At 38.7% G+C, this 72,089-nt stretch overlaps 3 protein-coding genes across 3 annotated transcripts in view; 2 read left to right on the plus strand and 1 right to left on the minus strand.

Annotated features, from left to right (window-relative positions):
- Nucleotides 1–1,484: 1,484 nt before the first annotated feature.
- trhr2 (thyrotropin releasing hormone receptor 2) lies at nt 1,485–17,180 on the minus strand. Its single transcript, XM_042496132.1, has 6 exons — nt 17,147–17,180; nt 12,136–12,906; nt 10,031–10,163; nt 8,867–9,018; nt 8,379–8,502; nt 1,485–2,033 (listed from the first exon to the last, which is right to left on the minus strand). Exons 2-6 carry the CDS (start codon nt 12,516–12,518, stop codon nt 1,485–1,487), a joined length of 1,341 nt encoding a protein of 446 aa, XP_042352066.1. The 5' UTR covers nt 12,519–12,906; nt 17,147–17,180.
- A 4,555-nt stretch (nt 17,181–21,735) lies between these two features.
- On the plus strand, nt 21,736–58,695 carry zc3h18 (zinc finger CCCH-type containing 18). Its single transcript, XM_042496286.1, is given in 23 exon segments — nt 21,736–21,890; nt 23,634–24,607; nt 26,861–26,945; nt 29,057–29,205; nt 29,586–29,681; nt 30,239–30,381; nt 33,533–33,562; nt 33,885–33,999; nt 34,382–34,647; nt 41,222–41,404; nt 43,017–43,142; nt 44,729–44,821; nt 45,995–46,273; nt 50,364–50,492; nt 51,405–51,413; nt 52,128–52,224; nt 52,226–52,331; nt 52,498–52,712; nt 53,347–53,395; nt 53,398–53,439; nt 54,501–54,532; nt 54,535–54,599; nt 57,452–58,695. Coding segments are annotated over 22 exon segments (3,483 nt in total). The 5' UTR covers nt 21,736–21,890; nt 23,634–23,644; the 3' UTR covers nt 57,663–58,695.
- A 12,166-nt stretch (nt 58,696–70,861) lies between these two features.
- Nucleotides 70,862–72,089, plus strand: part of il17c (interleukin 17c) — a 3,352-nt gene continuing 2,124 nt past the window's right edge. The window contains exons 1-2 of the mRNA XM_042495517.1: nt 70,862–70,882; nt 70,978–71,213. Of these exons, the coding sequence (XP_042351451.1) occupies nt 70,868–70,882; nt 70,978–71,213 (251 nt within the window). The 5' untranslated portion in view covers nt 70,862–70,867. The remainder of the gene's footprint in view (nt 70,883–70,977; nt 71,214–72,089) is intronic.

Consider the following 72,089-nt stretch of genomic DNA (forward strand, 5'->3'; position numbering starts at 1 on the left):
CGTTTATACGACTCCAGCTGACCACTTTTGTTTCTGCCAGTGTCACTTACGCCGGGTCAAAGCGCCCCGCACCAAGTTATTACATCCACTCTCTCGCTAGATGAGTGGATGTAATAACTTGGTGCGGGGCACTTTGACCTGGCGTAAGTGACATTGGCAGAAACAACATTGGCGGTATTTGACGACTACAGAATGAGAACAGGCTGAGATATCGCTGTCTGCAATACTCGCTCCTACTATAGAGATAAACAATGGACTTTCATGCTACGCTTTGTCCAAGTTGTCGTAAAAGGGACAAGTTATAGAACGTCAGCACGCTGTCACCAAAACCAGCACATCCTGGTTCCTGAAAAAATCCTTGTCAGGAATCAATCAAGACACATTCGCATTTACGCTCCAAAATGTACATAGTCAAATGCGTCCCACACCGTCTTAACGAGTGATTTAAGTGATCGGATCACAATGCGTCATAGTGGCCAATTATATGTATTTAGCACTGTCCAGTTATGATCGGATCACCGAAGGCGCAGGTATAAACAGGCTCTTTGTGTTGTCGTCTTTCAAATAAAACAGAAATGTTACATTATACAGTTTATACAGTAGATCACACAGATTGCCCTCTCCTGATCTTGAAATTTGTTGGGTCAACAAATCTTTTAAATGTATGTCTCTTAATCTTTTGCTCAACTTTGAGTTTGTGCTTGTTGTAGTAGTAGAGAAATAGAAAGTGTGTTTCTCTTTAAGCGGCTGTTTATCTGCCTTTTTTCTTTTAACATTCATTTTGTATCTCAGCTGTCACAGTTGAATGACGGATGCATGACGGATTAGAAAACATGAGTACAATCATAGAATAAGTGCTTTGATTAGTGGTGAAAATGTTGAAAAGATAATTATGTCTTCCTTTTTACACATAAAAATGTGTCAAATTTGCACAAGATATTGGATAGGACAAATTATTTATACATCAGCATTTACAATCTTTCAAAAAGCAAATTAATTATCGTTTGTCATTGAATCCATAATAATTAACCTCAATTATATTATGAGGCGAAACAGATTCGAGGAATTCGATATGGTCTTGGTTCATTACAGAAACCTTTCCTCTGTGTATTTTGGAAGGTAAAAACTGCCTTAAATTAAAGATATGCAGCCTCTCTTCTGTAAATTCAAATTAATTTATGAGCTATCATTTTGACATGCAATTTTGAATGCATTTTGTGGCCAAAGAAATTATGTTTTCATTCTACAGTGTGACTTTTTTTCCATTTACTTATCTTTCATTTCTAAACAGATGACCTTAGTGGTCAAGGAGAAATCTACCAATTTTAAATCATGAAATAAATGCAGTTTACAAGTTTCCTCTCTCTCTTTTCATTAGCTGAAACTCCTGTCTGTGAGTATCAGCTCCATTTAATCATTTTGTTGAGTTTTCTCATTGTATTTAAGTGGTACTTCCTAATTCATAGGTTTTCTACAGTAGAGATTTACTTGCTTTCCTGCTCGTCATTGGTTGTTTGTCCATCTGCTGAATTAATGGTCATATCATTTATTGGTGGCCAACCCAGATCCTCATCACCAGATAGCGTTGTCTCAGCTGCACCCACACCACAGCTGAAAGTAGCCTCACTGATGTCAGTGTGATGGTCTGCTTTTGTGCCGTTGGCTGTTGCCGTTTCCTGATGGCCGCTTGCATTCTGCTTTGTAGTCATATCATTTGTGGTATTCAGAATCACACTCCTCACCTTTTCATTGGTACCATTGCTATTGGACTGGGAGGTTTGGGTGTTTCGTATGGTGCTGAAGCCGGTCTGGCAGCGGTAAAGCCCGCGAAACGCTGAGCGAAACTTCTGAGACATGGCGTTGTATATCACAGGGTTGATAGCGCTGTTGGCATAGATGCATATCCGACAAAACAGGAGGAACCAGGCATCCAGATAAGGAGTGGACACGAAAGAGTTGATCAGGACTAAAGTCCGGTAGGGCATCCACAGTAAAGCAAATAGGATCACCACTACTGCCAGCATCTTTGTCACCTGCAGGGAAGCATGACATACACAGGCAATATTAGATGGCAGCAGCCTGTGGGACAAACATTTGGCCTCAAATAAAAGCTTGAAATTTCTCCTTCATAGTTAACATCACAAATTCTGTATGATTTTTCAGTGCAGGGTGCTCAAATTAGGTCTAATAAACAAAATATATAATCCATGTTATTTACAATAAACAACTTGTTGGTTACCAGCAACATTATTACCTGATGCTGTCCTTCAGTCTTTCATGCACATGTGACCTGTTCTGTCTGGTTGCGTTCTCAAGTTGCCCCGCCCTTGCATGTTGCATGTGGACGTGCCCGGTGCTATCCGGCTGTCTGCCAGTGTATGATAACAGAGCCACAGGTTCTGTCTGAGCGCTTTCTTCTCTGATGCTGTCCAGTCACATTCTGGATGGACGCAGAAAGTGGCTTTTTTTTTTATCAATTTGAGAAAGGGCCGATCAGGTGAAATGCAGCAGCCTCTTTTCAGCCGTGTTCTAGACTGAAGCTGACCGTATACATATCATGCTACCGCAGCAGGTGCCATGCATCTGTCCAGTAGAGTATGATAACACCCCAAGACGAATCTTACACCAAATGCACTGCAGAAGCAGCTGTAGTTGATGATGTCGGCATCAAAATGGGCTGAATACTTTCTCCTTGGACTTTGGGTAGTGACATCTCATACTGCATTATGTTTTATAATGAGGTCAAGGCAGTAATACAAACAAACAAAATTATAATAATTATCAAGTAATGGCAGCCAACTAACAGAACTAAATGGACAGTGAAGACATTCAACCTCAAATGTCAAAGCACTGCAGTGTCTCAGAAAGAATGTGTGTATGTGTGTGTGCATGCATTTTTTTTTTCTTTGTGTATACGACACCCTCAGCATGCCTTGACCCTCCTCCGCACCCCACCCAATCCTATCACTGGCTGGTGACCATAGTAACAGCTCAGACATTTCTGAACCCCTGCGAGACAGAGGGGGGGAATAGAGCCAGTCAGCCTGTAAGACTCAAGTGATTATCCTTATCAGTCACCAATAACACACCTACTCCCTCCCAGCCTCACCCTGCAGCCAAGTCCTCCTCCGCCTTCGGTGTGCCAGGTTGATACCAGGTATCATTGACTCCTCTCAGCAAAATGCTATTTAAGATAAGGGTGTGTGTCCGCGCCTTATGTGGTGAGCCACCTTCAGCCACCTCAGCAGGTAGTTAAAAAGGAAAAGCTTGCACACAACAAAGCGTTTAATTGAACACAAAGGAGGCGGGGAGGAGAGCTTCCTAATTATCTCTGCACTGTCATAATGAGACGGAAAGCATCAGGGTGACATTTTCAATATGCATAATGACTGTAATTATGCGGCGGCAGGATACTTGACTCCGCCATTACAAACAAATCCAATTTTTTGCTAACAACAGCATCCTCCCAGGCTGAATCCAGAATCCAGTGGAGGCACAGTTCGACCCACTGAGCCAAAGAATTCGCACTTAGCCTCTGATGCTATCGACTCACCCGGGGCAACAATGGCCGAGCTTCCCCATCTCTCCCCCTCAACATGCACTTGAGGAGATCACAGACATGAAGAAACTCTCAGAGATTAAAACTATACAATCTCACACCACACTGTATTAATCTCCAATCATGAAAGTGCCATTCTTTGGCATACACAAGTTTATCAAACTCCCATCTGATTGAGCTGGCCTATCAAGCCATGAATGAAAGAGCATAAAGTGCCTATTGAAGAACTGAGAGAGTGAAATCATCTGCGGTATTAAGCACACTTCTATGTAAATCCCAAATCACATTATGCAAATCTTCTGCTCCTAGATGGAGGCCCTTGAACACATGAGATTAGGATCTTCTCCGCACTCTTGCATTAGAGTTCAGTCTCACCGAGGCCCGTGTGCATGCAGAGACACGCACACAGTGACACAGAACCTATGCTACAGGTCGCAAGGTAAAGCACTCCAGAACCATTACATTTATTTATTTTATTCAACCAGGTAAGTCCCATTTAGAACGGTCTCTTTTTCAAGGGAACTGTCCAGCATGAGAAAAAGTTACAAACAGCAACCAGCACTTTAAAAACATGAGAGGCTACACAGTAACATGTCGAAATATTAAAAACACCTGTGCACAGAGACGTAACAGTAGTACCAGTCAGTAGCGCTCTCCAGTCTTTAAGTCATGACGATATGTCCTTTAAAAATACTATTTCCAGGTGCAAACCTCCCACAGTTTACAATGCCACAGCACTGTGATTGAGCAGATCTGAATCCAAAAAAGAAAACAAAACAAGAAAAAAAAAGTAAAATTGTCAATTTGCCGCTTTCTTATTGATGAAAATGAGAAGAGGAAATGGCTGCAGCTGATAACGTAAGTTGCAATTGTTGTTTCCATTTTGAGTTATGATCAATCACAACCCCTAAAAACTTAATCTCAAATACTCTTTCAACTTGACATCACAAATCTTTAATTTACTATCCCCATTAATTTCTCTGTGGTTTCCAAAAAGCACGAATTGAGTTTTCTTAATATTGAGACAATTTTGAGAATGTCCAGCTCCCTTTCTATAGCATACAAATGTTCTTTTTTCCTAGAACAAAATGAATTTGCATCATCTGCAAAAATGACAAATTTATCAAACTAGTGACGTTGCAAATATCTTTAAAGTATAGTGTGAAGAGTTTCGGCCCAATCACTGATCCCTGGGGGACTCCACAGGTGACCTTCCTGAATCTCGACACAATATCATTAATTTGCAGACATTATAGTCTAATGTGCAATCTCATTGCTAGATGGCACTAAATCCTATACACTGGCCTTTAATGATTTAAATTTTTAAGACATTAAAGAGAATTAGGTCTAGTCTGAATGATAAATAAAATGGACTAACATGGCCACACACACACACACACACACATACACACACGTCCAGGGGGAGTGCACAGGCCGGTGTTGCTGCTGTAAATGAGTGACTTATAGGCAGGTCTATTATTGGAATTTTTCAGTCTGCATTTTTAACTTTCATTATTAATCCAACTGTCCTTCAGTTCAGTGGCTGTCCTCTATTACCGTGGCTTATGACCCCACTGAGCAATGCTCAGACCCTGCAAGAGGTGGCCTATATCAAGATACTGACGCTCACTCGCTCAGTGGTGGAGCGCACTATGGGTATACTGAAAGGCCTCTGGCTATGCCTACACACAGCAGGGGGTCAGCTTTTATACACACCTGAATAAGTGTGCTAAATGACCATGGCCTGCTGTGTTCTGCACAATATTGCAATGCCCCATGGCGTGCCCCCCTCCATCTCCAGCCCACCTGCCACTGCCTGAAGATATGGAGGCTGATGGTTTCAAAAATGTGGTGTTGATACCCAACAGTGACTCATTTCACTTTTTGAACATGTAAGCACACCACTTTTACACTGTGATTTCTGACATTCATTTGAGAAAATGATTTTTATTTCTTGATTTTAAAGTTTTATTTACTTCTCTACATCTTTAACTTGAGAAAAAGTTGTTTTTCTCCCCATTTCCACTCCTTTTTCTATCTTATCAGTGGCTTGTTAATTTGTGGTTTGCACACGGCACTTAAGTCTGCTGCCATTATATGTGTTTACTGGTGCGTTTCCTTGTTAATTGCAAATTGCCTGACACAGGCATCCAATTTAAGATCAAAACCAATTCAATAACATACTCAGGTGGTAAAAACAAACTTGGCTGTTGTTTCGTGAATCCCATGAGGAATTTTCTTATTATTCTTATTGCTCTACGCAAGAACAATTATAAGAAAAAATAATGACAACATTCGTGCATGGGGCGTGTTGTTTGATGACTACCGCTTTAAAGCACTTTCACAGATTGGATGGGTATAAAACCCTCAGTTGAACCATGAATACAAAAATGAGCAACCGTGTTAGAAAATGTCTGGTTGTTTGAGTCAAAAGGAAAAGCCTGTGTAACTAAAACTTTAAAGCTGCACAAACTAATATTTCTGTATCAACAGTGGAAAAAATAAATAAATAATGTGAAAGGTCTCATTTTCATAGCTCATTTTTCACTTTGTCAGAAATGCACCAGAAGAAGGCAAACTCTGCAATATTTTACAGTGCAGCCAAACAAACTCTGAGCTCAGAGGTTTTGCACTGCAGGCTTCTCTGAGAGGTGGGTGAGGGATCAGGTGACTGGGAATGATGGTGTGTTAACATGCTGCTGTTGTGCAGGCAGACGGAGATTGACAGAATAAGAGAAATCTCAATCACATCAGTGCACCAGATTTTTCTTACCATGTTTGCCGTAGCTTTTGCCATGTTCCACTGTACTTACAACTCGGGGAAAAAACGAACCTCCGACTCAGAAAAGTGCAATGGAACGGCCATTCACATCGAGATTCAGAATCAGACACTCGAGCCAGATTCATACAAATGAAGTCGGTCGAATTGACATCACAGCAATATGGTGGCATAGACGGTGAATGGGAAGCAGAGTTACCTTTTTGTCAGTTTTTACTTTTATGTCGTGTTTTTTATGTGAAACCTGCCAGAACAACTTCGTAGTGGCATTTCCATTCAATTGTTCCATTCGTTTCTTGTCACTGATGGTGCCGTGGTAGCTCATGTAGGTCCGCGTAATTCTGATTTTGAGGGTAGCCAAACAAACATAAGTTTCCTGCATGTTTTCCTGAACAGATACACTGGAACGCATTTAGATCAGAAGTTGGAAAAACGACATGGAATTATCTACCATGCGATGCAGTAATGCTTTTTAGGACAGCTGTGGCTCAGAGGTAGAGTGGGTCGTCCTCTAATCGGAGGGTTAGGATTTTGATCCCTGGCTCCTTCTGGCAACATGTTGAGGTATCCTCGGGCAAGATATTGAACCCCAAATTGTTCCCGATGCTGCGTCATCGGAGTGTGAGTGCGTGTGAATGGTTACTGAGTAGCAGGTGGCACCACAGTAGCCTCAGCCACCAGTGTGTGAATGTGTGTGTAAATGGGTGAATGTGACACATGGTGTGAGAGCACTTTTAGTGGTTAAAAGACAAGAAAAGTGCTCTACAAGTGCAGTCATTATCATTAGCACCATGTGACCTCTAAAAGTGAAGAGTGTTTTCGTTGCAGTTTTGCGAAACATGGCTTTTTTGAATTGCCTGAAATACCAACCCATGTTAATGTATAAACTTTTTTGTGATAACTGGGAGGTTTTGTTTTTAATTGATGTGTTTAAATTAGTTGTATTTTATATTTGCAATTTCAATTTGCACATTTTAAGGGTTAATGGAAATATGAGGACTGTTACCAGAATAGACAGATACAAGAAAATGCATAGTTGATGTCATAATGAAAATTAATATGATTGTTTAAATTCTCTGCCTTACAGACTGCAGTAATAAGTGTTTTAAATTAGTCAAAACAATAAATTTAATTCATGATTTATAAAAAGGTACGTCATTACTTGCTTAAAGCTGCATCTCAATTCTTGTCTGATATCGCTCCTAGAGTTAACACTCCGACAAGCTCTTCATTTGAAGCACACTGGGGCACTGAGCTGCTTTTGTCCTCTTGTAAACGTAATATTTTCAAAAGGGACAAAAGCTATATATATTCAGCCATAACCTATCTGGGGAAGGTGATATTGTTCAAATGTAAGATATTTTTATACAAAAAAAACCAACTAAGATAAAAAAAAATGGCTAGAAAACCTCTGACATTCAGAGACAGATACTTCTGTTGCTTTTGTAGAGAATGAAAATATCTGCACTCTGTCTTTTCATTCACCATACACCTTTTGAAAGAAGAAAATGTACACGCAAAACGTCCCTTCAAGTCAAAAAAGAACTTTGTTGTTATCCCTCCTGAGTGGTTAAAAATATATAAATGTGGATGCGATGCTTTCAAGACCAAAAAGCCTGAGAGACTGAGTCCTGCCTCCAGCAGAGACAAAGCAGCGCTGCACTAATACCATGCAACCTAGAAGAGCGAGGGCTTTCTCCGAAAAGTAGCCTTTTTGACTGCCCAGCCTGAGGAAAAGAAGCCATTACCATCAAGATTGCCTTCAGGGCCTCGTAACAGCCGGGACAGAGAGCTGACAAGAGGCCACTTTTCTGAGGCAACGGGTGGCAGGGGCATCATCACCGTGCTGTTAAGAGGGAATCATGGCCTCTATATTCCCACCAGATCACAGACACACAGCCGAAGACGAGACCAAGGTCAAATGTGACTAAAGCTATCGCACAGCAATTACTTGATAGATAAGACAAGATGTTATGGCAAGAAAGGAGAGCGTGGAAGAGGTCATTGGGAAAGGGGGTAAATGTGAAATGAGGTACAAACCTGTTTCCTGGAGGAGAGCGCGCTCTTTGGCCGGCCCTGGCGACCCCCCTTCCCCGCCTCAGAGGGCTCACGGCAGCTCCGGCGCAGCGTGGTGGCGCTGGTGTCAGGATGGTTGGGCAGAGGGCTGCAGGGACACCAGAGGCGCGTTAGATTTGTTGGTTAGTTGGGTTTCTTGAGTAAATTAATGCGTTAGCAGGTGGTTTAACCCTTTGAAACCTGGAGCGACGTCACTTTTCTTTTGCTGCTGATTTATTGATGTATTTTTGTTAACTTCTCACATAACTCTCAACAATTCACTTTCTGTCACTTCAAGCTTTTGACCATTTATGGCTGTTTGACATTTTACCATTTAAAACCTGTAGTGGCATCACTTTTTAAATAAATTTTATTTTTATTTTGCTTTTTTTATGCCCAAAACAATTTTCAATTATATTTTTAAGGCCTCTAAAATGAAGGTCAAGGTATGGTTTGATGACTCTTTACAGTACCTGAGGTAGAGGATGCGTGCTATCAAGCCATACAGCACGATGGCGAGGAGCAGCGGGATGACGTAGAAAATGGCAAAGTCGATGAGGTAGATGGGCAAGTAGAGCTCCCGTTTCACTCTGTAGCCACAGAACAGATGCCCGGTCTTGCTGACCTACATGTCAGAGTAATCACAGAGATGCTGTTAGAGCAGACTCCAGACTCCAGGCTCAGAGCTCCAGGCTCCAGGCTCCAGGCTGCAGGCTCCAGGCTGCAGGCATAGATGTACATAATAATCTTCACATCTCATCACAAAAATGCTGCTACTCTCAGAAATCACACAGCGCTCATAAAAAGCTTTTCACATGCCCCTTCAGTTGAATCAGTGCATGGACCAAAGTGGATAATCACAAATGTTTTTTTCCTCAGTTCATGACTCACATACTTACTGAAACACCATGCACTCCCTGCAGAGGGCTATTATTATTATTATTATTTGTACCCATTACTTTATTTTGGGTATTTTTACACTGACAAAATTGCAGTGGGCTCTGTACACAAACATTTTAAGCCAGTGATACTGAAGTTACAGTCTGCAGGCTAAATCTGGCCCCGATAAGATGCCAGCTGGCTTCCCAATAAAAATAAATTACCCTGGAAATTGTTGTTGTACTTTTAGTATAGTAGCATCAAAATAGAACTTGTTTATAACAAAAAAGTGCCAGTGTAGGATCTTCGCACCCCCAAACAGAGGTCCTAACTAAGCCCCTATTATCCTAAAGTCCTAGAAATGTCCAAAAATCCCAGAAATGTCCTGAAATCCTTAAAATGTCCCAAAATCCTGGTAATGTCTTAAAATTGCAGAAACATCCTAAAATCCTCGAAATGTCCTGGAATTGTAGAAACATCCTAAAATACCCTTAAATCCTAGAAATGTCTTAAAATCCTACACTTGTCCTAAAATCCCAGAAATGTACTAAAATCCAACAAACATACTAAAATCCCAGAAATGTCTGAAAATCATTTTGCAAAAGTGGCCCCCAAGCAAAGCAAGTTCAGTATCCTTGACTTAGGTAATCATGTGCTTGATTGTTGAATCAGTAATTTAGGTTTACTCTGCTGTGGCCCTTACCCAGTTAAACCAGTAACACAAACATGTTGTGAAAAACACACCATGTTTATCTAACCTGAATGTCCACCAGGAAAAACCACAGCATGCAGTAGACACAGGTGAAGATCCAAACCCCGGCAATGATCCGCTTGGCCCGGGACACTGTGCACACAGTCTGAGCCTTCATCGGATGGCAGATAGCTATGTACCTGCACGTGAAGAGGAAATGGAGAGTTTAAACAAAAACGTGCCTTTTTATCATTTTAACTGCCAACAATCTCTTGGTAAGTACAAACCACTTCTTATTTATGTTCTTTTTCTTTTGTGTTTCACAGTTTATTAAATTAATGTATTTCTATTTGTGAATAGGAGCAGAAGATCAGGATATCACAGTGATTACAGTAGGCAGCCTTCTAATGCAGCTTTGCGCACAGCTTGAGCAATATTTTCAAAAAGCTGATAAAACAAAAATGCTAGATGATTGTATTTCCATTGAGTGTATTGCGACTTCTTCTCTTGCGATATCATTCCAAGAAGCATGGTAATGGATGTTCAAATCATCAGCAGGTTTATTTCTGTTGCAGTCACCACACTAGCCGTCATCATTTCCAACAGAGGGCGAAGTAGGCGTGTTATGCGAGTAATAATGGAAAGGTAAGCCCCTTATATGTGGGAGCAGCCTACTGTGAGAGATTTCTGGGAGGTGACAGTCCACGATTTCACAGAGGAATTGTGGATTCAAAACTTCTAGATGATCCACTCAACTTTCTCAGAGTTATGTGATGCAATAACAGCTCCTGTAGCTCCTGCTGCATCATGAGGGAGCCAGTTCCTACTGACAAGCTCATAGCCATAGCATCATGTGACCTAGAAAAGACAAATAAGTGTTTCCATTGCAGTTTTGCAATATATGGCTTTTTCGAATCGCCTGACATACCACCTCATGTGAGCATTAAAACTTTTGACATGTTTCCTTTAGGTGTATTTTATTAGCAATTTCGATTTGCTCAATTTGAGGATTAATGGAAACCTGCCTAGATGGATTAAGATGCACATTTCTTTATCTCCCTCTCTCTTCATGTTTGACATTGTGCTGCTGCAGCTTTTACATTAATCTACCAATTTGTGCCATGTTCAAAGTGATCCTAAATGTCACTAGGTCTGAGCTAATAATGTCTTTGTCATGACATTTACATTACGTGTAGGTGACTAAAGGGCTTATTCAGACATGACACAGATATTTTACTTTGCCATCACAATAATGGTGAACTCCTGGAACCTATTTTTCCATGTTTTTGTGTTTGGGTGACTCGTGCAAACAACAAGTTTGAAAATGGTCCAGTCCAGAGAGAGAGGGCTGCAACTAGCAGCAGCAACACAGGTAGTTTAACTTGCTTGTCATCCTTTTCTGACTCAAGGGGTCAAAGGTGTCCTATTCCGTACAGACTTTAAAGCCCTTTGATGCGAATTTGTGCTTTGTGATAGACGTCAGGCATGATGCAGCAGGTGCTACAAGAGGTGTTACTGCAATGCTCAACTCTTCAAAACTTGAGCGGATCAGCTGGAAGTTTTGAATTCCTCTGTGAAATTGTGGACTATCACCTCCATAAATCCCTCATATGTCGCCGCTCCCACATATAAGGGGCTCGCCTTTTCATTATCGCTCACATAACACGCCTACGTCGCCTTCGATTGGGAATAATGACGGCTAGTGCGGTAGCTGCAACAGAAATAAACCTGCTGATGATTTGAACATCCATTACCATGCTTCTTGGAATGACATCGCAAGTGAAGAAGTTGCAATATCACTCAATGGAAATACAATCATCTAGCATTTTTGTTTTATCAGCTTTTTGAAAATATTGCTCAAGCTGTGCGCAAAGCTGCATTAGAAGGCTGCCTACTGTAATCACTGTGATATCCTGATCTTCTGCTCCTATTCACAAATAGAAATACATTAATTTAATAAACTGTGATCCATCCATCGCCATGCTTCTTTGGATGTTTTTGTGAGAGGGGAAGTCACATAACATCACTCAATGGAAACACAATCATCTCACAATTGTGTTTAATTAAAATTTTGACAATATCACTAAGTTTTGTGCAAATCTCTAATGGAAACCCGCCTAACACAAAGCCAGTGCTTGGAGGAGTTGTAGTTTGTTGTTCTTCCATCCTCACCTCTCCACAGTGAAGGCGGTGATGGAGCAGGAGGACACGTTGATGCCCAGGTACTGAAAGTAGGTGATCCCCAGGCAGCCAGCGTGGCCAAACACCCACGTGCCCGTCAGACTGTCCGCCACATTTGGCAGCCCCGCCGCCACCAGCACCGTCAGGTCCGCTATGGCCAGGCTGACGAGGTAACAGTTGGTGGGCGTCCTCATGTGGCGTGTGGTGAAGACTACGAGGACCACCATGATGTTACCCACGATGCCCGTGCCACACACCAGCAGGACCAGGAACACGGACACCGTCTTGTACTCCAGCGAGTCAGAGACGGCGTCGCTGGGACTCAGAGAGATGTTCGTCGGGGTGTCAATTCTGGAGCTCCCGTTGTCAGTCATATCTGCTATCGGCTGGCGTGTTCGTTAATCACAGGTTACATTGATGTGATTAAAGTGATGAGGGGCATGACTCTGAAATGTCGCCATGTTTTTTTCTCCTTCAATTAGAGCATTAATTTTCATTTGAAGCCGTTAAAGTGGCACAGTTTATTGGCTGCTGTGAAGCTTTAGCATCGCACAGCTTTGATTGGGTTAACACCACAGAGGTCTCTGATCATTGAGGATGGAAAATGAGCCTTGTGCCTGTTTTCTTCTCTTTGAAATGTCCTTCTGACATTCACCTCCACTGCCCCCTCTCTATCTTCCTTTTAAGTAATGAAGAAGAGTGAAAAACATGTTGAATTTGATCCCAGGACTTCCAAACACCACTCAGCCCCCATCAAGTCACCTAGAAACAGAAAATGAGTTCAATTAATTGGACAAACAGGGAAGTGATAGACAGTAACCTTTGGATTGGCTTAGGACTTTAATAAGTCAATGTCAAACACACATTAACCCTTTGAAACCTGAGCAAACTGGTTTGGCTTCTTTCAAAGACAAAGGCAGAGTGCTGAATGCATCTTAAAAAGACATGGCCCAAGATTTAACAGGAAATTAGTTTTTTAAGCAACTAGAAAATTACATGAAAATTATTATAAAAAAAAATAAACAAGAAAATAAAAAAAAAATCTTTTTTTTTTTAAAGAAGGCGATACTTTTTTCCCATGACATGATTTTAAAACATATGGTTATAATAACTATAACTATAGTTTTCTGAACATTTTTCCCCAGATTTTTTTTTTTCATTTTTCCCTTATTAAAATATTTTTCATTTTCTTGACATTTTTGTATTAATTTCTAGCAATTTGCAGGTTACTCTGTGCCTTTTCTTCTCCTGTTTTGGAAAGAAATCGAACCAATTTGCTCAGGTTTCAAGGGTTACATTGTGAAAGGCGTTTGAACACAGCACAAGAAAACTGATGTCTATCCAGGTTTCAAAGGGTTAACAGACATTGAGAATTTCTCTCTGTGACTCCCTCCGGCATCTGCGGTTCTGTCAGAACCAGCTGATAAATGCTGCTCGGAAGCAAAGGTGCTCCAAAAGCAGATGTTAGTTTAAACCAAAGGAGGGAAATGAAAGAAAAAAAGCAAGCTTGTAGTTTCAAATGGCAATGTTGTTCTTGCAGAAAATGCGTAAGGAAAAGATCAGCACTAATTTCATTTTTTCTCTGTTTCTAGATTATGCGATATCTTGATGTTATCTAAATGTTTCATCCTTTGGTGAGTATGAACGTGTTCACTGAATGTCATGGCGACCGTTTACAGGGGTGCTACAGGATGGCAACGTTGAATAACTATGTGTAGCAATAATCCACTTTATTCATTGACTTTATTTATGATACACAAAGATGTGATTCACCTCATAATTAACGAGATGTAATTATGCTTTGTTCACACTACAATTGATAACACAGCAGCATAACCAGCTGTATTATCCCAAAGCTGCTGTGGAAGTTTTGCTCAGGCGCTCATTAACCGATGTCATCACGGGCTTGTGTGTGTCTGCTCAGCCTGTTCTCATTCAGAAGTCAACAAATGCTGCCACTTTTGCGGTGCTATTATCGGTTTAAGATCCCGACGCCAAAAGTCATCTTTCCAGCAAACCCCAGACTTCTATGCATGAGTGCGGTGTTTGTCTCCTGTCTGAATGTGATGGTTTTTTTCTACGTTTTTCTCTTCATGTGCCTCCTTTGCCTAAACCTAACCATCCGTGCCAGCATGTGCAGTTGTCCTGCCGTTGGTTGTCATGTCCTGTTGTTACCTAAACTTAACCATGTGCTTAGTGGCAACCAGAAATGTCAACAGCATATGCAGAGGGACACCTAGAGCCTAACATGTAGACATGGAAGTGCACTGCAAAGTGTCAATATGTGATGACAATGCAGGTAGAGGTAAGACAGAGGTAATGAATTTGACCTTGCTCGAAATCATTGGAAGTACCAATAGATCAGTTGGCAAGAAATGTCCTGCAACCTTTAAAAAAAAATAGTGAAAAAGTAACTAGGAAATAATCTGAAAATTAGCTGTGGGGATTATTATATTAGTTTGAAAGGGTTAAACCTGTAAAAACACAGATTTTCTTCCATGAAACTGTTTTATTCAATTTTCAACACTTTTTCCGTAGAGGAGCCGCTAACTATGATAGCTGACACAAAAATATAAACAACGTGAAAGTCCTTATCGAGAGCCAGTGTTTGGTTTGACACATGGTGGTGCAACATGGCGTTCTCCATGTAGAAAGACCTGCTCCTTATGTCAATATGAACCGCTCTGTCTAAGGTAACAAAAGTACATCAATTTTTATTTTCTGGTCATTATACACTAAAGAAAATACCTAACTTTAATATTTATTCTTCCATTTCTGCCAGTATATCCCCCTAAATCCTACACACTGGTCCTTTAAATGATGCAAACATAATAAACTTAAGCTCCCTAATGTTCCCCTGCAGGTCTGCAGACCTCAGATTGAGAGCTGGAGCTGCAGCCCTGCCGGGTGAAGCTTTAATTAGATCCAATGTGCATAGGCATTAATGGACAATATTTAAATGAACCATTCTGGTGCTGCTGAGCATGCAGTGTAACAAATAACCCCTAATAATGCACTCAAGGCGTAAACACACTCAATGAGCGCATTAAGATCATTTAAATATAATATTCTGGCAAAACATGCAAACGAGTGTAAAGTTTATTCTTCCCTCATAATGCAATTATGATGCCTCCTAGTGCATTTCTGCTAAAGTTACAGCCACATTCCTAAAATCCTCTTTACACTAGAACCACTTAAACAGATTTTGAGGTTATCAGAGGACAAAGTGCGAACCATTTTTCCATCCAAAGAATCCGCAGGTTTGTGTCGAGGTTTCACGTTCTGCTCAAAGCTAATTAACTAGTGCGCAACACTGTGAAACTCCGCAAGGCGTCTGATGCTCTTCACTCGTCTCCCGGTCCAGTCACACACACATATTGGACCTCCCCTCCTGGGGGCTGCCTCTAATAAATTGAGGTGGACATAAAATGAAAGTAATTTAGTTGCACTATTCTGCCATCAGTCAGACTGCATCCACTCTTCATTCATTCCATTACACACGCACATCCACAGCTCAGCAGAGCCGATCTGCTGCACGTCTCTGACTATCCATCACTCCTGAGTGAGGTGCCTCAGGAACACACTTTGTTCCAGGGGTCTCCTGCTGGTTTAAATTCACACATGCAAACCATCTTTTCAACATTAGAAAGGTATGAAGCGAAAGAAGCAGCTCATCAGTTTAACATCTTAAATAAACCTTCTCTTCCCAAGCTGTCACATATTGTAGTGGACTTGTGCGTCTACATATCCCGTTCAGAACCCAATTATAATCCAAACACAAAAAAGTATTGTAATGATGGATTTCTACTCTAAATGCGCTCATAAATCATTAGAAAAAGGATGCATTTTTAATGTTTTTCCCAAGATTTATATTTTATATATATATTTATGTATGTATATATATATATCAACAATTAATATTGAGCTTTGGACATGTCATCAGTGCAACCTGCTGTAAATATACCAGAAGATTAATGACACTAAATACTTTAACTTTTGCCGGGTGACATTGGTTTTATTCTGAAATATTCTAGATTTTTTTTTATACTGTATATGTATTTCTATTATATTCTGATTGTATTTTAGTAATGAGACTACTACGAAATAAATATGTATGATTATGACACTGCGGAAATAACAAAATTTTAGGTGGCTTGAGACTTTTGCATAGTACTGCAGTTTTGCTGTTGTTAAATGCGGTCCTCAATCAAACAGGAAATTAAAATGTTTTACATTTTCTCAAGGCATGTGAGAAACACAAAGTTTTTTTCACAAATTCAAGGTTACAGAGCATGCTTTATTCAAAAAGAAATGGTCATTTTGTGGGTGAAATATTCCTTTGAAATAAATAAGCCTCTGGGCATATGGCCAATTAGGATCATGAGGTGGGACCTGAGGTGGCCAACCAGAGCTCAGGGGCTGGGCCACCCCAGGCTGCTCACTGGACACGCCCCTGCTTTGAGCAAAGGACCGAACCAACAGCAGCTTCACCCCACGGTGACAGCTATTGCAGGACGGTGTGGCATCTGTGTGACAGGTATAGCATGAACATGGAACAGTGCAGAGCTCAGCTCATCCTAAATTTATACAAGACGAATATCAATATGTTGATCATTTGAATCAAACAAGATGCTGCATGTGTGACTTAAATGTTAAAATGTTTAAAACAAATAAATAATAAAAAGTGCAGTGATAGTGGATATATGAGTTACCCAGAGCAACTTTGTGTTATAATTGTGACATTGTCACATTTGATTGTGAAATTATCTGGAAAATTAAATAAGTAATACTAAATAAGAAAATATAAATAAATAAATTATGAAAAAGACAAAATTTTAAAATCATGTACTGTATGTCCTTGTCTGTAAATAAATGGATGACATTACATTACTGTTAGTAATGGTTGGCTTATGAAGAGAGCATGATGCATTAAGAGACAGACAGATTGTAAACTTCTATTTCTATCCTCACTTATTTGCAGAAAAAAAAATTTATTATTTACCTTTTATTGTATTTGCATCATGTCATCTTCCTCCAGAATCCTCTTCAGCCTGAATCTCACAAAAAATAAAATGCGTTATTTTGTTCCTGTGAGTGTGTGTCGCTGGTTAAAGCCGGGTCGGCAGCACAGCTTTGCTGATGTCTACATACTGTACAGCACAGTGCCCTGCCAGCACCTACTGAGCTCACTCACACGCACTCACGAGGGAAGCAGCGCGTGTGCCTTCAAAATAAAAGCGCCTCAACGTAAATATCGTTAGGTAAAGCCCATTACAATCGGGAAACTCATATCAATCTTGTATCAATTAACCCTTTAAAACCTGGAGCATCATCAGTTTTCTTGGGCTGCATTCAGATGCCTTTGACAAGAATTTAACCCTTTAAACTCGGAGCAAATTGGTGTGATTTCTTTCAAAAAGCATGAAAATAAAAGACAATGAGCAACTTGGTAAGGAATGTCCCACAAACTGATTTTACAATTTTTTTAAAGCTAAGGAAACACCCTATATTCATAATCATAATTAAGTATTAAAAACTATGTTATTGCATACTTACTATGTTTGTAGATTTAGAAAATTCTGTTTTTTTAAAAAGCTTTAAAAATACTTGTAATTAAATTAATGACATTAAAAACTACTTACCATAAACTAAGCATGTTAATAGATGTAGAATTTTAAAAAAACAACTAAAAATATATATATATTTCTAATTAAAATAATTACTTATTGAAAACAATGCCACAAAATTATTTATTTTAAACACTTTTTCCAGGTCTTTTAATTAATTAATTTATTTATTATTCCCGATTGTACCTACTGACTGTTACTTCAGTAACATTTTAATACAGCACTTTTACTTGTCACAGAGTATTTTCACAGTGTGGATTCAGTACTTTTAAATATGTTAAGGAACTGAATACTTCTTCCACCATAGACTATAATTAAGGCATTTTCTTTACACTTATTTCTATGATTTTAGGACATTTTTAGGATTTTAGGATGTTTCAAGGATTTCAGGACATTTCTAGGATATTTTGACATTAGGGGCTTAGCTACATGTCAGCTTTTTTGATGAACAAGCTTTATTTTGAGGCTTTTTTTGCACCTTATTTATACTAAAAGTACCAAAACCATTCCCTGTGTGAATCACTTCAGTTTTATTGTGAATTTTAAGATGGTTGGTGGTTACCCGGCACCCCAGATTTGGGTTGTAAATCGAATATCACCCGCATAGAGGCAGAGGAAACACAACGTCAAAGCTGGAACATTATTTTATTTTGAAATTTCTGTGAGGAAGTCAAGTGTCCTTTATTCTCTAGCTTTACAATTCACCCCCAGAGTGCCTTCTGGCTGCCGCCTGTGCGCTCCTGTATCAGTCAGGGGTTCATGTTTTTAAGGGAAACATCTCCCACTGTGCACACACACATCAGGATTCAGCTTCATTCACAGTGGGATCCAGAGACATCAGGGTGCTCAAGCAAAGAGAGTTAGTTCATTTACACAGCAAGACGTTAATGATAAGATACAGCTTAATTAAAATCCTGATCCCTGCAGAATGAAATACCCCAAACGGTCTCCTAAACATCACTGAACTCAACATCAAAACTGTAGCTGCGACATTACTGTAGCTGATGTGTCCACTGGTGTCTGTTATTTTTAAATGCGTGCCAGTTGCACTTTGTTACCTGCAGTTTGCATTTTCTCTCTGTTGTGGTCTGTGTTTTCTCCTGAGATAAAGATAAAATTAACTAAGATAAAGATAAAAATTTAACTAAAAGATAAAATCAAGCTATTATACAAGGATGAATATGAATGAATGAATATGAGATGTCAATTAATTAACTGAATCTGTGGAAAATTTTGTGGAAAATATCTGTGGAGTTATTTTTCCTTCACTCTGCATCTAAAACCATCTTAATTGGTGTTTGGTCAAATAGCCTGGAGGTGTTTTTAGTCACTGCCTGATTGTCGCAGTCTCCTCTGAGCAGTTGATGTTGAGATGTGGCTTTTACTGGGACTTACTGAAGGATTTATGTGGGCTCTAATCTGAGGTGTTGTTAATTGGTGATTTCTGAGGCTGTTACTGTAATGAATTTATCCTTTGCAGCAGAGCTGACTCTTGGTCTTTCTTTTAGCAGAGCAGTCCTCCTGAGAGCCAGATTCATCAGAGCGTTGGATGGTTTTTGTGAATGCACTCAAACTTGCCTTCAAAGTTGTGGACATTTTCCAGACTGAATAAGCAGTGACAGTGAATTTACGGCCCGCAGGTCAAATCTGGACCCTGATAGGGTGCCAGGGCCCCCCCAACCATTTTCTAATTCACAATAAAAAACAGTTATTCACACTGGAAATGTTTTTGTACTTATGGTATACATATGGTGCCAGAGGGCATAAAACAGCATCAGAATAGAGCTTGTTTATCAAAAAGTGCCACATCCTTAAATCCTATAATGTCCTTAAAATCCTGGAAACATTCTTAAGTCTGAGAAATGTTTTTAAATTCCAGTTGACAACCTCATCAAGCTGGTTAAGATCATGTCAGTAGTGTGTAAAACTCTCAACTCTACACTGATGAATCTATCTAAAAAACAAAACATATATTTATATATTTTATTTACTACTTATATAATTCCACATGATTTGTCATGGTTTCGAGGTCTTTGGTATTAATATATAAAGTAGAATATACTTAAAATACTTAAAATAAAGGAAAATATTAAATGAGAAGGTTGTTCAAACCTCTGAAGTCATCATTTAATATTAGGTTTATTGCTGCCATCTTGAGGCTAGAGGCTGGAAGGATTCAGCCTTACTTTAAAATGTCATGTCAGCATATGTTTGAAGAAGTAATATTTAAGTACATTTTTATAAAGCATATAAAAATGACTTGGAAAGTAGTTTAAATTTCACACGTACAAAAAATTTTGAATTTATTATTAGTATTATTACTTAAGTGTTGGAACTTTAATATACTCTTTAAAAACGCTCTGAAACACAGGTCAAAATGAACTTACATTAAAGTGCACTTTTAGTAAGTTGGCTGCATTTAAATACACTTTTAATAACGTAAAATTAAATTAACTTCAATAAAGCATAGCATATTACAAATAACATGAAAATAAGATTACTTTTCATGAGAATACTACAAGCCCTGCAATAGTCTGGCGTCCTGTCCAGGGTTACCCCGCCTCTCGCCCAATGACAGCTGGGATAGGCTCCAGCCCCCCGCGACCCACACGAGGACAAGCGGTTACGCACAATGAATGAATGAATGAATGAATGAATGAATGAATGAGTATACTACAGTGCCACTATAAGTTTTTGCAATTTAATATATTTTACAATTACTCAAAAACAGCTTAAAATGAGCTAACTTTAAAGAGCACTATTTGTAAGTTTACTTAAATACAATGCTAATTAAGGTAAACTAATTGAAATTCTAATGAAGCATACTAATGGTGTATTACAAAGGACTTGAAAATAAGTCTACTTAATTAAGTACACAAAATGATCATTATACGTTTTTGCACAGTAATATAGTTTTAGTAAGTATATTTACATACACATCTAATGACATAAAGTTAAATTAAACTTTAATCAAAGATACTAGCAGTGTATTACAAAGGACTTGAAAATAAGAATACTCTTCATAAGTACACTAAATAACCACTGGGCCGATAAGCATTTAACATTTCTTATGGTTTTTAAAAGTGCACTGACATACAATTTACAATACACTCAGAATAAAGTACAGTTTTTCAAAATGTACATTCAAAAACCACTTAAAGTACTTCAGAATTGGTCTGCTTATTTTTAAGTACAATCAGGTTGAACTTAATAACATCTATATTGAAGTACATCTTTCAAAAATAAACTTTGAAAATACTTTAAATACAAAAAGTGCAAGTATACTTGTAATGATTTTGGTAGATATATAAAGGATATTTATAATACATTAATGTATACTACTTTTTGACCTGGGATATAATAGTGATGTGATGTAATATAATATATAGTGTGTTATATTGTATTATATTGTAATGTTACGTTACGTTACCTTATGTTACCTTACCTTGCGCTAGCTTCCGTTATATTACGTTGTTATGTTATGTTACCTTAAGTTACTTTGCGTCATTTTATGTTATGTTATGTTACGTTACCTTGCGTTATATTACGGTACCTTATGTTACCTTCCGTTATGTTATGTTACGTTACGTTGTTATGTTGTTTTCTTACCTTACCTTGCGTTATGTTATGGTACGTTACGTTACGTTATTTTACATTATGTTACATTACGTTTCGTTACCATACATTACCTTATGTTATGTTATGTTGTTATGTTACGTTACGTTACGTTACGTTACGTTACGTTACGTTACGTTATGATGGCTAACAATATAACAAGTGAGGATGCTCTTCTCCAGTGGAGCCGGTGTCACTGATCGCAGATCGGTTTATTTCTCCTGGCTACATTAGTACTGTCTCCATGGTGACCCGCTGATCTGATCTCAGATCTGCCCTCATTCACTTCCAGCGCGGCTTTTTTTCTCCCTGGGCTGTCGTATGTTGATGACGTCGAGGTAATGGCCGCTCTCGCCGTGTCGTGCGGAGTGTTGTATTTTCTCCACCGTAGCTGTTAAACTAAACCGTATAATATTCATTGTAAGCTGTACAAAAACGCCATCGGCAGGAGAGGGCAGTTGTTAACGCAGCAGTGCCGTCTTTGAAGAGCTCCGGGTCGGCAAGGTGAATGAAAATGTGTGTTTTTTAGCAGCTAGCAGAGCGCTGGCTGCGCTGCGAGCTGAAAGTTAGCTTCGGGGGAGGCTTGCATTGTTAATTCAAAGACAGACGAGTGTGTTACAGTGTCCGCTCGCTGCTAAAGCGGCTAAATCCGGTTAGTCATACCGTTAAAATGACCGGTGTATTTGTTTATATTTGTGGAGGAAAGGCAGCTTTTCGGCGGGGCAGTGTGCTCGTCGGCTAGCCTGCTCTGTCGGCGGCGAAGGCCTTGTTGCCTCTTAGCGCGACCCAGCTAACACAAGTATTAACTCAGCCACCGGTCATGTTTACGCTGCTGGGGCATTCATTTATTTGCAAACTCGGACGTGTTGTCTAACTTTGCACACTAACATAGGGTAGTGTAATCATTACGAGGCATTTGATGTTTTTTATAGCTCGACAGTTGTTAGCTAGCTTACTATTGCCAGTATTTGCTGTTAGATTCATAGCGCACGGAGCTAACTGACAGTAATTAAATCAGTTGTCAATTATGCACATGTTGTTATGTCTAAACCTCATTTAGTGATCTTGAATTTCTAGTCCTTTCCATTCATATAATCAGTTTATCGAGCTAACGTTGGTTAGCATTTCTTTGCTCAGACAAAGTCCAAATCACCCCAAAAACAAACATTTTTGTGTGATATAGTCCAATATGCTTTACTGCGAGAGGCTCATATGCCAGACTGAGTTTGTCTGTTTGTGCAGTTCTCTGCTACAGTATCTACAGTATACATACAGTATTAGGTTAACCTTTTAACACATTAGCAAATTAGTGTGATTTCCTAAAAGAAAATGGGGAGAAGGCAATAAACAACTTAACAAGACAGTTATTAAAACGTTACAAGAAAACCAGTTAAGCAAAACAAATAATATTTCCCTATTTTATTGGATAACTTGCTAATAAGATAAGACAGAATAAGATAAGATCATCTTTCATTAGTCCCACAATGGGGAATTTGCATTATTTGCATCACAGCATTACAAGATAAATAAAGCAAAGATCAAAGCAGTAAAATAAGACGCAAAACTGAACAATTAAAAGAAAAATATTTACACCAAGTGCAAATGGAAAATAATTGAACGTTGTCATAAATGGTCCACTTGGTGTGTGTGGTATACTGGGAGCGGTGCTGGTTGTACAGTCTGACAGCAGCGGGAAGAAATAACCCTGCCTCTTTTTTTTAACTGATTTTATGTCATTTTCTTGTCACCTTTTACTAATTTCTTGCAGTTCATTTCTTCACCAGTTGTTTTTTCCCCCCATCACTTTGAAAAAAATCAAACCAATTTGGTTAGTTTTCAAAGGGTATAATAGGTTGTGAAAAGTGTCTACATGCAGTGCAAAACATTTAAATCGATCCATGCTTCAAGGGGTTAAGTATGTGTTAATGAGCTTTAATAAGGAATGCAATTTCTCTGGTAATTCTCTTTTGAATTTTTCCCTCAACAGAAATTGTGTTGTGGTCATTTGCAGTTGGAAAATAATTTTATATATTAATATTTTTTTTTTCAGAGTGCATTATTTATATTTCTGCAGCTTCACTGGTTATGTTGTTCTGAAATCATATTCTAGCTGCTATGCAACCTTGCTGACATGTAAAGATGAGTTCTTTTCATGATATAGAAAAGCAGAAATTTAGTGTGGGCTCAGTTTGGATATTGCATGTTGACAGTTACTTACAGATGACTGTTTTTTTCTGTTTACACCAGAATACTCTTTAATGGATACTCCTGAAAGCCCTACGCAGTCCCCTCAGTCCCCTGAGGAGGAGGAGAAGGGCCTTTCTGACAGTGAGCTGCTGGATTCTCCTGATGAAGAGGAGGATAGGGTCATCTCAGACAGTGAGATAGTCCACGAAGAGGAAAATGGGGGGCTTGGTGAGGAGGAAGAGGATGATGTGGTGGAAGGCAGGGGAAGAAGTTCTGAATTAGAGGAGGAGAGGGAAGAAGACGATGAGGTGGTACCTGACTTTGTCTCTGATCCAGAGGATGAGGAGCCGTTAGGAGAAACAGAGGGAATGGGACAGGAGGATGGGACCATTGTGCTGATGGAAGGAGATGAAGATGGTCCACAGGGGGACCAGTTGGATGGGGAGGACGAGAAGGAGGAAGAGGAGCAAGAGGATAGAGTCTTTGACACGCCACAGTCTCCAGACTCAGAGCCAGAACAGAGCAAGAGCTTCACTGCCGAAGAGGACGGAGAAGACCGGGACGATGGATTCGATGACTACAGAAAGGACGATTCAGCCGAGCCCGAGACAGCTGATGTGGATGATGATGATGAGGAGGAGGACAACAAAAGCAAAGCTGAGGAGGAAGAGGAGGACGAAAGGATGAGAGCTGAGGAAGAACAGAGGAGGAGAGCTGTCGCGGTGAGGGAGATGAAGGATGACTCGGCGTCTGTTTCCCGCGAGCTGGACGAGCACGAGCTGGATTATGACGAGGAGGTCCCAGAGGAGCCCAGCATCCCTGCACATGAGGAAGAGGAAGATGAGGAAGACACAAAAGCAGAGAGAGAAGAAGAGGAGGAGAGTGAAGACAAGAGCAGTAAGAAGAAGGAGAAGAAACCAATCCTCCCTCCGTCTCCTAAAGACTCCAGAGGGCCCGAGAGGATGCGCAGAGATTCCTTCAGAGACAAAAAGAAGGAAGAGGATGATGGAGAGATTGATGAAGGAGAGATTGATGTAAGTGATCATAGTTTGGATTATTTGTTTATCAGTGTTTGGTGATTAGCTGGATGCAGATAAATGGAAAAAAATGTTCTTAGCCTTTTTTTACATTTCACTTTTAAAGGTCAAGTGTGCAGGATTTAGTGACTTGTGTTTTTAATTTTGGCTTAGGTGAGTGACATACAACTTAAAAAGGTAGTATTTTATATTTATTTTAAATAAAAACATCACACCCCCAGCCTCCCCTCTCCTCTAAAAAAATAAATAATACAGTCCCACAACAGCAGCATAGAAGCTAAGCGATATACAGCTGTGGACGGGACCAAAACAAAAAATATTTTAGCAACCTAAAAAAATCAGTATCATTTTAAGTGTACACTGTATTTGATTATTTTCACCTCTTTACCTTCCACAACAGCTGATGGAGGCAGCAAAGGAGCAGCAGCTCTGCCGTTCAGTGGAGTAGAAAGACAGTTTTTCTCAATGGAGTCTGATGTTTTTGACATAACAGCTGAAAATCTCGATTGGTAAGGGCTGTCTTACGGCAATCTAAAGAGGTGAAAATATTCTAAATATAGCATAGGCTACACTTAAACTGATACTGATTTTTTTAGGTGGCTTAAAACTAATCAATAGAGATAGAGTTGGCTCAGCACCGTTAGATTATATGTACGTGACGTGGTGGTTTTTCTGCCTTGAAGATACTGAAAATAAACAGTTGTGATTGTAATTCAGTCTATATTGTACGAATTAAATATAGCTTTATTACACCAAGCTGAAAGAGGGTATATCTTCACCTACTTCACCTAAGAGTCGGACATACTCCGTCAATAAATCGATTTTCCCCCGTTGCTTTTATATTGGGACAAGGACAATTAAATGGCCTAATCGAGCTATGACCGGAGCTCGACTTAACTGCGTAAACACACTGAGTGTTTGGTTTTTCCGTATTGGGCTACTGTAGAAACAACATGGCAGATAACGTGGAATAAGACCTGCTCTGTATGTAGGTACAAGCAGCTCATTCTAAGGTCACGAAAACACAAGGATTCTTAGTTTTAGCTGATTATACGCTAATGTAAACTTAGTTATGAATGTTCAATTTCTGCCTCCATATATCCCTAAAGCTCACACACACATGACCGTCAAATGCAAATGAAAATTAGGATGAAAGTGAAAAATTACAAACTCTCGTGAGTGTTACAATTTACTAAGATTCAACTTCCCACATTCATGGAAAACCTGGAAAAGTCATTGAATTTCACGATCACATTTTCCAGGCCTGGAAAAGGCATGGAATTAGTAAAAAAAATAATTGAAAGTTTTTAAAAAGTTGTGGAAATTTGTTGTGTATGATGAAATTGTTACATAAATCTTCCGTGGAGAGCCTTTCATGTTATGTAACGTAACGGCAAATTCATTTTCTGTAGCTGTCGACGTAACATAGCTCTAATATGCACCGATGTGTGAAGTTTTGTTCACAATCATGTACGATTCATCATTTTCTCCCACTGTTTGTCTCTCCCATTCTGTACGCCAGCTCAAATTATGCATGAAAATAATTTGAATCTGATATATCTGATGAACAATTAACAATTCAAGCCTGAAGGAGTAGTGACAAATTACAGTCCAGCCTGGGTGGGTCGAGCCCACTTGGGTTCGGGCAGAGAATCAGACCTCTAACCAGTCAATATCTTTAGAAGAGAAGCTTTTTTTCCTTTTGCAGACTTAGAAAAAGGCCTGTCTCTGGTATCTGGATGAGAGAGGGTCTGGTTGCAGTTTGCCAGTAAAAAGTAGTTGGCAAGCGACATCTTGCAGAACAGACTCAAAAACAAATGTGCGCTCGACTGGCATCGCACACTCAAATTAGATTCTGCTCTCACAGATCTGTGCATGTGCCGCTCTCAAATGTTGCAGACTGAGTGGAGCTCTGAATACTTTTTGCTCTTGAATCCTTTTTTGTCGATATATTTCAGTATTTTTCTCCCTATGAAGTCGTAGACCTACTTTGATTCTGAGTGGTAACCCCGGGGTCACATACTTTTGTTTGTTCCTGTTTTGAAGACAAAAGCTGTCAATATTGTTTCATTGCTTTATTCGATTTTTATGTTGCATTTAATAAATAATGCCAGTTGCCATCTGCAGAATATTGCACCAACTTTAGAACATGAAATAGAGTTATTTTATATGTTAATTCTTTTTTAGTGTGATTAGCAGATACTCAGAAACAGTAAGATGGATTTTGGTTTGCTCTTTGTTTGTGTGCAGGATGATGACCTGGAGGAGGGGGAGGTTAAAGATCCCTCAGACAGGAAGATCAGACCACGTCCCATCTGCAGGTTCTTCATCAAAGGTAGGTGGTGAGAGCAGGTTTTACCCCAGAACTCAATAAATATATCATCACGGCTGATATAAGTGCAAATTTTATTTTTAAGGTGAGTGCCACATCGGCAAAGAAATGTTTCAGGTCATTTTAAAGCAGCGTAGCCCTTACATAGCTTGTCCACCAGAGAGCAATGGTGTTTCATCTTTCAAAAGTAAAATATCTCACTCATTATATATGTCTGTTGGAAATCTTAAAGAATCATGTTTAATGGTTCCCCTCGATTCTCTATATTAAATTGGGGAACCATTAAAGCTTTTAAAGCTGATGCTGCTTTAGAGGCTGAATGCTGCCTATTCATAAAAAGTTTTACGTCTGTCGTACTTGGTTTGTTGTGATAATAAATTAGTCTTTTAACTCATGGTGAGATGTACGTTGGACTTTGAGACTTTGTGGGTATTTCAGACATTGTTTAGAAACTCAATGAGAAATTTACACAGACATGAATAACTCATTTACACTGCTTATCCTGATTATGATCATATTCGGGATGTGGCGTTTACATGAGCACATATTCCAAGGTTCCTCATGGTCATGGAAAACCTGAAAAAGTTATTGAATTTCCCAATCTTATTTTCCAGGCATTAAACAGTAATGAAATTAATAAAAAATCATCCTAAGTTTTAGAAAAGTCACAAAATTTTGTTGTATGTGATGAAATTGTTGTAGTAATCTTACATGGATAACCTTACATGCAGCAGTATCCCAGTTTCCTTTGGAGTATTTAAGCTAGCATATTTGAGTTTTTTACCAGTCTCCTCAAAAAACAGGATGTGGTGTTTACATACTCAAACACATAAATGGGATACTCCAAAAACCCAAATATAAGGGATGCACTGATTGGATATTTTGCCAATATCCGATGTGCTGATAACAACTCATTTGGCTAATAGCTGATACCAATATCAATAAATCCACTTTTACCCCACCTAATTTTTGTGATCATCAAATCTTCTCTGTAGAGGAATAAACATATTATACATAACATATAACATAAAACATAAGATGCATTGCTTTTCAGTGTATGTAATATTCATTCATTGAGCAAAATAACAAAAAATATTTCAGTTTAGGGTTGATGTTTTGTAAATACCTACTGTGTTAATAAAAAAAAGAAAATCAGTTTGTGATATGTATTCCTAATGAGCAGGTTTTTCGTGTCCATGTCCCGCGCTCATTTTTGACAGTTATAGTGTTGTGTTTCTAAAGAGGATTATAGCACAGGGCTGCTGTCACATCTGTTAGGACGGCCGTAAAGTAACACACGTGAAGATAACGTGCTATGACTTGTGTCGAACTTTGATGCGCACAAATAATGCTGTTAGGTTAAACACATAAGACTCAGTGAAGAGACATTAACAGTTATTGAACACTGACTCGAACTCTAAAATCCCGTGCCCCCTTAAACATTCAATTGCAACTATGTAACATCTGTATAATTATAGATGTTTAACGATCTGAAACTGTGGTAATGTATTTGTGCTGCTGTGATTAGAAACATGAACATGTGAGGGATCATGTTCCCATTTACGTCAACTCTTGTTAGTTGTAGTTGTTTGACAGCAGGAGGAGCTGTTGCACTTACTATAGATTTGACTTTTTTTTCTGTTGGTCATAGTCAGACGTGTTTTCAATAAGAAGCATAGAGACAAAGCAGTTTAGACAGTTGTTTGTTAGCTAGCAACAAATATAAGGGTTAATTATTGTTCCATTAATGATAATTACAGAAGAGATAATAGGGATAGAGCACCACAGTTAATGTTGATATGGGCCTATATGTTTTTCACAATTTGTACCAAGATTTTTACAAGAATGCATTTGAGATAATTTAGGATACCTCTCACTGGCATTTGTCTTAAGACCATCATGTTTCATCCGTAATAAAAAACATTATCCTCGGGCTTTTGTAGTTTACTTGAGCCGTAATGAATAACATCTCACTCTTATTTCAGTGTCTTAAGCCAAGAAAGTGCCACAAATATGTACATATTTATTTTTACATCACTCTGGGTAACTCTGCCTGTGTTATCAACTGACTGCAAATGATTTTAAACTTTATTCGTACATTTTGCTTCCCACAGGAAATTGCACATGGGGTATGAACTGTAGATTCATCCACCCCGGAGTCAATGACAAAGGGAACTATTCCCTCATCAGTAAGCCAGACCTCTTCTCACCTAACGGAGCGCCTCCTGGAGGACCACACCCACTCATACCCAATAATCCCTGGGTACTCTTACTCTCTTACTTTTAAATCCTGAAAATGGTGTATATTTGTAAGTTTTGAGGAGGTTGTGCTCACTGCTTTGTTATTGTTACTTTACGTAAATACATTACAGTTTTATGACGAGGATCTGGTTCTACCTTATCTGCCATTTTACTTACAGTATAATCTGAACTGTCTTATCCTCAGTTTTTTTGTATTTGTATTCTATTTGTTGTATTTGTTCTTCTGTTTCATGTAAGCATCTTTTTAGTATGTTGTATTCTTTATTTTGTTTTTTTGGGTTTTTTTGCTATTCATGTAAAGCATCTTTGAGTACTTAGAAAAGCACTGTGCAAGTCCTAAAAATAATAATAATAATTATTATTATCATGAATCTGTTTTAGGCTGGTCCTGCAGTGGAGGAGCTCCCTCCACCACCTCCTCCAGTGGAGCCTCCTGTGGAGAGTGCCTGGGAGCGAGGTCTAAGGCATGCCAAAGAGGTAAACTTCCAACTTCCATGCCTCTCACAGAAACAATTCATATTTTCATCAAATATGTCTTTTTTCATAATGTATAGGAGTTCAATTTTTGGTTGGTATGTTGTCACCCACATGTTTCCTAAATTTTAATATTTAATGTTGAATGTAATAAACAAAATCAGGAAAAAATATGGAAGTCTTTGCTAAAGTTGGTCAAATGTCACCCCTTGATATATTCCTAAAGTGTATTTTCAAGCCGAATAGATTTTGATCTCCACCTTGTCATAAAAAATTATCTGTGATGTTCACTGAAATATGGCTTGATGCTGATAGGGCATTGTTTCATGTGAAAAAAGGGGAACTGCCCGACTTTGCGTGTACAACAAAAGAAACGCGTCATAGTAAATGAACAACACACTTATCTCATAAAAATCAGCTTTTAATGCATCAACCGGAGGTGTCTTGTCTCTTTTTATGGCATCATAAAACTTGCAGTTCTCTGTGTGGTTCAAATTCGCCACCAGCTTTATCAATGTCTTAATCGAATTGTTTTTTTTATACGACTCTTTGTCCCACAGGTGCTGAAAAAGGCCACCATCCGAAAGGAGCAAGAGCCAGACTTTGAGGAGAAGCGCTTCAACGTGACCATCGGAGAAGACGAGAGAGAATTTGACAAAGAAAATGATTTCTTCAGAGAACGCAGCTACCGCATCATCAGAGAGTATGAACCTGTTACACCCAACACGTTGTTTTTCTGGTTACCTGTTTACCTTGCTAACAGCACTTTCTTTTCTTTGTGTCCCCTGAATTATTTAAATGCAGTCAGCCACAACAGACTTGCGTGATTTAACCAAAACTTGATGAAACGAAGCTTCAGAATAATACAAACAAATATATATTTTGTGTAATAGTAATCAAATGCTCACCTGTCCCTGCTCCACCATCAGTTACAGCTTTTTATGCCGTGTTTCCATTACCACTAAAAACTATGCTGCAATTTGCATTTCCATGATCAGTTTAGACACGTCGTTCCATGCCAAATTGCACCTTAGATGGACCCTCCTTGGAAAGAGGTCCAAAAGCACACCCGACCGCAGCCGACCCACAACGATCCGTGTGTGCCAAAAAAACAACAAAATTCCTTATTTTCCTGCTTCACAATAAAAGCTTTTACCAGGACTGTCAAACAATTTGCTTTTTAAATTGTGATTAGTTGTAGAATTTCCATAGTTAAATGCGATAAATCAGATTTTTTAAATCACGTTTTCAGTTCCATTATCATGAATTTCAAAAACATGTTAAAGTCTATATTGATAAGGGAAAGCAAATCTTATCAGATTGTCTTGATAAGGAATCAAATGACAGCAAAAAACTGCATGGGATTAGCATAAAATGAGTTTGTCTGTAAAGGTGAGACTCATGGGTACACACAAAACCTTTTTTTTTTTTTTTATTCACGTGTGTTGAGGTCCAAGGTCAAGGGACTCCTGTGAAATGGACGTTCTGTTTTTCCAACACCAAAATTTTGCCTAACTTGTTCCTGAAAAGCTGGTTGACATGGTTGGTGACACTGGATTCCTCGGGTCTCCAGCCTCCGTTTATACCAGTGGCATTGCTCTCACACAAAACTCAGCCAGTAACCGCCTTTAAAGACAGAAACATTGGCCGGCGATTATTACAGTTTTAAAAAATAAAATGTCATGTGTGCACATTAATCATATCACGTTTAAAGTGTTAACGCTGACAGCCCTAGCTTTTACAAAACAAAATAACAGAGGTCTTTTATTGTGAAGAATCAGCGTGAAAATGCAGAGTGTTTATCACTGAATTAGCATAGATTTGGTTGCATGTTTTGTTTAATAAAAACAAATCTACTGATACTGCAGGGAGGAAAGTAAATGCAGAAACTGCCGCAGTGAAACTTTAGATGAACGAGCTCTTACTGCATCTGTGCAAACAGCTCTTCTTTCACCTGCCTGCTGTGTGACGGAAAATCACACACTCACCCGCTCAAAAAAACACACAGAAAGACCCGGGAACTTTAGCCCGCTGCTTTCACACAACATCACTTTAAACAAGCCCTCATCAGATAATGACTCAGCTTCAAGCGGGTAGCACTTTTGTAATGGTGATGTAACTTCCTGCAAAGCTGGGTTGACGAGTCAAACCAAACCAACCTAGCCATGGCTGTCGAAAGGCACCATCAGTCAGCCGTAACGAAGATGCTGTCAAGCGGCTCATTTCTTTTTAAAATTTAGAAAGCAAAAAGATGCTTCCTCTTTATTTGAACAAATCTTTGAGTTTAAAAAGTTTAACAGTTGCAAAAATGAAACACATTTGCAATGCTACGAAATGACCTCAGATTAAATGAATAAGAGATAATATAATATAATATAATATAATATAATATGATAAAGTGCACAGAGAAGTCGGCGTCCATCGTGGTCTGTCAGTAGCACCTCTGTGACATTATTCTTCCTTTTGCTGTTACTTAACTGCCCCACAAAACTACAGTTCTCACAGGAATACGCCACCAAACATCTCTGATGCTTTCAAAATGTTTTAAAATTTTAAATAACATTTTTTGTCTTTGTCATTAGTTAATTAAAAGCAGGTCCTCAAGCGCCATTGATAAGTTAACAATAAACTGCGGCAGCAGATCATTATTTGTTTGTTTATTTAAGGATTTATTCAGCTCCGTCAGCACAAACAGTTCAAACCTGTACTGGGATTGGACTGCGGCCAGGCGTCACACATTCCTGCACACTAGCGTGCTTCTTTGTGGAGGTGTACATGTTTCCACAGACCAGCTCTTGTGTCATCTTACCTTAAGCTGTATGTTTCTATTTATTGGGAAACCAGTGAAGCCTTAACTTTGATGGCGTTTAAGAGTTAACAGCTTGATTAGATAGCACGCTGCCACATCTTCTGAAGTCATTAGAGCATACCTGTGGGTTTGCATTGAAGTGTCCAGGCTTCATTCCTTCCCCTCCTTTCTCACGAGCTTTTATTAATTAACTCAAATGTTTTTTGTGTAATTGCGTGCTTCTTCACGGGCCAGAGTTTATTACAACGACCCTCAAGGGAGGCTAATTAAAGCAGAGTTATACATGCATGGTTTAAAATCCGAGTGCTGTCATACTCTTTATCAGCAGTACTTCTTGTCTCTTCTCAAAATACTTGGTCAGAACTGACTGTTGTATGATTATTTGTGATAAGGTGCATATCTGGCTATCCTTTTCCATACGAAAATATTTTACATTATGCTGCTCCAAACACACAAGTTTGCCCTTTAATCATTTCAAAACTCTGCAAATAGGCTTGATTTTATAAAAAAAAAAAAAAGAAAACATTGGAAGAAGGCAATGAGCAAGACATGACCTAGAAATTGGCAAGAAATTGGCATAGAAAAGTACCAAAAATTACCTGAAAGTTAGCTAAAAACCCTGCCCAAACAAAACAAAAAACAGGAATGAAAAAAAAATTCCCACAAGGAAATAATGTGACAAAATTGCTGAAATTATAATAATTCTCTAAAATGAATTAAAATATATAATTATTAAGCAATATTTTTTTTCTCTAGCTTTTTTAAAATCATTTTCTAAATTACTAATTAATTACAAATTGCAGGAGATTTATTGCCAAGTCTCTCGTTGCCTTTTTCCCTGTGTTTTCAAAAGAAATCATTTTTCTCAGGGTTTAAAGGTTGAAATACTTTTGAAAGGCATCTGAATGCAGCACAAGAAAAGTTATGGCGATCCAGATTTCAAAGCGTTAAGATTACACACAATTAGTGTACATTAAACATACTAAATATGCTTTGTTTGTTGTTTTGTTTTCTGTCATTGATAATAATCTGCTTTCTTTTTCAGTGAAATGGAGTTCAGAGATCCAGTTTATGGGTAAGTGTAGACCAGCAGCCTTAATAACTCTTTGTTTGGCCGTAGTGAAGACAAATTAATATGTAACCTGCGGAGCAGTCAGACTGGATAAGTTTGGCATTCAGTGACTGAAACTGAAACTGAATTATAGTCTTAAAACATATCTCTGCAATTTTGTCATTCTATAAGATATGTCCAAAGGCGGCTTGTATTAAACAATAGCATGAAAGGAAAAAACAAAAACGGATATTTTGCCCTATTTTTTGCCTCTCTGTTTAAAAAAAACATTTAAGTATCCGTTGAAAGACATTTTATAATTGGTCGAATGTGTTTCTTTCTGCAGTGACCCGTATGCTGATCCATACTACGACTATGAAATGGAGGCCCTGTGGCGAGGTGGCCAGTATGAAAACTTCAGAGTGCAGTACACTGAAGCTCCTCTTCCTTACCACTACAGTGTGAGTATCCCTCACAGTCTGCTTTAATATTTCTCTTTAGCATTAAGGTTTGCATCGCCAAACTGAGCCCTTCAACAACACAAAATAAAGCAAAAATGCCTGATGTCCAGTCAGAGCACAACAGCAGATCGCACAAAGACATGAGAGCACTTATGCAGACAAAAGTAGTCCACAATAAATTCACTTTTTACTACTGCTGGAGTAGCTTTTGTGGAGAGGAATCTATTTTAGGGAAAATTACCGAGCCTTTTTCTGTCAAACTGAAATTGTATATTTGTGAGTTGTAAGAGTTTAGCAGGAATGAGTGGGCCAGGTGCCACAGACAAAGAAGGGAAGCCAAACACGTTTTCGCACACGAGTTTTAACACAGTCATCTCGACAGGAGCGTGAACGCGATCGTGACCCCCGAGAGCGACATCGGGACCGAGAGCGGGAGAGAGATCACCGTGAGAGGGAGCGCCGGCAGAGAGAGAGGGAGAGAGAGCGGGAACGCGAGAAGGAGCGGATGCGGCGGAAAGAGGAGTGGGAGAGGGACCGGATGAAGCGGGATGAGAAGGAGAGGCCGAGGATGCGTCCACCTCGAGACCCCAGGGAGAAGAAAGACGAGGACAAACTGAAACCACGCTCTCCCCTTGGCATGCCACCCAAGTAAGTGAAGTTTTAGTTGTTTTTTTTTCTTTTCTTTATATTACATCATTACATACTATTACATTGATGTTCATCAGGTATCATCATGGTAGTATCCTTTTTTGGCCGGACCGTAGCAAAGCGTAGCCTGCAAAAGTCTGTCCCTAACTTACTGAGTGAATGTTAAAGTTACACCATTGGTCAGTCAATAGTTGGAGTGTCTTTATTTGCTCTTTAAAAATTAAGAGACGCTAATAGTCCTCAATTGTGTCGCTTGAGCGCTTTTATTGCGGTTCCACTGATTGAGTGCTGCTGATTCTGTAGCACAACTCATTCATGAAATGTTAGCAAATCTTTGAATAGATTTGCACATAAATCACCTTGGTACTGAAAACCTACACAGGATTCATGAACCCTGCGGAAAAACTCTAATTTGATCGTAGGCACATGTGTAAGTCAATGAATGCCAGTCAATCATAAATTAACCAAGAGTACCCAAAGAAGCCTGTTAAAATCCTGCAGGATTCCAGTGATTCAGTCAGCTTGTCTCTTATGCCTGATTTATTGCTTGTTATGTCACCGTCACCGACTCTTACACTCCACGGTGAAACTTGCACAACCATTATCTTCGTTGTTCCTGTAATTGCAATAACATGGAATGAAACACAACCGGACACTCTTACTTGAGATGAGCCAGTGATTACACTAATTAAACAATGCATTTTAGACATGCCACTGTTGTCTTACTGCTATTGGCCAAGTTTTACAATTACATGGCTCTCTCAAGTTTCCTTTTTGTTTCCTTTATGTTAATACAGAAAAAACATACAGGACAACTTAGTATCAGTCATGAAGTTGTAAAATTTCAGTCATCTAAACTTGTGCTCTACATGGGGCTAGGCCATATGGCCAAGAATGTTATCATGATAAAAAAACTTTAAAGGCTGCTTTTTGCTCTGGAGTGAAAGATGAAGAAACGCTCTGCAAACAGTGGCACATTTTACAAATCTGAGGTAGATTCAAAACAATTATAAAAATAAAAATAAGAAATCTTAGTCCTGGTCAATAGCATGTCAAATTCCTAAACCAGATGTTTGAAACATTTTGTAAGTGTAAGCTGTCAATGTAAACAATGAATATACAAAAAGAATCAAATAAACCACGGACAGTATATTCTGTCCAAGTTATGCATGCACAGTATTAATTTCTGCTACTTCTCGGTCAGATGACGAAGTTTATGATGATCTGAAGTAACGTGGGATCAGCCATTGCCAATGAAAGTCTGACGTGACTCAGACAGTAATTATGTTTACGGATGAGGAAAGTGTAATTACTCATCATGCAGCATTATCATTCAAATGAAAATGCTGCAACTCAGTCACATTAACTCTTTAGCTTACCATTAGCATTAGATAAGTTGACCGATACAGCTGCTTTACTTAACATTTAGTGGCAAATTCAACCATTGGTCAGCTGTTATCAATGGTCAAAACATCATACTAAAGATAACTTAATAAGCATGATGAACGTTATTGTAACATTATAGCGTTACTGTTACCTTTAACTTGGTGGCTCGTCTTGTCTTGTTCTGTTTAGTGATAGGTGGAAATTAGTGTTTAAAGTGCATTAGCGCCCCTCTATGGGCAAACAGGTGTTTTAATTATATCAAACATTTGTTCTTTTATCGAGGAAAACTATATAGATATAATTGTGATCTTTTTTTTTTTTTTTTATCACTCAGCATTTCTTTTAATGTCACAACTTAATGAAGAGGTATTGTTGACCCTGTTACTAGGTAGTACGCATTCTTCTAAAAGGTGTGATTGGTTGTCACAGACATTCTTGTTAGTGAGCCTGCAAGATGATGACATCCAATGAAAATTAGTAAAAGTGTGTCATTGTTTGATTGTGTTGATGGAAGCTTGAGACAGACCCAGGTCACCACCGGTGCACTGTTGCTTTTTTCCAGTTGCCAAATATATAGATATTGTCATCACTGTAATGTCTGTTGTTATTAAAAGTAAGGGATGTGTATCAGTCACAAATATTTTCCCTCCATGAACAGATCATTTTATCAACTTACTGTCATCCAGCATTTTTAGAATATTTCTCCTATCTCTTTGTCTTAACATTACACATTCAGCTCATGTAAGGGCTGATATGCTTTTTGAATAACTTACTCATAACCACAATCTATTCTTAACTTAAAGGGGAAATTCTTAGAAAATGTCATAATTTGTCATAATTGTAATGAGGAAGCTTTGTGAATATAGCCCCCCATGGTCTCTAACTTAATTATAGATTGCAGAGGCAAACCATTAATCCTGGTTTATTATGCAAATGACAGTGAGTAATATTGTGTGCAACCATACACGTTCTCTTTTTGCTATTTGGTTATGAAAGCAATGAATACTACAAAGGAAGATGTGGTGTGTATATAATTTTCAGGTATATGGTGTAGGCAGTGTGCAGATATTTTTGTCCATTACACCAATCAGTGGAAATTAAATGTTCAGGTTAAGAATAACTTATTTAACTTCTTTTGTCTTTGATTCAGCACTCAGAAGTTGTTTGTTTGGATTATTATTCCACATCAAAATCAAATTTTCATTCCTCTCCTACCTGTTTGATTCAAGAGAGAGAGTTTTTTTATTTAAAACTAAAGAAAATTTGAGCATGTTATACACTGTATATATAAATCTCCCGTTTTATTCTAGCTTTTCGAATGCAAGTTAAGGTGTGAGTAACGGTCTATAAAATCCTCCTTTGGTAAAACTGACTACAGTTAATCAGTGAATGAAGTCAGTTGTGTCACACTTTGCCATTGTTTTTTCCACATTTGTAGTCAGTGGTTTTGAAATTGTGGAACTAAACTAGTTTTTTAACTCATCAGCATTGAAAACACTAACAATGATGATGGCGTGTTGTCAACACCTGGGAACCGACACCCATGTTTAGCTATTGTGTTCGGTGATGGGTGACGTAAAGCACTTTGGCAATATTACCTGCCAGAGGCAACATGGGAATCCCTGCGCTTTGACTAAGTCATTAAGGACGTACACGTATCCCTTTGATCTACTCTTGGTCATTGCAGAGAAACTGGTTGGACCTACCAGCACTTTCAACGTGGAACATTTGAAAATACATACAGAGCGTTGATTTTCTCAGGGAAAATTGACTGAGCAGTGAGCTGTGTTGCAGCAGTGCCCTAATTCACATTTGGTGGGCTAAGTTAAATTTTTCCGTGGAAGATTTTAATGCCAAGTGGTACTGAGATTCAAGACATTTTCTGTATATAGTAGTATGGATTAGTGAAATGCAATAGCTGATCTCAAATGAATATTTTCTTTTAAAGATGATTTATTTCTTTAATTACTCTCTAATCTGCAGTAAAACAAAATTTCAATGTCACTGTGACTGCAGAAGTTACAGATGTCACTTCTGCCAAGTATTAGTATATTAGCAAATATTTGGTTTAATGGTAAAAAGTTTTGTATGGTTAACTATTTGTGGAAACCTGTACGTACACTACAAGATTTCACACACATTAATTTAACTTTTGCAATCTGCCACGATATCAACAGCTGGCGCCACATATTGATTTTCTTTTTACCGTTCAGCAGGTGTAGTGAAAGTGAAACTTCATTGCACTGGGTGTAAAAGTTTGTATACACTCTCCCTTGCAACAACTCTTCCTTTTATTCAGCATTGTGATCTGATCAGCTCTAATGTGATTGACATATTAGTTACCCACTTCAGATTCAAACTCAAAAAACTGAAGAAAAAACCCTCATAAAGAGGTCTGCACCAAGTTCACTGGTACTTCAAAACCTCTGAATTTAGAGACTCAGAATGATACAAAGGAACACACCTAAACGCACACAGAAAATCAAACAGAAACTTTGCTTGTCTACCTCCTTATAGTCACTTAACAGTACAATGAGATCTGGATTAGATTATATTTGTGAAACACCTTGTTCAACAGTGGATTGCCACAATAGTGAATCCACCAAAAACTGTTCTGGTTCATTTAAAGAGAGAATATCTGACAAGTTAACCACAAAAAATAAACAAGTTTACCATACCCAAACCTCAGAGGCCCCTTCTTTCAGTCAAATTGGTCCCTTACCTCTCCCATCAAAACCACTAGAGTGTGAAAAATATTCTTAAAAAACTACATTTAATGCAGCTAAATCAGATGTGATGGACCTTGATGTGCAATAACACGAATAAAGCTGAGTCAACTCGCAGGAGTTCGACTGTCTGAGTACAAAGAAATTTCACCTTATACACCTTAGAGGCTCCTGCTTCTCTACGTTTTAACCCATCATATGCTTACATTTTTGATGCTCTGAGTCGGTGACAGCATTTTCCGAACTGTATATCCTTCAGGGCAGTTCTATATCAACTTCTCTTCGCAGATATATTTGCCTGGGAATTACATAGTGCTTACTCAGCAACTCACACTCTCATCTCTCTGGTCTGTGAAGGTTAACAGGTCTTCCTTGAAAAGGAAAATATTGATCTCAATGGGACTTACCTGGTTAAATATAGGTTAAATGTTTTTAAAAAAGCACCCTTTTTTAAAGACACAGGTTTTATTCTAACATTAGATCTGAAAGTTTTTCAAATTGTATTTTTAAAAGTTTTATTTCACACAGGGATATAATTTCAAAACACAGTGTCTTTGAGTAATTTGTCATAGCAAAATATGTTTTATGATGATTAAACAACAACAATTAAACAAAAAAAACCCCACAACACTCTCCACCCAGATAATGCAAACTCAATTACTCACTCCATGTGTACAACAATATGATTAGATCATACATTACATTTAAAACAGGCAAATTAGGGACATTTGCTTCGGCTGGTGTAAGATTTAATGTCTTTATTTCGTCTCATTTTATGAAGACACTTTTTTATTTTTTAACACCCATTTTGTTTTAGAAACCAAACTGCTTAGGTTCATGTAAAGTTCCTCTTGAGCTCGTGCATCTACTGATACTGCTTTCATCAGACCGGTTTCTGCTTATCTAGAAGGTTCCTCAGACACAGTTGTTAAACATACAAAGGCATGCAAACATCCTACTACGTTTTGTTGTACTCTGTGTGCCTAAAGGGTTTATTTCCCCACTTCCCTTTTTTCTTCCCTTCCTCAAAGGAAATGTTGTGTTGATAGTAACAGATATTTGAGAGCTAAAAATAGCTCCTGTGTTGTGATTCTATTTTTAGCTCAATGAGTGGCTGTGAGGTCACTCGCTCTTGCATCACTGTTTTCTTACTCACTCAGGGATATGTGGTTTTCATTTACTCATATTGTCTATGCACTTAGTACATAACGCCCACTCGCGGGTTGTGGTTGAGCAGATATTGTTTCCCTGTCTCAGATTGATGTTAGTTTAATTGTTTCTTGTTGCATGTGATATTAAGCTTCAAAGGGTTTGTACAGCACATAGTCCAAAGTTGCAACAATAAACCCAAACACAGTCATAACATGATTTTTCATAGTCAACTTCTGCCGAAACTAGGCAGCAACAGACATAACTCCTTCAAGCAGTCAGTGCAAGTTTCTGTAATACAGTATGGTTTCACACAGTGGGAATGTCCACTCGTCTTGTTCATTTCCTCCAACAAATATTTAGATACACCCTTTAAGATAAACACTTGAATCTTGATGTCTTTTCCCAAAAATAGACACCATCCTCTGCAGGGGAAAATCCCATACATGTTAATTAAAAATATCTCAGTTGTGGACTATCAGGCGCTTCATTGCAAATCAGCTCCCATGTATACTAGAACTTTAGTTGATTGATTCAGTTGAAATTAGTTGATTAATCGATGAGTAGAAAATTAACAGATCGTCAAAATAGCTGGCAATTCATTTTCTTTCAGTAATGTTTTAAATATATATATAACACATTTGCTGGTTTCAAATTGTTAAACGTGAGAATCTACTGCTTTTCCTTGTCACTGATGATAATCAGTAAAAAGTCTTTGGGTTGTGGACAGTTATCGCCTCCAGCTTTGATCGGCATTGATGGGATCTGCCCTAATTTCAGCTCCTAACTAGTGAGATGCAATGATAACTGTAACCACTAATGACAGTCCATCTCCACCTAAGTGAAGTAACTAATGTAAAGTTTTCACAGATCTCTATCCATGCAGCTTTCTACTGTTTACCTGTTCTATGGTCTGTCCAACAGGCGCACCAAAAAAAAAAATTCACTCACAGAAAGGTGTACTTGTCTGCTGCAGAGCCGTGTACGCAGCTCTGCTCTACTGGCAATGAGAAAGCCGATTATAGCTCATTTTTAACGTGTTTATCTGAGTTTGGAAACCTTGCATGCACATGCTAATTTTGTTGGGAATGAGGTATTATAGACACCAGTCAGCCACAGCATTAGAACAGAGATAATTTCTTTACAATGCAGTGTACTGCTGGAAAATCTTTGGTCCCAGCAATCATGTGGATGATGCATGCAGTGCCCACCCACCCAAACAGTTTCAGACTAACTACACCCCTTAATATAACCAGCACTCCCCTATTGTAGTGCCGCTGCCCCTCTGATGATTTTTTTTCCAATATTCTCAGCAGGCCAATGGAGCCTCCCTCAAAGAAGGATGCTGTTCCAGTTATGAGGCGACCAGATGAGTGGAAGGACCCGTGGCGTCGATCCAAATCCCCTAGAAGGCGCCCTGGGCTGGGCTCCCCACCAAGAGGCCGCCGGCGCCATCGCCCCTCAGGCTCCTCTGTGTCTCTGTCTAACTCCTCCAGGTAGGAGCTCGTTCCTCAAGTCAGGATATCCCGTGTCATCATAATGGAGGTTATTTTGTGTCTGAGTGTCCCTTTTTTATTTTTCTGTGCCCCCCTGTCTAAATTTGGACGTTTCTTTGAGTCTGTGAATGCAGCGCAGGCAGAACTTGTCCTGAGTTCTATTTTTCCTCAGCAGCGGTTTGAAGAGTTTGACTCACTGGGGGGATAATTGATCTGTTGATCCAGTGTGATCAGACAGGCGAGTGACAGCACATTTTTAGACCCAGCACAATTAATAGTTAAGTTTCACTTTCACTGCGCCTGGCATTCTGCTTCTCCACCTGTGCCCAGAGTACACTCTGCGCTCTTGAGAGTGTGGTACAGTAAGGATATATTCCAGCCGTACTCCTTATGAACTGTCCAGTTCCAACAAAATTAAATCAATACTTAGCGCTACATCTTTTAATTATGGCGACAATCACACATAGATGAATGTGTCAAACTGGTTGTTGCCACATTAATCACAAATCAGCAGCAAACATGTTTTCAGTATGCCTTTAAAACAAGGAATGTCAGCCAAAAACTGAAAACAACATGGAAATTTTGTTGCTGAAGAGCAGAAATCTTATAATGAAACCCTTCTGAAACCGGCATGCAAATCAGCCAAATTATATTTGTCTTTAATTAAGATCAGTGAGTCTTTTTTTGTTAATAAGTGTCAAAAGCCTAATCACATCCACCTTGATACAGAGTTGTAAAACAATAAAACATGTTGAAAGCGAGGAAGAAAATGCCTACAGTTTATTTTACTGGAGAAGATAGGTATATGTTAACTTAAAACATAATTAGAAAAGAAATTAAAAAAAAAGTCTTTTTAATTATTAATCATGTTGTCCACTGAATTAAAAATCACTGTGCCTATAATTTTAGATTTATCTACACTGTGTAAAGAGGATTCTCAATCGGATAAATGTTAAATACGCTCGCCTGGTCGGAAATGTAACCGCTGGTGCAAAGCTGACTGTGATTGTTGTCTGGTGTAATTGGATGGAAAATGTCCCGTACTGCTCTCAAAAGACCCCTCGCCCCACTTTGGTTGTTTTCATGTGTGTGTAAGAAGTGAGGACAGGCAAAACAGCAGTGTTTGATTGGTCTTTAAAGACATCTCTTATGCTCATTTTAAGGTTCCTACTTTTATTTTCCGTTTGTCTGAAACGCTCTGTTTTATTGCCTCTATAATGATGTCTTCCATTTGTAATGGGAATTTGGAATTTCTGATTTTCCCAGTCAGAAATGTCACCCTGAGGTCGAATTTATGACTGGGAAGCTTAGAAGAACTTCACAGACCCCAACCTCAAAATCCAAAATGTTCACATGTAGCTACATAATGTAAACACTGGCAGTCGCACCTGGAGCAGAAGACCATAAAAAAGAGTGTTCAGGACAGTCCAAAGGCTGAGATTTTTACTTTTACATACATTTACCTTGTTATTTGAAACTTTTGCCATATTTGATAATTAAACCTGCCATTGTATCATTATGTATGTGACATAAAATAAGGAAAAGCACAAAAGGTTCCCTTTAAAAAATGTTTATTAATCCTGATTGCATGTGCTGTGTGTTTGTGTTGCAGGTCGTCATCTCGCTCTTCATCCTACACAGGCTCTGGGTCCTCTCGTTCCCGCAGCCGCTCTTCCTCATTCAGCTCCTACTCCAGCCACTCCTCCCAGCGCAGCTCCTTCAGTGGCAGCCGCTCTAGGTACAAACAAATGTGTGCATGCGTGCATGTTGTGTGTGTATAGCTCTGTGTTTATCTCACAGGGTTCTCACAGTCATGAAAAATCTGGAAAAATTACAGAATTTCACAATTTTGTTTTTCAGGCCTGGAAAAGTCATGTATTAATGTAAACTTTTTAAAGTTTTGGGAAAAGATAAGGCATTTTGTTGTGTGCAATTAAATGTGCGACAACATTTTGTTTACCACTGAATACATTTCCTTATTTTTGTCCTGGGTTGCATCTTTACCTTCCTGTATGCCAGCTCGCTAAAATTCTGTTTGAATAGAGTTTGAATCCTACATGAAAATGTCAGGGAAGTTAATTAGTTAAGTTAAAAATTAATTATGGGTCCTTGAAAAGTCATGGAAAGTTTGGCAATAAATCTAGAACAATATAAATTAATATAAGTATATAAATAACTCAATGCAGTTCAAAAAATAAATAAATATAAAAATAGATTTCTATTGAAAATTAAAAAACAGGACTACTTTTAATTAGTTCAGGGGATTTTTATTTCCTGTTACACATTTATTTCCCACCTTTTTTTATATCCATCTGTTATATTCAGATGAGTGAGATGTGATTATCTCACTGATTCACACCGAAGCAACAGAAAAGCACTGTCTCTTGTTCCGGTCCGCTTTGCATTGAGTTCGTGGAGAATAAGTCTTTGCATGCTATAGGTAAATGAAGAATCCAAAAATGAAAAAAAAAATCTCTCACTCTTTGTGCAGTATAATCCAAGTGTCATTCAGAAAGTGAAACTTATCCATGCTCTCTTCATAGCTTGACGTTACTGATAAAACCATTCATCTCACCTCACTGCTGCTGGCTAACGCTGCCTCGATCCGTAGTTTGTTTGTGTTACTGTATGACTTTGGTGTTTTAAAGGGTTAGTTTGGATCCATCAAAGTCGCACAGTGTCACAAACTATTTATTGAAACAGTAGTTAACCAGCAGCTGCCATGTTCAGCGAGGTAAAATTAATGTTTTTGTGGATTGAATCTGGCTTTGAAGAGAACTCAAAGAACTTTCTGTTCGGTTCCCCCCCGTTGTTATGGGCTTTCCAGGAAGTCCTGAGTTTACAACTGGATGAATGAGACTTTGATTATACTGAACAATGTGTGAGAGTTTGTAAACGGATGTTGTGATATGGTTTTACTGTTGTTAGAAGCCTGTGACTTCAGTTCATCAAGAATTTTCCCAGCTTTGGAAATCTCTGTTCACTGTGGAGGCATTTATGAATTCAGGAGATGAGTAATTGGGAATGGGAAGCAATGATTTCCTGCTGTCATAGCTGCAAGAAAGAAAAATTACATCAGTATTCCATAAATAACCATACATGACATAATGGTTACTATGATTAGAAAACATGCAACTCAATCTCTTAAAGATATCAGACAGATGATATTAAATTACGATAAAGGGACACTGGATCCGCCATGTAAAGAACAAAGAGTATGACACAAGCAGACACAAGCATAGGCTCAGAAACAGATATCTTGGATTTTCAAGTGCAGGTGTGAAAACATAATGCCACTTTCCCAACTTCTGTGTTGTTTTTTAGGTCTCGATCGTTCTCCACATCGCCCTCACCGAGTCCAGCAGCACCGAGGAATGCTAAGAACAAACCAGATCTTCCCCCTGCATTAGCTAAAGGGTAAATCTCAAACACTTACATCCATTTAATCCACAGTCAGTCATGCTTACATCATCTGCTTTCATCCTTGTTTTCCTTAAATAAATATGCTGGTAAACCAACTACAGCACGCTCAACTTTTGTAGTGTGCTGTAGTAAAAAATGTAACATACAACTTGTCACTTTACAAGGCACAATGCAGTCTGTAGTTAAGTTTAGGCTTGTTTTAGCATCACATCACATCATGCCTGTATATTGATTGTTTTTATGTATTGATCATTAGCTATAGCTAGAGCTCTACCCGACTGCCGGTCGAATCAGATTTGGCTGTTAAATGTGAATATTCGATGATTCGTTTTGTTTTCCATGCAAAGATTTAAAGTTTTAATGGGGCTCAGCGAGACATTCGGCCTCAGCATTCATGTGATATAGTAAACAAGCTAACGGCACTAACGATGGGTCACAAACGTGCAACACTGTTTTTTGCAGACACGAGATATGAAACAAAAGTCAGAGACTGCAGCATATGAACTTGCTGTAAGCTGAAAGTTCCCCACTTCTTAGCAAGAGTATAGTTTAGTTTAGTTGCACAAAATTATGGATAAAATATTACACAGTAAAATTAGAAAGTGAAGTGTGCAGGAGAGGAAAGAAGTCTAAAGGGCTTAGACAAAGTCTCCTCTTCAAATCAACAAGTCATTAAAACATAGTGAATCAAAAAGAAGAACAAAAAACGAAATCAAAAACAAATTAACATCAAGTAGATATTAAAAAAATGTCACAAAAAATGAAAAAGAATATAGTCAAAAAACAAAATTTGAACAATTCAAATGTGCAGGAGCAGAAATACATAGAGTCGATCCTATTTAGATAAAAGATATGTTTAATGAGTTTTTAAAGTGACGACTTATGAGTAGCGTGAAAGTTAAGAGCGTTCACTCTGCTGTAAAATCTGGAGACTAAAACATCTCTGGAAGCACACTGCATGGCACAGTGACCAGCAAAAAAAAATCAAATGCTCATCTCTGCAATCTCAGTCAACTGAGGGATCTCCGACTGATGACTCGAATCTCCGACTTTAGAGGGGCAGCCCTAGCTATAGCGTTGCACATGCTTTGCTAACATGCTAGTTTATAGCACATGCTTGTCCATCACTGTCTGCATGCTTGAAAAAGTGCCTTTTCCATCCCGAAGCATGCCGCTGAAGCCGGGTGCCATGCCCCCTCCTCGCAGGGACAAGCCTGCCATGAAGAAAGCCCCCAGTCCTCCTCCACCTGGTGGACTGCAGAGCAGGCCTTCCAAACCTCTGCCAGAGGGAGGGAAGCCTCCCTCCAATCCCCGGGAGGCTGGAGGCGCAGGAGGCGGGGCAGGCAGTGGTGGAGCGGGGAGACCCCTGCCTCCAAGGGAACCTGGGAAACCTCCCAACCCGAGGGAAGTCAGGCGGAAAGAACGGCAGCAGCATCCTCCGCGGAGGTAGGTGGCTCACCTTTAAGCTCTTTGTTCATTTTGAGGCAAAAGTCGGATTATATTACACTGCAAAAGGAATTTGATTTATGGCAGGAATCAGGAAAAGAACAGTCCTGTTCCAGTTCCTGTCTGTTCAAACTCAATCACCGGACGTTAGTCTGGATTCCAATGGTCAAGAAAAACCTGGAAAAGACATGGAATATTACATTTTCCAGGCCTGAAAAGGTCATGGAATTAGTAAAAATCGTCAAAAGTTTTCAAAAAGTCACAATTTTGTTGTCTGGAATGAGGTTGTTTCAGTAATCTTCTGTGTAAAACTCTCCACAGTAATAAACGGAAAATGTAATTAGTGTTGCTGTCGATGTACTATACCTCTAATATACGGAGACGTGTGATATTTTGTTCATGTACATTTTTTTAAAAAATTTTTTCCCAGCTTTCCGTCTCTCTTTTCATGTATTTAGTTTGCTGGAATTACCATTAAAGAAAGTTTAAATCTAAAATAGGGAAGTAGAAATGTATTATGTGTCCTTGAAGAGTCATAGATAGGTTTTTTTGATTTTGTCCATAGAAATGTGTGAGAACCCTGGTGAGTGTTTCCTCAACTGGTCAAAATGCCGGTGTCCAATCTGGTGTGACCTTTTACAACACACACCAACTATTTGGGGAATTCTGAAGTTATGACATTGTCATATTTTAGTTGATTTGCATCCAAATGTGCATGGCTGAACTGGTAGTGAAACATTTACAGAGAACGGGCAGTTTCTGTTGTCAGCTGTTACTTAGGCAACCACTAGAATTATCCTCCTGTCACCATTCAGGCTTTATATATATATAATATATCAAAGTCAACAAGAAACATCAGAAATGTATTAAGAATTAAAAATATTATTACTTTTAAGTAGGACTGGGCAATATGGCTTTTAAATAATAGTACGATATGTTTTAGGCCATATTGCGATACACGATATATATCTCGATATTTTGAAATCTCTGTAAACTACTACTAAAATACAAAATTATTAAATGAGCTATAGTTACAAAAAAGGTAGCTACTGCCATAAAATAAAGTTATAAATAAACTACTATTAAAATAATGGTTAAAAAAGTACTTTAATAATGAAGTTAAATGAAGTATTGTTTTAAGCCATGATACATTGAGTTTATTTGATTTATGCGCATTTTTACTTTCAACAGTGTGAAACCTTTTGCTCAGTATCCAGTCATAGCAGGAAAAGCATGTGTTACTAATAACAATTACGCTGCTTCCTTCACATTTTAAATTTCCCAGTAAGCCGTGTCAGTGAATTCAATTTTCATAGCAGCCGAGCTACTCTCATTAATCTGTCACGTGATGCCATTGGGCCCAGAAAGACTCAAAAAGCTGTGATGAAATCAGGCATTTCTTGCTGCAACAATAACAAAAACAACCTTCGAAATACTGAAGGGACTGTCCTTTTCCTCTTCCTTCCTCTTCCTCTTCTTCTCATTCTACTTTTACTTCCTCATTTTTTTGTGTGTACACAGCACTGCAGTCTCAAGCCTTTAATTGGGATGGGTTTCACTCATGCTTCTTAAAATCAGTTGCCACACGCTTTTATTTTACAAGGGCAGTGAGAGTCATAATTATGAAGCCACAGGTGTGCGTTCTGCGCAGTAAGAATACGTCATGAATCTAACGTAAACTTGACCTGTCTTGGCCCTTTAAAACCTATCCAAATTTGTTGGATTTCTTTCAAAATCAAGGGAAGAGGGCATTGTGTTACTGAAGAAAAAATGACCCAAAATAAGCAAGAAATTAGTAAAATGTAGGAAAAATTATTAACTGATTTATTTGTATTTTTATTTATTTATTTATATTTTTTGTGTAGGAACAGAATATGCACACTTGAGCATGTTTGTGCAGAATAATCTTTTTTATTCTTTTATATATATTATATATATAAATTTTTTTTTCATATTTTTTTGTTACTTTTTATCTGCTCGTGAAAATATATATTCGATTTTATAATCTTTTAAATAATTTGATTATTGTACAAAAAGCATTATAGCCTTTTAAAATAAACAATGAGCTGTTTGTTCCCTTCACGCCGCGCCGCTCACCCAGCTCTTTGTAAAATTGTCTGTCAAACTTGCAGCAGCCAATTTTTGGCAGAAAATTGTGTATGCACAATACACAGATCCATTGGGTAGAACTTTTTTTTTTAAAAAAAACTCAGGGTATCAGTGGTACCGGTGCATAATGGAGGCGGAGGAAGGGAACCCTACAACTTAAAAAACACTACACTACTTCCAAATTCTCCCACTCATGCTCTGTGTCGCTCACATGCTTTACATGCTGCGTGGCACAGAAGTGAAAGCTTAGGGATCCTTAAAATGTAATGTGAGCACAGAGAGGGCACGCACGAAAACCATCAGTGTGCTGTGTTGTTAGTTTCAGGTGCGTGCATGTGGGTGGGAGAATGTTGACCTTCCTGCATTTGCAATGAAAAGTATGTTGACAGTGGATGACATTGTCAAACAGATGGGTTGAGCAGAGCTGTATTCCACAACACATTTGCATATTTTTGTTTGTGAAACTGCAGGTGTATGAAAGTGGTTTATGGGGCAGACCATAGCGATTGTGTGTGGGTGAAGGAGTGGGTGGATGGCTCAAGGAAAATCTGCAGTGTTGTAGAACAACATTAGCCATAGAGGAAGAAGAGTTAAAGGGCAGGGAAGAACAGTAAGGGCGTGTGAGACTGTTTTTGTGGGTGTGAGTGTGGGCAGGATGGCTCACAAGGCTGGAAACTATCCTGGAAAACCAGTTCCAACACCTGCTTTTTAATAATGTCTACAAAGTACTTCTCTCTGGTTGACAGATATGATATAGGTTAGTGATACTGGCTGTGGCAGCGGGACTGAGGAACTGTCTGTCTGTGTTGCTCTCTTTGAAGGAGCGATTCACCTCACTGGTACACTGCAAAACTAATAGAGTCACAGATTACAACACAAAAGACAGATAAAGCTTTAAGATCAGCCTCTCCAAAACTACCGAAAGACAAAACATTAAAACTTATTGCTGCACTGTTTTTATGTGCATCAAATTTCCCCGTCCGTCCAAGATATTGGGGACTGTCCTTGAGACTGTTGTTGCCTGAAATGCATGATTGCACAGCAGCTATCCGGAAATATTGCAATGCATTTTGAAAAATATCTTCAGCAGTTGTTTTGCAATGATTGCAGGCGCAAGGGAAAGTTGTGTCCAAATGTACGCTCTTAAAAATTGGCCTCAAAGTAATGGTTATTTAGTTTTAGTTAGTGTTATATAGTTATGGAAATGTATTGATAGAAATGTGTATGAACCCTGTATGAAGATTCAGACTGTGATCAAAGAGCAAAGATTCTTATTTACACTGAGAACACTCTTGCCGCAGATCTCCATCAACATTTATCGAAATTAGTGGGAGACTGTGGTGAACTGACTGGAACGTAAAAACTTCCATGTCACATCTAACCATTACAAGTTACTCCACTTGCTTCCAGTGGTCTAATAATCATTTACTACTTTGTTTTGTTTTTTGTGTTTTTTTTTAATGTGTTTAATAATCATTGATGGAGTAGCTGGGTCGTGCATCTTTGTTTTGATGCCATAAACCATTACTGGTTTATGGCACTGGCATTTTGACCAGATGAGGAAACACTCACCAGGGTTCTCACACATTTCTATGGACAAAATTAAAAAACTTTTCCATGACTTTTCAAGGACCCATAATGCATTTTTCCTTCCCTGGTGTTGGAACTCCAGTCCTCACTTTATTAAAACTTATTAAAACTTTAACCGTGCTGTAGTTAATGTATTAGCTGTGTTGATGTGTATGCGTCTGCTCCATTTATGATTCTTTTAACTTTATGTTTGTTTGTTTTATGTCACGTTAAGGAGAGAATTTTCAGATGGGAGGATTTTAGTAAAAGGCCCTTTGGGTTCCTTCACCTCTCCTGCACGATTCTTGTTATGTTTATTATCTGCTTGCTTTTACTTAATCTTGTGTGCTAATAAAAATAAACATGAAAAAAGCACCGTCTGTGTTCTCACTTCCGTGTCTGTCTCTTCCAGGCGAACAGTGAGTGGGAGTGTGAGTGGAAGCGGTAGCAGTTATACTGGTTCTAGCTCCAGATCCAGATCAAGATCCTCCTCCAACTCCCTGTCACGTTCACGCTCACGCTCCGGATCCAGAAAATCCAGGTACTGTTTTTTTTAACCTGTCTCCCTGGGGGGGCATGGGTCGGCGCCCTTGCCGTCTGGACCATGTTGTTGCCCAAATGTTGCATCTTAGGGACGATTCATTTATTTAAATAACCTTATTTGTGGAAAAATCAGATGTATTCACGTTAGATGGGATTTTGAATTGTTTATTTTGTAAAAGCTGTGTGTGCACACATTTGTATTCTTTGATAAATGAGGCCTTGAAACGTTTTGGGTTTACATTTTTATTTCATGTTGGCAGATAATGTAACTTAACCCTTTGAAACCTAGATAAACTGGAAATAGCAACCTAAGAAATTTAATGAAAATTAGCAAGAAACTACAAGAAAATTACCTGAAATTAGCACACACAGAAAGATTTTAAGGATAAAGGACAAAGAAAAAAGAAAGAAAATAACCTGGGGAATGTATCCATTTTGTAACATAATTTAAAATATGTAATTATGATAAATGATTAAATTTATAGATATGTACTTTTTCCTCAGATTTTTCCTCTTTTGATAATCATTTTCTTTTCCTACATTTTTTTCAAAGAAATCGAACCAGTTTGTTCAGGGTTCAAAGTTTTAAATACTTGTGAAACACATCTTAAAGCAGCGTAAGTAAAGGGTTAAATTAATTGAACACAAACATGCAGAAGACAAGAGAGTTGTCCCCGTTTTTACTTTCTGAACTGTGAAATTGGACTTTATATTTTATGAATCTTGTCACAGAAATATTGTATTGATATTGTGATCATCACAGTAATGACACTTACAAGTGGCTGCATTTATGTTTCGATACCAGATAGAAAGCAGTTTTTTGAGTATAAATATATATATATATATAATTATGTATTAATTGTGTGATCTCTCTTGCCGTCATGTGCTGTCCCTGCGGGAAACCCTGCAGGAAATCCAGGTACGTATCGTTATTATTCAGGGTGTTTTGTCTGTGTGTGCGCATGCGTGTGTGGTGTGTGTGCGTGCAGCTATGTTGGCATTGTGTTTTGTAATTTAAACACCACTGTGATGACAGCACTCAGTCAGCAGGGCCTCAACTCAACTTTATTTACACCTTTCATACAAACATGCTCCACACGGCAAAATGATAACAATCAACTGTACATTAAAATATGTAAGATTGGAATATTACAACAATAAGATGATAGCATATTTTTTTAAAAAGCAAGCAAAACAAACAAAAAATGAGTAACTTGAGTTTATCTATATAGGACCTTTCACAGATTAAAAAAATGCTTTACGTTAAAGACAGATACACAGTAAAAGCAACATAAAAAAAAAAAAAAATACAATCTAATCAGAAGTCCATAGATGTAATTAGAAATCAGTACAATTTATATATGTCAATACAATAAAAAGAATAACTGAAATACAATAAAGATAAAAAACAGGGATAAAATAAGGCCCTCTTCATCCCATTTTGCACAATAATCATTCACCACATGATTGAAAAAATTGCTCACTTTCTATTTATACTTGAAGTTGCTACTCTCTTTCTTTAACTGCAGTTGTATTACTTTTAGTTAGTACTTACCTACTTTTTATACTTTGTCTATTTTGTTCGTGACTTTTATTTATCTTTATCTTTTTGACCTGTTGTCTCTCGCCGCAGATCGCTGAGTGTGAGCAGCGTGTCATCAGTGTCATCAGCATCATCCAGCAGCAGCTCGGTGCGAAGCGCAGACTCAGATGACATGTATGCTGACCTAGGCCAGCCCGGTGTCTTCTGCCAGCTCCCGCTCGCCAACACCGAATCACTCTCGCAAGGAGCGAGGGCCGCGGGACCGGCCTCCACATGGCAGAGACAGGAACAGGGGTTAGTGTGGGCAACAACGTCCCCGTGCAGCAGGCAGGCTGCTACACAACAGCTAACCATACGAATCACAAAGTCTCAGTTAAACTGGTATTCGGATAAAAGCCAGGTGTCAACACCAGCATGAACACCAGGTTGGATGACTGTTTTTTTTCTGTCCTCAACACAGACAGACCATCAAAGAAGGATGAATCCTTCAGGGAGGACCGCAGAAAGAATGAGTCATCTGGTCCCCCATCTAGAGGAGGCAACCCCATGCCCAGATCAGGGCCTGGTAGCAGGGGTGGCCACCCAGGACACCCCCCACCTGGATCCATGGGACCCCCAGGAAGCTACGGAGGTTCAGGTTCTCACAAGGACATCAAACTCACTCTCCTCAATAAGGTTACTATTGTTTCTCTTTCCACATTCAAAAAGCCTTAATTCCTTCACATATTTCCTCACTCACATCTACAAGTATTGGATAGTTTTCTGTGCAAGGGAGTTGAGATATCCCAGAGATATTTATGCCTCCGTGCCAGCGACAGCTTGTGTTTTTTGTGTTGTCGTTTGGCACATTGTTTTAAATGTGATATCTCAAGAACAAATATTCATTCCGATTTTTGCGGTCAAAGGTCAAGGTCACTGATTCCGTATCCACCTCATACTTGTAAATGCATTATCTCAAGAACACCGTAAGGGAATTTCTTCAAATTAGCCACAAATGTTCAAGTAGACACAAAGATGAGGTGATTTGATTTTTGCGGTGAAAGGTGAAGGTCACTCTGGCCTCGTCAGTTTCGTTCTTGTGGAAGTGATATCACAAGAATACCTTGAGTGAATTCCTTCAAATTTGCCTCTAATGTTCGAGTAGACTCAAGGATGAGCTTATTCGATTTTGGTCCTCTGTACAGTGAAATGCACTGGATACATACACATAAGTTGGAATCCGACCTCGCCTCTAGGATTAAATTCCTTAAATTTTCTTGTGTGTTTTCCTTTACCTGACTCTGTGTGTCCTGTCGTTTGTCGGCTGCAGGGCGATAAAGGCAGCAGAAAGAGGTACCTGCCTTCAGACAAAGACAGGCCGGCTCTCCCCTCAGCAAGAGAATGGCTCTGTCTCCAGACAGAGGTGAGAAACCTGCCGACTGACAGCATACACACCTTCTCACTCTCACGCATCTTTTGCTGTTTCACTCAAATACACACCAGACTTACAGAAAGGAACCCTTGCATGTTAACAGCTGATTTATTGTCTTATTAGTCCTTTGATCAATTGTTTCATCTAATTGCCAGCACAATATTTCCTAGGGTCAAGTACCTCATGGGTTACAAGGAACTGTACAAACAAAACAAACACGTCACAGAGGTCTCCATGGTTTCAGTACTTCTCGTTCCGTTTCTAAAATAAAAGTTCATGGTGGTTGTGATTAGTTCTTTCTAATCTGTCAAATCCTCATCCTAATTTTACCTCGAACAATTTGGCATTTGTTTTTCTTTTAAATAATGATGGTAATTTTTTAAATTGTTTGTCAATTTCCTTTTTCTCTAAAAAATCATTTTGCCATTATTTTTTATTTTTTTTTTTTTAATTTTATGTTTATTTTATTTTTAAAGAAAGCACGCCTTCAAATCCTGGGGGCCGGCCAAAACAAAAATCACCAAAAAATGACACCATCTATCACAGCCAGAAGCTGTGAAAATAGAAATTATCCTTTGATTTTTGAAATTTCTGACAGCCCATGAACAATTCATGCATTTTACCCGAGTCAATAAGGGAGGCTCAAGTGCAAGTATTTGTAGCTTTGAGGCAGGTAAAAAAAAAAAAACACATCCATCCCCCTCCTCAGATAAATAAAGAACAGTCCCTAAAAGCCTATTCTTATGTTTGAAAACAATTTAAAAAAAAATCAAAATAATTTAAAAACAGGCCACATTATACCAAGAACAGGGCAGTGAAATAGTTGCTGTTATAAAAAAAAAAAAAAAACTCTCATTCCACAGCAGGATATTGCTCTTCAAAATAAAAGTTCTGTGCTGCAAAGTCACTGTTCTTGAAAATAAAGTGTGCTTTCCAGAAACTCGACATGGTCGAGAGGTACTTGCAGTCCATTCAGAATGGACCTCTGGCCCACTTTTGTACTGAGCCATACCTCCAACAGCCTCAGTAACGTCAAGTTTTTTTTCTTTCAGGCCGTGATAAGAGGATCCCTGGTCGACCCCCCACTTTTCCCCTCGAATGGATCGGTCCAGAGGGCAAGGGCCCCGACCCATGCCCCCCCAGGGAGACAGGTTAGTGCAACCTCCAGCATGCTGTCACTGGACTGTGACATTTAATCTCGTACACTTTGTCACACAACAGAAGTCAAAAATAGTTGGGGGCATTAAGCTGGAAGGGTGGAACTTCTAACATCAACTTTTCAGTCTGACACATCGTCCTTATCATCACCGCTCATCATGTTTGCTCACCAAAATGAGGAACATGCCACAGAAGTGGAAGCACACAGACTTAACACCTTCTCTGTATAATATTTTATAATAATTTTCACTGGCTCTTGTACAGATTCCCCTGTATGAAATAGGTAGTTTGTTAAAATGTCAGAGCACTCTGGAGAAAAAAAAAAACGCCGAGTGCAGTACCTTTTGTTAAGGTGGTCACACATGGCCTTAAACGCTCTTGTTTTGGGGAACAATTAAAAATACTGCTGATTAAAAAAAAAAAAAAAAACAGCATGTCAACAAAAAGTCCCTTAAAATATGTTTTCAATCATGTTTTTGTCTTGTTGCATTTTTAATAGTTTGAGTGTGGTGTCTTTGGGTATTTTACCGCTGAAACGAATGCTCCACTATTCTGCACTGTAATCATGGTCAGCAAATCCCATTAACACACCAAAACCAACAGTATTTCTAATGCGTGTCTTTGGACTTACCAACCTTCTTACCCACTGCCCACTGAATCCCCATGAAGACATGAATCTTTATAACAAAATAAAAAAAAAATCATAAGGACACGGTTTCATTTATTAAAAAAAAAAAAAAGAAAAAGCAAAAAAAGCTCAGACATTTCCTAACACTGATAGAATTGCACCAGCAATTTGTAAATGCATTTGTGTAAAGTCCTTGCCAACTACTGTGTGGTTTCAAAATAATGATTTACTAAATGTGTGTGCACCCTTAAAAATTTGTTTCAACCTTTTTCACATTGTTTAAACTATTTCCAGCTGTGCATTAATTCGGGTTTTTTTTTTACATAAGTGCATATTTGAATCAGCACATTATGTATCAGGTATGCACGATTCGGTCAAAAAAAGAAACAAAACAGTTTTGTGTGTATTCATTTGAGATGGACCCTTATATTCAGCTGTTTGATTATTCGTTTATTGGGTAGGTATTCAATTTTCAGTTTCGGGATTCGCATATTTCTTTCTTTTTTTAATCTTTTTTTCCCAGAGGACAAATGTCATTTCAATATTTGTGGGAATAAATACATAAGTTTGTCTTAAATCTTAGATTTATTGGAAATAGTATGCTCTCTTTCTCTGTTCACAGGGCTTTGTCAGGTTGTAATGAGTAGTTTGTAGGTCTGTAATAAATTTGTCTATGAATTAATGAATGGAGTCATTATTTCGAACATGTAAAAACAATACATACAAATATTAACAAACAAGCCTTATGGCAAAAAAAAACAACAAAACAAAAACAAAAAAAAGGCCTATGCATCAATCTCAAAAAATACTCAAGCCACCATTGCATGACTGTTAGACTTTTTGAATTTTTCAAACAAGGCCTATAAAGTGCCAAAATTGCTGTCAAGCTGCCAGAGGCACACTGCGCTCTCCCCTCACCTGATGCTGAAGCTTCAGGGCGCTCCAGGGTGTCTCTTTCTCGCTTAATTAACGGTGAATGTGTGGGGCTGCTCCCTTGTCTGTTGGTGAAGCCGTGAAGCGGTGCGCGTGTCCCCCTCTCGCATGACAGTGAAGCTGACGAGGGCTCTCACTCACCTAGCGCTGAAGCTCAGGTGAGTGAGAGTCTTGTATTCAGGACGTATTCAGTTTTTGTGCGATGTGTTGATTATAAGAGTATCACTGTCCTTTAAATTATGCAATTGCCATGAGAAGCGAAAGGGATAGTGGCCCTACCACATTTTATTGCCGCAGATCATATTTTATTGTTGCCGCGTTTTCAATTTCCCTCATCATTTAGTTCTAAGTAACATTACCCTTAAGCGGCTGAAAAATGCAGCCGATGCGGAAGCCAAAAACTGCAGTTCCTGTAATGGCCTCTCGAGGCTGGCTCCAGAAGCCAGCCAATCCCCATAGACCTCCGTTTAAAAATGCCCAATTTTACAGCAGTAGCTGCTTTGAGATACAGGTGAGTGCCGTCCTTTGAAGACTATCACGGTGACATGGTTGGTTAGGTATCATAACCATGATGTAGCAGAGTATAGGTGTGACTAGGGATGCATGATAATATCAGCGTGTCATCAGTATCGGCAGATACTGGCTTTAAAATGACATGCTGATTTTTTTATTGAGACAATGAACATGTGCAAAACATCAACCCTGAGTTAAGTTATTTTCTCTTATTTATTTATAATATGATCTTAGTTCCACTACAGAACAGACTTGATGATCACTACAATTAGGTGGGACAAAAAGTTGAGATATTGATATTAGTATTAGTTATTGGCAAAGGAGTAGTTAAATATAAAACATATCGGATATCAGCAAAAAATCCATCATCATGCATCCCTACATGCAGCTGTAGCTGTCACTATATCAGTGTATCAGTGTATTTTTGAGTTCATGAAAGCTTTATTGTAACATATATTTTTTTTTGCTCATCTATAAACATTTTGTTGTAACGTTTTTGATATTTTTAAGTCTGTTTGTTGTAAATGAACAGAATATATTATCACAGTTAATAGCTGTAAATGCACCTCACTAACCAAGCTAGCAGCGAGCATTAGTGTTATCTCCACCCGCATCTATATATATATATATATATATATATATATAATATATATATATATATATATTATATATTATATATATGGCAACATCAATTATTTTATAGTCTTTGGCTGTGTTTTCTGCTTGTAAAAGTAAAACTGTGTCCCTAAATTTTGCCTCTCACCTCTGCAGAAAACGTCCTCTGTCACCACCCCCCAAGTCATCTGGGAAAGGCCCAGCGGCGCCATCAGGCAAACCAGCCGCCCCGGGCTCCGCTTCGGCCGCTGGCTCGGGCTCGGGCAAACCCAGCAACACACTGTCCCGCCGCGAGGAGCTGCTGAAACAGCTGAAGGCCGTGGAAGACGCCATCGCAAGGAAACGAGCAAAGATCCCCGCCAAATAAACGGAAGCCCACTCCCCGCCTGTTCGTCTGCCTGCCTGCACGGCCTCGTTAGCCGGGGCACAGTGAGGGTCATGGGATTGAGCGTTTTCCCCTGCCTTCAATGGACATGTAAAAAATGTTGTATGGTTCATGTATAAAGGCTGTCGTGTAAGTGAACAGGAAGTGGTCACCACAAAAACCATCTTCTGCTTGTTTGCCCTCAGAGAGGTTTGGCTCTGCTCCTTTCTAGAGCATCGTTCACTCCCATACGCCCGACTTTAACGGCCCTTAAAAGTCTTTGAATATCTTGTCTGCGGATATCCTCATCATGGAAAAACCGGAGGGCATTTGGTGAGGGAGGGACATCTCAGGACTGGAGTGTAGACTTCACAGAAGTGTAGTAAGGTGCACTTGATCACTTGCTGCTCACTCTGTTCCTTCAGTGAAAAGGAAGCATCTTCCTCGTCTGGTGCGATGAATGACAGATTTATACAATTCAATCGACTTCTGTCTTCTGTCTTTCTCTGCCCCCTTTTATCGTCTCGTTCTCTCACGTTTTCTTTCTTTAGTTTGCGGAGCGGTGTGACTGTTGGGTCAGCTCGACAGGGCACTGACAGCCTACAGGGCTTCACAACACTTCTTTGTAAAAAATCTACAAATTCTTGAGCATCCATATTCGGCCCCTGTAAGCAACCACGAGCCCAGGCTTTGTTCAGAGGGGGCCAATGTTTAACCAATGACTCGTCTGCGTTCTGTGTTTTAGGGCAGTGTTCACTGTCACACCTTGTACAATAATAGCAATTCATCAAATTCGTTAAAGCGTATGATTATAGACAACAGTGATGTGAAGTATTGCTTCTTTTTTTTTTTTCTTTTTTTTTTTTTTAATCTACAGCATTTTGTTTTCTTCTTAGCTCTTAAGTGATAAACCGATGTTTTATTTGTGTCACATTTTTAGTTGGAGTATGAGAGTTGGACCGGGGACATTTAGAGACAAGATATGTCTTGCTTTTGTGACAAAAGCCTTCTAAATAAACTATTTTGATAAAGAGAAGGTCAGATGCCTGTTTTTTTGTTTTTTTATCCTGTAGTGCAAGACTAAAGAAGTGACTGTTTAAATTAAGCTGCGCTATCACGCTTCGGAAAGCACAATAACTGTAGAATATACAATTATACAAAAAAAAATACAATACTAAAAATAATTTATTGAAATCTATGGTATGAATTGAAGAAGTCATTGCTTTACAAACAGCGCGGGGGTTCATTTCAATATCGTTTTTATGCCTCAACACGATATCTCAAAAGCCCCTTGAAGGAATTTCTTCAAATTTAGCACAAATGTTTACTTGGACTCCAGGATGAACTGGTTAGATACTGGTGGTCAAGGTCACCATGAACTTGTCTGTGTGACACACCAAAGTAAATGGTGCTTTAAAAAAGGGCATTACAGTTTAATGCAATTATATATGTGTGGCATGGCTAGTAGTTATACTTATTTGCAACATTAGAAATGTCTTGGCTTTATATTTATATCAATTTAAAGCTGTCTTGAGGAATATATGTATTAATTTCTATCAAACACATAATAGCTTTTGGTGAGTTAAAAGTTTGGAACTCTAGTTTGAGACTTGTCATCAAATCTTAACCTCCACTCGGACCCGTTGGTATTGCTTGAACTCTGTAGTTCTGTTGTTTTGCATTGGGGGAGGTGGATGAACAGTGAGAGTTCAGTTTGTGTGCCAGCGGGGAGAACGTGTGACCGAGGTGTTTTCTGGATGCTGTTGTTTTGCATACAGGAACTCCGACGATGACCTTTATTTGAGCCACAAATTTGGTTAGTGCTATCATTCACATTATATTGAACATGAATCTACAGTGGAAAGATTTGTCGGGGGAAACACATTTATTGCATTCTGTGATGTAAGAAATATGAGCCACTGTAATTTTTGTGTTAAGTCTGGAAACATTTACATCTACAGTACTTTGTTTTTGGGTTCAGGTTACAATTAGGTTAGGGTTAGGTAGACCACTTTATACAGCAATGTAATGCTGAGCATTTGGGTGCAAGTCCCGTCTTTCTGCAAGCAGGGGGCGTGCCGATTGCCATATATATACATACAATACACTGACTATAGAGGAGTGCAAACCCCAATTCTAATGTAGTTGGGACGTTGTGTAAAACGTAAATAAAAACAGAATGCAATGATTTGCAAATCCTTTTCAACCTATATTCAGTTGGATGCTTTACAAAGACAACATATTTAATGATCAAACTGATAAACTTTGTTTTGTTTTTTTGCAAATATTCACTCATTTCGATTTTGATGTCTGCAACACCTTCCAAAAAGGCTGGGACAGGGGCATGTTTACCTCTGTTACATCACCTTTCCTTTTAGCAACACTTGATAAGCGTTTGGGAACTGAGGACAAAATTGCTGAACTTTTGTAGGTATATGTTTTGTAGGTTTTGATGTACGACTTCAGTTGCTCAACAGTCCGGGGTCTCCATTGTCATATTTTGCGCTTCATGATGCGCCACACATTGTCAATGGGAGACAGGTCTGGACTGCAGGCAGGCCAGTCTAGTACCTGCACTCTTTTACTACGAAGCCACGCTGTTGTAACACATGCAGAATGTAGCTTGGCATTGTCTTGCTGAAATAAGCCTGAAAAAGACGTTGCTTGAATGGCAGCATATGTTGCTCCAAGTTACCCATGCCATGGGCACTAACAGACCCCCATACCATCACAGATTCTGGCATTTGAACTTTGTGCTGATAACAGTCTGGATGGTCTTTTTCCTCTTTGGCCCGTAGGACACAATCTCCATGATTTCTGGGCGTTGTTGATATATGGCTTTCGCTTTGCATGGTAGAGTTTTAACTTGCACTTGTAGATGTTGTGATGAACTGTGTTAAATGACAATGGTTTTCCGAAGCGTTCCTGAGCCAAGATGGTAATTTCCTTTAGAGAATGATGTCGGTTTTTAATGCAGTGCCGCCTGAGCGATCGAAGGTCACGTTCATTCAATGTTGGTTTTCGGCCTTGCCGTTTATGTGCAGAGATTCTCTGAATCTTTTGATGATATTATGGACTGTAGGCGATGTAATCCCTAAAGTCCTTGCAATTTTACATTAAGAAACGTTGTTGGACTATTTGCTCAGGCATTTGTTCACAAAGTGGTGAACCTCGCCCCATCCTTGATTGTGAACGACTGACCCTTTCGGGGATGATCCTTCTATACCAAATCATGACACTCACCTGTTTCCAGTTAACCTGTTCACCTGTGGAATGATCCCAGCAGGTGTTTTTTGAGCATCCCTCAACTTTCCCAGTCTTTCGTTGCCCCTGTCCCAGCTTCTTTGGAACGGTTGCACTAATTCAAAATTAGTGAATATTTGAAAAAAACTAAGTTTTTCAGTTTAAACATTAAATATGTTGTCTTTGTAGTGTATTAAATTGCATTGGGGTTTGTATTTCATGCAGCCCAACTTAAAAAATACTAAACTCTTAAACTTTCATTTGCTACCTGCAGTTCCCCAGAAATCCCTGCTCTATGGACACTGATGTTGGCTTCACACTGTTAATTACTCTCCGAGGGGAATGACCAGTGGAAAGTTAACTGTGAATGCCCCTAACACACTCATGTTGATAAGAGGACATTCCCCTCCCTTGATAGATGGACCTTCGTATTGACGAAATATCCCACTACACATACACACACTGTGACGGCCACAGGCATGTCCACTGCTATGCTGTAGCCCAGTGATACTAAACTTACACCCTTTTGGCCAAATCTTGCCCCCCAACCATTTTCTAGTTCACAATAAAAATAAAGTGATAAAACTTTGTAATTGTTTTTGTACTTTTAGTATACCTAAGGTGCCAGAGTGCATAAAACAGCATCAAAATAGAGCTTCTTTATCAGAAAAAGTGCCAGTGGAGGATCGCTGCACCCCTGACAGAGGTCCTAACTAAACCACTAAGTCTATAATGTCCTAAAATCCTATCCCAGAAACCTTTAAAATTCTAGAAATGTCCCCAAATCCTAGAAATGTCCGAAAGTCCTAGAAACATCCAAAAATTCACAAACTTTTCTAAAATCCTTAAACATCCGATAATCCAAGAAACATCCTAAAACCCAAAACATCCAAAATCCTAGCAATGTCTTAGAATCCTAGAAACGTACTTAAATCCAAAAAATGTCCTAAATCCGAGAAACCTCCTAAAATCCTAGAAATGCCCTAAATTCCTAGAAATGTCCTAATATCCAAGAAAGGTCCCAAAATCTAAGAAGCCTCCGAATATCCTCAAAATGTCCAGTAATCCTAGAGACATCATAAAATCCTAGAAACGTCCTGTAATTTGAGAAACATTCTAAAATCCCTCAAACATCCTAAATCCTAGAAACAACAAAAAAATCCCAAGAACTGTCACAAACATTTTGCCTTTTGTGTTCAAACCACTGATTGAAAAAGTGAGAGCTAGAAAGAAAATGACCTACGCAGACGTTTTAAGGGAAAAAAGGGGAACAATGGAATCTTCCAGGCATATGCAAGCTTGTACCCGCTCTTTAAGTTTGGGTTATCGGTAATTTTGTTGATTTATTGTAGATGTCCTGACATCTAAAAAAAAAAAACCCCATCTGTTTGTGGGGGTTGCTGCTGAACCATTGTTGGTTGATGCTTCTCTCCAGCCTCGAGGAAGTGCTTGGTTAGGCCCTACATGCAGGTTTTTCCTGACAAGGACTCATGTAGGGATGTTGAGGAGGTTGTGGAACACAAAGGACCACAAGTCATTTGAGTAGATGATTTGCTCACAACCCAGGAGTGTACCCTGTGGATAGCGCTTTTTCTGTAGGCCAACCCAGAAACTAACGTCTCCCTGGTGCCCTCGTCAAAAAGTCTATTGGATTTTTCCATTGGATTTTGGATCGTAGTCGAAAATAAGCTCTGGTGTAAACAAACATTTATAATACTTACATGTTTTGTTTAGCGAGATGATCTCCACAAGTAAACACCAATGTCAGGATTTCTGAAGCATAAATGTAATCACCAAAAGTAAAAAGCTATTGCAGGGCTTAAACTTACAGTCACTTGTAAAGCCGTGTTTGTCGCGACTCGGCTTGATGACGTTCTGTCGTCTCAGTTAGCCTCTTGTTGGCAACTGTCTTTTATTAAGACGCATGAAAGTTTGGAGTATTTACTGACATTTTATTTCATAGAACAAACTTTGTCTCTTCAGCTTGTCTTAATCATAGAGCTTATTTAAGGCTTCTAACTAAAAATCCATTTTAAAAAACCCGTCGATTTTGATACGAGGGAATCTGAGGTGCTGAAATGTTAATCCTCATTTACAGGGTTCTCTATGGTGCATTAAGACAACTTTGGAGGAATCTTTGGCTTTATGGGATCTGGATTAGTGTATTTGAATGATGATTGGCCTGACTGATTGCTAGGTACAAATTTCCGATACTCTGGGAGAAGTTTATTAAGTGAAAAGCGGTAAAAATGTGATTCCAGTGAACTGGGAAGAATTCAACAACGATACATGGCACACAAGCATGTTTGCATTTGCACAATGCTCATAAGTTCATCCCTTAAAAAACAAAAAGGAGTATAAAGGCCAGCAGGAGGAACACTACTGTGCACGTGCAGTCGGCCGCACGAGGCAAAACTCGAAGGCAGGGAAGTTTTTCTGCTAATATGGTTGGTGAGCATTTTTTACAAGATAAAAGATAGATTTATTGGTGTTTTTTGTTTGTTGAAAAATAGATTTAAAATTTGTCCTGAAATCCTGCTACATCTCGGACTGTGGTGTTGAGACATATTTTACTATAGAATGACGAAGAAATGTCCAAAAAGATCACACACCCCGGCAGGTGTGTTTTTGCTCTCTCTGTCCCCCTCTCTCTCTCTTTCCTTCTCTCCCCCTCCCGTTTTCTTGTTTCTCAGGTGGAGCCAGTCATGGGAGGAATAAAGGACGGGGATGGAGATGCGAAGGGCTCAGTCTTTTACTACCGACCACACCGCAGCCCCAGCAGCCGTAACAGCACTTCCCGTTGGAGTTATGGGTTCGTTTTGAGTTTTCGCCTTTTTCTATGTTGTTTTAGTTGGGGTTGGAGATCACCGGCAGTCTTGTTTTCAGTTATTGTTTTCTAGGGTCTTTTGTTAAGGGGGATGAGCTGGGTCCGACGGCCAGCGATTCCCAATTTTATATTTGTTTTGGCCGGGATCTCCAACCCCTCTTTGGTTATGCATTTTGGTTTTGTTTCATTGATAAACCTGTACTGATCTTCCCAACTATCCTATCTTGTGGGATCTTCTATGTGTTCAGACAGTCCCTGAGCCATTGTTGGGGCTCAGGGTTGGTTGGATGTTGCAGAAATGCCAAAAGCACCAAAATAAAGCATGTCGAAAAGATGACCGAAAATACAATACTATAGTATGGCAAAAAATGTCAAAATATGGCACAACTGAAAACTGCGTGAAATAGCATGCTGAGCCACGCTATACAGAGAATGTTGCAAAAACGACCAAAAACACCATGATAAAGCATGTCGAAAAAACACCCAAAAATGCCATACTATAATATGGTGAAATATGTCAAAATATGACGTGTCCCAAAAACAGCTGAAAACTGCATGAAATAATGTGCCGTGACACGCCATAGTATAGAATGTTACAAACGCCATAATATGGTATGTTAAAAAACGACCAAAAAATGCAATGTCGAAAAATGTCAAATTTTGTCATGTCATACAAATGCCTGAAAACGACATAGTAGCTTGAAGATTCGTGTCATAGTATAAAAAGTGGAAATAAAGTTCAAAAACGTCATAGTGTGGTATGTCGAAACATCAAATTTTGACAACAAAAAAATGCCTAAAGACGATATAATAGCTTTTAGAGAAGCGTAATGATTTACAAAGTGTAAATGAAAAGCCAAAAAAGGCCAAAAAAACTTAATTTTGCATGTTGAAAAAATGACCAAAAACACCATAGGTATAGTATGACGAAATGTCGAAAAATGTCAAATTTTGACCCGTTGTAAAAATGGCTAAAAAACAACATATTATAGCTTGTAGAAACACGTCACACTGTACAAAGTGGGTATGAAGGCCACAAAAGTCCAAAAACTTTGTAATTTAGCATATCCAAAAAATGCCCAAAAATGCCACAGTATTGTATGTCGAAAAATGTCAAATTTTGACCCGTCGTCAGAATGGCTGAAAACTTATTTCAGCTTGTAACGATGCAGCATAGTGTACAAAGTGAAAATGGAGGCCAAAAAAGTCCAAAAACTTCATAATTTAGCATGTCCAAAAAATTTTGGCCTATCGTAAAAACGGCTGAAAACCACTCATTTTAGCTTGTAGAGATGTGTCATACTGTGCAAAACATGGCATGTCATAAAAGCAGCTGAAAACAGCATAACAAAGCATGCTAAGACAGGCCATAGCATTCAAATGTGCAAAAATGGCCAAAAACACCATAATATACCATGTCGAAAAAATGACCAAAAAAGCAAGGCTATAGTATGGCAAAAATGTCAAAAATGGCATGTCATAAAAAGAGCTTTGAACACCTCAAAACAGCATCAAAAAACGTCCTAAGAAATGCCATAGCATTCAAATGTGCAAAAATGTCCAAAAACACCATAATGTTGCATGTCGCAAAAATGGCCAAAGAAGCATGGCTATAGTATGGCAAAAATGTCAAAAAATGGCATGTCCCAAAAAGGGCTTTAAACACCTCAAAACAGCATAAAATAGCATACTAAGACACGCCATAGCATTAAAACGTGCAAAAATGTGCAAAAACACCATAATGTTGCATGTCGCAAAAATGACCAAAACAGCAAGGCTATAGTATGGCAAAATGTCAAAAAGTGGCATGTCCCAAAAAGGGCTTTAAACACCTCAAAACAGCATGAAATAGCATACTACGACATGGCATAGCATTAAAACGTGCAAAAATGGCCAAAGGCACCATAATATTGCATCTTGAAAACATGACCAAAACAGCAAGGCTATAGTATGGCAAAAATGTCAAAAAGTGGCATGTCCCAAAAAGGGCTTTAAACTCCTCAAAACAGCATAAAATAGCATATCAAGATAGGCCATAGCATTCAAATGTGCAAAAATGTCCAAAAACACCATAATGTTGCATGTCACAAAAATGACCAAAGAAGCAAGGCTATAGTATGGCAAAATGTCAAAAATTCGCATGTCCCAAAAAGGGCTTTAAACACCTCAAAACAGCATAAAATAGCATACTACGACACGCCATAGCATTAAAACGTGCAAAAATGGCCAAAAACACCATAATGTTGCATGTCGTAAAAATGGCCAAAGAAGCAAGGCTATAGTATGGCAAAAATGTCAAAAAATGGCATGTCCCAAAAAGGGCTTTAAACACCTCAAAACAGCATAAAATAGCATACTACGACGCGCCATAGCATTAAAACTTGCAAAAATGTCCAAAAACACCATAATGACGAACGTCGCAAAAATGACCAAAACAGCAAGGCTATAGTATGGCAAAATGTCAAAAAGTGGCATGTCCCAAAAAGGGCTTTAAACACCTCAAAACAGCATAAAATAGCATACTAAGACACGCCATAGCATTCAAACGTGCAAAAATGACCAAAAACACCATTATGTTGCATATCAAAAAAATGACCAAAACAGCAAGGCTATAGTATGGCAAAATGTCAAAAAGTGGCATGTCCCAAAAAGGGCTTTAAACACCTCAAAACAGCATAAAATAGCATACTAAGACACGCCATAGCATTAAAACGTGCAAAAATGTCCAAAAACACCATAATGACGAACGTCGCAAAAATGACCAAAACAGCAAGGCTATAGTATGGCAAAATGTCAAAAAGTGGCATGTCCCAAAAAGGGCTTTAAACACCTCAAAACAGCATAAAATAGCATACTACGACACGCCATAGCATTAAAACGTGCAAAAATGGCCAAAAACACCATAATGTTGCATGTCGTAAAAATGGCCAAAGAAGCAAGGCTATAGTATGGCAAAAATGTCAAAAAATGGCATGTCCCAAAAAGGGCTTTAAACACCTCAAAACAGCATAAAATAGCATACTTATACACGCCATAGCATTCAAATGTGCAAAAATGGCCAAAAACACCATAATGTCGCATATCAAAAAAATGACCAAAACAGCAAGGCTATAGTATGGCAAAATGTCAAAAACTGGCATGTCCCAAAAAGGGCTTTAAACACCTCAACACAGCATAAAATAGCATACTAAGACACGCCATAGCATTCAAATGTGCAAAAATGGCCAAAAACACCAGAATGACGAATGTCGAAAAAATGACCAAAACAGCAAGGCTATAGTATGGCAAAATGTCAAACAATGGCATGTCCCAAAAAGGGCTTTAAACACCTCAAAATAGCATAAAATAGCTTACTTATACGCGCCATAGCATTCAAACGTGCAAAAATGGCCAAAAATACCAAAATATAGCATGTCGAAAAAAATGACCAAAACAAGCAAGGCTATAGTATGGCAAAAATGTAAAAAAAATGGCATGTCCCAAAAAGGGCTTTAAACACCTCAAAACAGCATAAAATAGCATACTAAGACACGCCATAGCATTAAAACATGCAAAAATGTGCAAAGACACTATAATGTTGCATGTCACAAAAATGACCAAAGAAGCAAGGCTATAGTATGGCAAAAATGTCAGATAATAGCTTGTAGAGACCCGTCATAGTATACAAAGTCGAAATAAAGGCCAAAAAAGGCGAAAATCATCATAATTTTGTATGCTGAAAAAATGGTCAAAGATGCAATAGTATAGTATGTTGAAAAATATCAAAATATGACATGTCCCAACAACAGCATGTCCAAAAAAACTACAGAAAATTCAATACTCTAGTATGTCAAAAAATTGAAAATGTGCCATGTCCCAAAAACTGCTGAAAACTGCATAAAATAGCATGACGGGACACACAACAGCACAGAAAAACAGGCAAAAAACCCACAATATAGCATGTCAGACATCAACTGAAAATTCCATACTATAGTTTGGCAAAAAATGTTTAAATATGACATGTCCAAAAAACATTTGAAAACCACATAAAATAGCATTTCCAGACATGTCATAGTATAGAATGTTGAAAAAACGGCCAAAAACATCATAAATAGCATGTCGAAAAATTGGCCGAAAATGCAAAATTATAGTATGGCGAAAAATGTTAAAATATGACATGTCCGAAAAACAGCTGAAAACTGCATGAAATAGTATGCCGAGACATACCATAGCTTAGGCATGTCAAACTGGTCCACAGGGGGGCCGGTGTGGACTTGACTCATTTAATCAACTGATCTCCGTCTTCAGACAGTTGATTGGTCAAACTGTGTCTCTTGGTTGGTTGGCACAAAAACCTGCAGCCACACCGGCCCCCCTGTGGACCAGTTTGACATAGTGTTGCAGAAACAGCCAAAAACACTGTGATATAGCATGTCTAAAAAAACAACCGAAAATGCAATACTAAAGCATGTCAAAAAATGTCTAAATGTGAAATGTCCCAAAAACAGCTGAAAATCACATAAAATAGCGCGCCGAAACAGGCCAAATGTTGCAAAAACGGCTAAAAACACCATAATATAGCATGTCGAAAAAACAATTGAAAATGCACTACTATAGTATGGCAAAAAATGTCAAAATTTGACATGTCCCAAAAACAGCTGAAAACCACATAAAATAGATTACACACTATGACTTTTTTCATGATTTTGATGACACAGTATGATATAAAAAGGGGTTCCTAAAAATGTAGTAAAACTTTTGGATATTTCATAACAGCAGAAAAGACAGATGATGGTGATGATATTCGGGGGTAGTGCCGGATGATGTAAGCTCAGGCAAAAATTCTCTCATGTAAATTTGGTAATGTGTTCGAATGAAGTGAAGATATCTTTGTTGAGTGTATTGAACACCACTTTATACTGCCCACTTGTGGTCTAAGTACAAAAAGTCAACTTTACAGATTGCAGGTGGCTTATAATACCGACATGAGAATATTACTCCAGAGACATGGGTCATGTAGTACCAGTGAATGTTTGTCTGCAGGGGTTAATACCCTCCGTGCTTTTTTAAGGAACCTTATGTATAAATTTACCTGCCGGCTTGGTGGCTCTGAGAATGAAATAATTGTAGCTCTATCCGATATCAGGTATCGCACAACAGCTGTGGAGACACTGGTGTCTCTTTGTTGGCGTTGATTGAACTACTTTTATGACATGATTTTATTTTATTTACGTGATGTTTTGTCTTTTTTTTATATGGACCTTGAGTCTGGAATAAATGGTTGATTGATTGATTGAATACATGTTTTTCCAGATTTGTGTTGACATACTATCCTGTGAATTGTTTTCAATGATTTTTGATGACAGACTATACTATGAGGTTTGTTCTTAAAAGTGTGCTGATTGTTAAGATCTCCTGTGCTGTAAGCTGAAGGATGTCTGTGAAGCATTCATGTTTTGACTGACGTGGTTGAAAACTGTAGGTGCAACTTGCATGGTGTTTGGAGGCGTTTGACCGTGTGGTTTTCAAATGTTTTAGATATGTTGCTGTCCTCATAAAAATGCAATTTTGTCCAAATGGCTGGCAAGAAAAAACACTGATATGTATGTTATTCACATTACAAATGTAAAAAAATTCAAATTTTCAAATTCAGCAATTAATTTTCATTTGTTATCATTTCATCAGGTGGAAGTTAAAGGGAAACAGAGAGTTGTAATCCTGTAAGGTGGAGACTTTGTCACATGGATCACAGTCAGTAGTGTTTCATTATATCACAACACAATGCATCCACAGACAACAAACAGCAAAGACGTTCTCAGGCCTCAGTGCCATAGAGATTTAAACACAAAGGTTTGCTATTAATAGCTGTCACCATATCTCTTTGAAAGCAGACTTGGCAGAGTTAGTGGGTCAGTTACACAAACGTGCTGTAATTTCTCCTTTCATAAAAAATAAGGGAAATGCTATTCTATTTCTGGATCTCAGTCCAGGGGATCAAAAAAGCGAGTGTCGTTGTGTCATCAGAACTGACGTAAGTCTGACAGAGCCGGGAGCTTTTTTTATGTGTGCGTTTGTTTTTATTTAATATTCTCCTTAATTAAAACTGCTCCGTATTTCTTTATGAGTATTTCTTAATATTCTGAATTAAAGAAACAAATAGAGAAATTGTTTTGTTATTTTTTATGTCTGAGTGTTGTGAAACAAATGATGTTAATTTTAAGCAGTAATTGTACACCGATGTACAGGCTGCTAACTACAATGGTCAACATAAAAACCCAAATGACCTTTTCTAGAGCCAGGCGTTTGTAATAAACCTTTAGGCTGCATGGTAAGCCGTGCCAACCATAAGGAGACACTGAGCAGAAGCGTGCATGAACAAAACATCCCCATAGTCCAACACAAATTAAAAATAAGTTCCAGTAACAAGACATTTTTTACACTAAAAGAAAAATACAACTTGTTTCGAAAAGCTTTTTCACCAGGTACAACACATGTAGTTTAAAATTAAAGTCATTAATCAAAATACCCAGGCACCTGTAAGAGTGAACCATTCTCTTTTTTCATCCACAGTGACATTACACGCATTACATCGTTATCTCAAGAAAACACAGTTTTCTGATCACCAGATGTCAAGAAAATTATCTCATTATTTCAGGAAAACTGAGGAAAAAGATGTATAAATGTATGGTAGCTTAGGGCTTCCGTATCCTGGACCCCCCTGCTGAGGTCTGGGGTAAACTCTCAGTGTCCTCAAATCCTAGAATCGCCCCTCTGTGCCAAACAGGTAGATGATTTTGGTTTCTGTCTGGTGCTGGTTCAAAGGTCGAGAGCGCGCTCTAAAAGTACAGTGCAGTTAACTGTTTGTGTTTGGCAGCATATTTCCTGCGTGCCGTCAGTGCGCGTGCACTGCGGACAGAATTCCTGGACTGCGCGTGGTGTGATGCGCGATGGCGGCACGCGTGCGGCGCTCACTCCTACCCACTGCAGACTTTCACTGAGGAAAGAGGAAGTCGAGGAACTAAACGTTTCCATTTCCTCATGCCGCCGGTTTTTCCCAGGTGCGGACTCAATAAAAGCAGCCCGGTGAGGATGGTGGCAAGTCAAAGCAAAGCAAAGCGTATCAGCTCGTCAGCAGGGAGACAGAGGACAGAGACACAGCATGGACATAAAGCAGGTGAGTCAAAGACACGGACCGGACAGCACAGCCGCTGAAACCGGCTGCTCTCGGGCTTCCTCCATCACTTCAGCTGTTTGTCTGTCCCTCCTCAGATTCTCATTTTTGGACTTTTTCTCGTGCCCGTGTGTACATCCAAGAGGTCCCCGTGCTATGAAGAGCACCGGCTGAGGGAGGAAGCCGAGAAGAAGCTGAAGAGCCACTACCCGCAGCCTCCGGACCCCTCAACCAACAGCACCCGTGACTCCCCTGTCTCCTGCCCCGTGGAGAGTTTCTATCAGAAACCCTCCGAGGACGCCAACGAGAGGTCCCTGTCCCCGTGGAGATATGTGTAAGTAACATCCCGGCGCTTTTACGCACAGTTATTTCAAAACTTTTCAGTGACTTTAAAACCTGGATCGACATCATTTTTCTTCAGCTGCATTCAGGCGCGTTTCAGAAGCTGTCTGACCCTTTGAAAACTGGTTTGATCATTTTTTAAAACATGGGGGGGGGGGGGGGGGGGCAATGACCAAATTTGCAAGAAATGTCACATTTTGCAAGAACATTTTACCTGAAAAGGAGGGTTATTAGAAAATGATAAATATTTCTAAATATTTTATCTTAGTTAATTTTATGATTTATGGTTTTATTTTAAGAAATACATTTTAGTTTTAAACTGTTTTTAAATGTACTTTTAAGCTGAATTGCCCCACTGGCCTGCTTTTATCTTAAAGCACTGTGCTACATTTATTGCATGAAAGGTGCTATTAGTAATAGTAATTATTATTATTATTATTATTATTATTATTATTATTATTATTATTATTGTTTATCCAAAAATAGGGACAAATGTTCAGAAGGCCATGTTTACTTTATGATAATTTTGCATCTAAAATGATGTTCATTAGGGAAATATACAATAAAATATAAAAATAAACACATATTTTTTTTTATTTTCAGCACGTTTTCTAAGTCATGTTCTCCTTTATTATTTCCTTCCTTTTTCTTGCTTATTCTAATGTAATTTTTTTGCAATTTTTTTAAATTTTTGGGCCTTGCGTGTTAAGTTGCTTGTTGCCTTTCCCCTATGTTTTTGAAAGAAATTAAATTTTCCCAGATTTCAAAGGGTTAAACTGCTTAATATTGGGTCCCTAATGAAACAGCGAGATGTCTCTCAAAGCCATGGGAAGATTATTAAAACGGCCAAACTTACGAGAGTTTAGAG

The sequence above is a fragment of the Plectropomus leopardus genome, chromosome 11, assembly GCF_008729295.1.
Source record: "Plectropomus leopardus isolate mb chromosome 11, YSFRI_Pleo_2.0, whole genome shotgun sequence".
In the NCBI taxonomy this organism is placed as follows: domain Eukaryota; kingdom Metazoa; phylum Chordata; class Actinopteri; order Perciformes; family Serranidae; genus Plectropomus; species Plectropomus leopardus.

Bases quoted from the DNA above. Each gene is read 5' to 3' on its own strand.
- trhr2 (XM_042496132.1), bottom strand. From the start codon at position 12,518: ATGACTGACAACGGGAGCTCCAGAATTGACACCCCGACGAACATCTCT. The intron at 8,503-8,866 runs GTACTGTAAAGA...GTGTCCCTGCAG, and splicing joins GCACGCATCCTCTACCTCAG to CCCTCTGCCCAACCATCCTG. The intron at 2,034-8,378 runs GTTTGTACCTCA...GCTTCCCTGCAG, and splicing joins CGCTCTCCTCCAGGAAACAG to GTGACAAAGATGCTGGCAGT.